Below are 71,367 nucleotides of genomic sequence, written 5' to 3'. Positions count from 1 at the left end.
CTCCTGGTCCCCTGTCGTGGCTCCAATTCACCCTGTCAAGTGGTTGCATAACAGACTATCACACGAAAAATGTGCCATGATTTACTCAGTGATTCCTTACTGAAATATTTGTTTCTGTACATGTATGTCCTTAAGTACTGGTGCTTTTATTTCTAGGAGATACACTATAAGAAATGAGATTGCCCTTAATTTTAATATCTTAATTTTAATAGGGGTTGCCAGATCGCTTCCCAAAATGTACATATAAATCAAATTTCCACATTCAAGTCAGCAGAGGTGTTTCCAGTCTTTTAATATTTGCATACCGAATAGCTATAAAGTGACAGCTCATTGTTAATTTCATTTTCATGTCCCTGACTACTTCAGAATTTCATTGATCATTTAAATCTATTCTTCTGTGGAATGTCTTAGTTTCTTTGCTTATTTTCTTATCAGTTCTTTCCCCCATTCTTGTCAATTTGTGCAAAACCTTAACCTATTATAGAGTTAACTCTATCTACTGCATTGCTGATATTTCCTCAAATCTGTGTCGATTGAATTTTTGGTATGATTTGCCATACATAAGTTTTTAATTGCTTGGCTCTCCTATTTGTTTAAAGCCTCTGGTAATCTTGACTCAGTTGGGACAGTCCACTTTGTCCCTGGATTAAATGTGTAGGCTCTTTCTTAGATTTTATTGACTAATCTTTTACTTTTTCCCCCCTCATTTTAAATCTTTTATTTTATTTTAAATCTTTAAGTCATCTGAAATTTATTTTTGTAAATAATTTTACAAAAGCTTATTTACTAGAAATTGAAATACCAACTGTATTGTACTTTATTTTTGCTTATTTTATAATCTATTTCTGGGTTTTCTATGCTGTTTCACTGACCTTTTTATTTGCATTTATACAAATAACATAATTTGTTTATAGGAACTGTATAGCATGTTGTGATACTTGGCAAGGTGTGTTCACTCACTGCTTTCTTTTTTTAAATCTCTAATCTTAGACATTTGTGTTTTTGCTTAATATAAACATAAAAACATTTCATTCAGTTCAAATAATGTTAGTACTACTCAAATTAGAAGTTGCCTTCAATGTATAGGTATCATTTCTGGGGAAATCAACTTGTTATTATACCACGTCTCTAGAACATCTGAAAATATTTTATCTGTTTCCATTTGTTCACATCTTATTTATATTCTTTGATAAAATATTATAATTTGTTTCATGTAGGTCTTGAGTCTTTCTCATTAACCTCATCCCTTAGCATTAGTTTGTGCATAGGACAGGCTTTTTCCACTTTCTTTTATTGTTAGGATAGAAAAACAGCCATTTGTTTTTGTGTATTTACCATACCCTGCCACCTCCCCAAATTCTCTTATATATTTTGGTTAATTTTTCTAATTAGAGTCTATTGAGTTTTCTAGAAACACAATAATCACTTCAGCAAAGAAAGAGAGCATTTAATCTTTTATTTTCTAATGTTTATATTATTATTTTGACTCATTATATTTATCAGAACAAAAAAACTCAAATAATTATAATGAGAACAATCATCCCTATCTAGTTACTGATTTTTAATTTGAATATTTTTATGAATTTGGCATTTAGAGTAATATTTTCATTTGTTTGTTTGTTTGTTTATATGGCTTTTCCAGAATATAATCCAGCCCTTTGTTTGGACAAGAGAGGACATTAGGGGGTGGGTCTAGAAAAGTATTTCACAAATTTGTCCACTGAACATCTTTTTCAGAATGCTTAAGGAATATTTTAATATTTAGATATCTAGTTGTCTTTTGAGAATCACTGGCTCAAAAACACAGGGGTAAAACCAGACAATCAGATATTTAAATTTCCCCTGCCAGCTTTTGTGATTACTCAGGTTGGAGGAGCAGCACTAATCACTAGTCTATGTGAAGTGAGCGTTCACCTGAGAAAGGGAAAGGTGAAGTAGATGCCAAGTCAGGAAGCTTTCCATTTCTGGATCTCTTTAAAAATCGAGAATCTGAAACGCAGTCAGCAGAGCGGGGCTCCCCAGAGACTCTCAAGGGACAATGCAAAGATGTACCCAGAGTTATCGATTTCTGGAGGGGAGTCACCCTCACCAGAAGAGTAGGTGCCTGTCGTTCTCCAACGTCACCTCCCGGGGAAAGGCCCTCTGAGCTGGGTCCAGGCCTTCCACGCCTCCCGAGAGAATTCAGTGGCCATATCCCTGGAGGTCGACAGTGTCCATAAGTGATGGAATCGGAATTTGGCTCCGGTCTCTCTCATGATATTGGTAAAGTCCTCTGCTCCAGTGACACAGCTGATTTGGAAGTATTTTTACCTAAAAAATCTGCTACACAGACATCCCTGCATGAACACTGGGGTTTTCTTGGCACAATGTGCCCAGTGTGTTCAGCTCCATTCATCCCGGGTCTGCCCTGCGGTCTGACCACCCTTGCCATCCTTGTCATCCTCCACCCTAAGGGGGAAGTCTTGCCTAAGTTCCCTGACCATGACCCTCCATAGTTCCCAGGGCTTTACACAGACCACCCATAGGCCCCTGCAGCTCTGTGACCTGGGAGCTGGTGGTGGAGAGGACAGAGCTGCAGACAGGCTGCCTTCTCGCCACGCCCTCTTCCTCCCCACATTCTCACCGTACCTGTGAGAAACGTGTAAAATAATTTGTTAGCTGAGTAGCTGAAATCAACATGCTACCTCAGCAGCCAGTGGGTCCAGTGAGAACTGGGCTGGAGGCAGAAAAGAGACAAAGTCCATTTGGAGGCGAGGAAACGGTTTAATGAGTCACCAGCCGGGCCCCTCATGGAAAGGACCGCTTCTGGGCAGGCCCTGCGCGAGGGCAGGAGCCAGGAGCGACCCCTGGAGACTGTCCTCTGCGTGGCCTTCTACTCGAAGAGATCAGCGTTTCTGCGTTTAAGTAAAGCCTCCTGGCTTATCTATGCGTATGAGCAAGTGGAAATGTTTCCTGAGCCTGAACCCCTGTTGCAGATCTCTGTGTATCCAGGTTCTTTAAAATTCAAACGCATTCAGGAGGCGGGAGCTTGGAGGCTGCTTGTTAAGAGGCTAACAGAGAGCTCGCAGCTCGGGAACGGACGTGGTCATTGGAAAGGGCCTCTTATGGAGTAGCAGGTGGTGCTGACCTCCAAGGGCAGCTCCAGCACCCACAGCAGCGGGAGGGCTAAAGCCCCCGGGTTCTGACTGAGGGAAGCGGGGGGGGGGGGGGGGGGGGGGCTGGAGAAGAGAAGCTGGAGGCAGGCCTGGGGTGGCAGTGGGCTCTGTTGAGCATATGTTGGAAGGAGACATACAAAAGGCAGACGCGGAGCCAAGGACAAAAGCTGAAGTGCGCTCTGGGCGGTACAAGGCGCGTCAGGGAAGCGATGATATTGAACGAGCTGAGCTTGGAAGATAAAGTCAAGGACAAGAGAAAATTAATTCTTTTTCCACTTTGTTTGGAGCCAGGAGAATAGGAATCTGACTGCTGTGTGGGAGCCTGAAGCCCACGGAGTGCAGGGTTGTCAGGCTGCACAGCTCATACTTTGGGTCATCACCTTCTTAGGAAGGTTCACACAGCTAGGAAGGATGAAGGGCGTGGTGGGGTGCAGGGAGAAGTGGGGGCATGCAGAGGACACCCAGCTACGGGCAGGCAGAGGGCAAGGAGCTCACTGCACCCAGCTCTCTGAGCTTCGCTTTGCAGACATCCCTCTCACTCAAGTCCAGGAATCACACAAACTGTGTTTTAAATATGAAAAGAACTCAATAACGGGACCTCAAAGAACCTGGTGTCTGGAATCTCCCAAGACTGAGGAAGGAGGACAGAGCGGGCGGGGAATGCTCAGGCAAACAAAAGCAGTGCGGATACAGAATGGAAAAACCAAAGAAAAGTCTGTTTCTAAATAGGCAACGGAGGGCCATTGACTCTTGTGTCAATCCCTGGGAAATCTGGAGTTTCGGTGGCTGAGCTTTCGTTTTTAAGTGCTGAAGGAAGACAGCAGGTGAGCCAGTGAGGGATGGGAAGAAAAGTATGGCCGGGAGGGGCATTTTGTTTTCTCGGGGTGACCCTGATGGATCAGGGTGTCCAATGTCAGCAAAGCATTCCTGTCTCTCAGCATGACCTGGACCATGAGACAGAAGCAGGTGGGCCCCGTGGCAGGAGCCGGCTTTGGGGGTTGGAAAAGCATCCCAGAAGAGTGTTGGTGAGAGGGTCTCCCGGGGTCAACCACAAAGACCTGTTTCTAGGCAGCCCGGTTTTACTTAATAGGGAGATCAGAAGACACAATAGTTAAAAGCAGATTTTTTACTTGAATGAACTTTCTACACTTAAATTTTGGCTCAGTTACTTAGTCTCTATGTGACCAAAAAACAAAACAAAACAAAACAATAACTTGCTTTATTTCTGAAGCCTTAGTTCCCCATCTATAAAATGGGAGATAAAATTATACACACAAAATTATACATATGCACATACCTACAAACCTTATATGTATACTAGAGGACTGGTGCAGGACATTCGTGTACTGGGAGGGTGTATCCTTTAGCTCAGCCTGCACCCTTTAGCAGTTCAGGAACCCTTGGGGGATGTCCAACTGACAGCTTAGGCCCTCTCATGGTAAGCCACAGTCAGACATCGTTAACGCTGCCACAGAGGCAGGAGAGGTTCCCACCACCACCACTGTGCTAGCCAGCCATGAGCCCAGCTTCTGCCTGAAGACACTCCCCCTGGGAAGCTCACTGACCACCTCGGGGCAGCTCCTGCATTGAGCGTCTGCCTCCTGGTGGTCAGTGTGTGTCAGTGACTGCTCATTCCACTGTTCAGTCAATTTGCATATTACCCTTTTATTATATAAGATGTGTGTATACATATGCATGCATACATAAATATCTACATAATATGTACATCCTATATGTATCACACATGCTTAGCACAGGCGTGCAGTGCTGTGTGGACTGAGCCAGTGACTGCCGGTGGCAGTTGTTTATCTAAGTGCACTGTCACCTCTTCCTCCAGGAAGCAGGAGCAGGGGCTCAAGTCCTTGAAAGGCGAGTGTGGCCAGCCCCCAGGGCATGAATGTTTGAGGACATCAAGCACTTTATGAGCGGGGAAAATTTAAGGTTGGAGTAAGTCTAAAAGAAAATAATAAATCCTAAGCAGGTTTGCTAAATGAGAATGGATCGCGGCACTCTGGCCGGAGGGGAGTTTAGGAGTTAGTGCGGCAATTACAGCCCACCCAGAGTTACAGGGCGCATGCACCAGAGAGCCTTCCGCCGATGCCCTGTGGCCGGGGAGTAACTCACCAGGCGGAGCTGTCCGTCTGGAGAGAAACCCTGCTGGAGGCCAGGCGGGATTTTCTTCCAAATTAAAAAGCAATCTACATCCCTGAATCACACGCCGCTGGGTTCTCCCCCACACCACTCTGCAAATCTTATTCTATAGACAGAGGATTGAGACAGCAGTTAAAAAAAAAGTCACTCTCCGCACATTTAAATCTCTCCTGCTTTCTGATTAGGATAGAGCAGAGCGCTGCCCGCCCCGCCCACATGGCCTACAGGCCCTGCTGCATCTGCCGCTCACGCAATCCTCCCCTGTGAGCTCCTGCTGCGTGTGGGACAAGGGCTGGCCCCCATTCGAACCGCCAGCTGAATGCAGGAGGCACAGAGCTAAGCAGTCCCAGGCATCCAGCTGGGTCCCAAGGAAAACCATGCGGCAGTAAAAGAAAAGGAAGGATGCTCATAGCTGTTGAGCAGCTGTCAGATATTATAGGCTCTCAAGTGTCAGTTCTCACGAAAGGAAGTCCAGTCAGCATCCTTGCCCCCATTTTATGAATGAGGATGCTGAGCACGGTGAGCTGAGAATTCCTCTAGGCTCCAGTGACAGAAACCAGAGGAGAGAGAGTTAGGAGGAAAGGTACGTGGAGGGTGGGAGTGTTCATAGAAGACCCGTGTGGACCCCGTGGCTTGAACCCCAGAGCCTGGGCCGGGTACATCTCCAGTGGGGGGTGTGCAGGAGGCAGCTGGTCCATGTTTCTCTCTCATGGATGTTTCTAGCTCTCTCTCCCTCTCCCTTCCTCTCTGTAAAAAATCAATAAAATATATATTTTTAAAAAAGATGTGTGGTCCATATATGTACTACTATATGTAATACTTTAAACAATAAAAAAGGATTTTTATGGCATAGCATAAAAAGAGTGTGCTCCTCGGACACACCTTGCTCTCTCCCCAGCCCCAGGCTTTCTCAAGCCTTGCACCCATTCTCACCCCCACCTCACTGCTCTGCCTTCCTCTGCTTGGCTCTGATTTGTCCACGCTAGACTATGTGCCCGCCCTCTGGACCCCTAATGGTGGCACCAGACCGGGCAAACCAGTGGTACAGTTGGAGTGAGGAAGAGCAGTTTTCCAAGGGGATGTATGCATATATGTGTGTGCATGTGTGTGCATGCACATGTGTGTGTGCGGAGGTATTGTCAGAAGAGAGGAGAACTAGGGTGACAAAAAGCCACCAACATCACTGCATGTGTCTAAAGATACTGACTGCCAGGCACTGTGCTGAGCGCCCTCATACAGCCAAAAAGGGGCAAGGTGTCCAAATGGGCCCCTGAGGTTTGGGATGGACAAATGTGATCTTTTAAGATGTGTGATCCAGCCGAAACTGGTTTGGCTCAGTGGATAGAGTGTTGGTCTGCGGACTGAAAGGTCCCAGGTTTGATTCCGGTCAAGGGCATGTACATTGGTTGCGGGCACATCTCCAGTGGGGGGTGTGCAGGAGGCAGCTGGTCCATGTTTCTCTCTCATGGATGTTTCTGGCTCTCTCTCCCTCTCCCTTCCTCTCTGTAAAAAATCAATAAAATATATTTAAAAAAAAAAAAGATGTGTGGTCCATATATGTACTACTATATGTAATACTTTAAACAATAAAAAAGGATTTTTATGGCATAGCATAAAAAATAACATAAAAAAATAAAATGTGTGGTCCAGTGACCGCCAGTGGTAGAATCAGGGATGCTCACTAAAATGTAGGTCCATGGCCAGCCCTCAACACTTGAAAGTCAGACACCTGGTCCCAGGCCTGTTGAACAAGCCTCAGGAGGGAGGAGTAGCTCACCAGTTCAAGCACAAAGGGGCTGAGACACGTTTCCCCCTCATCTTGTCACTCTGGCGGTCTCCATGTGGCACAGAGCCCTCTGGCTTTCTAAGCAGGACGTCTTGCAGTGCCACCGGCCTCTGAGAACATTTATTCACACCTGTGAATCACCTGTTGCATGCCAGGCGCTCTGCTGGGGCCACCAGATAGATGAGACCTGATTCTCCACATCAAGTAGTCAACAGGGGCAGGAATGACATGTGGGGGTTTAACCTTCCCAGAGAGCCTGGCCACCTATTATTCCCAGATCAAACTCCCAGTTCACTGAGAATGAATGAAGTTTGTAGGACCCCTAAGCTTCCATTTATTACCCAGAAAACAAGCACACTAAAAGAAGAGCCTAAGAAACTGTGGTGAAAGCTAGCACACTATAGAAATACGCACAGGAGACACCAGTTGGATAAAGTCACTGTCTTTTCATTTTGTTTGTTTTAAAAAATATATATTTTATTGATTTTTTTACAGAGAGGAAGAGAGAGGGATAGAGAGCCAGAAATATCGATGAGAGAGAAACATCAACTAGTTGCCTCCTGTATACCTCCCACCGGGTATGTACCCGCAACCGATGTACATGTCCTTGACCAGAATCAAACCTGGGACCTTTCAGTCCACAGACCAACGCTCTATCCACTGAGCCAAACCGGTTTTGGCAAGTTACTGTTTTGATTGAGCATTTAGAGCTCATCTGAAGCTAGCCAGTTACTGCTGGAGAGGGCTGGCCAGCTGCCTAATCTGTAGAGGCCATAGTCAAACACCATTCACAGATCTTACTGTGGTGCTCCGGTCTCTATTATCAATAAAATCCACCTATTAGATGCCCAATTGCCTGTTAAACAGGACATTTTATTCCTCTCCCTCTTGTTCACATGCAGCCCACAGTCCTCAAGAAATAGAAGAGAGGACCTTTAAACCAATTCTTCATCAGACTCTGCCTACGAGCAAGCTGGGGGCGGGGGGTGGGGGGGAGCAGGAGGGCGGTGTCTTCCGCCAGAGCAGGGGTGAGCCCCTGGAGTGCGCCCCTGTCCTCCTGCTCAGCTCTGCACCCAGTGCCGGCTCACAGCAGGCACTCCAGAATGCTGGCTGGGGACACACTGGCAGTCCTGATGGCTGATCCCTGAAGGGGCAGCCAACCCTCCCAGCCAGCTCTGACCTTCACCCTGGAATCAGATGCCCAGAGCCGGGTGCCCTGGCACAGCCAATGCTGAGTCCCGTTTGTCTTCCTGATGCCCGGTTCTCCCTGCGCTGCAGGAACCTGCTGAGTGCTGGGTGAGAAGGGAAGGAGCCCCCAGCTGCAGCCTCTCCCTTTGCTGCACCGCCTGCTGCAGGGCCTCTTGGGTCCCAGCCTCTCGGGCAGGACCTGACTCTCCTTAAATATCCAAAACCTGGTGCCCTGCTCTGACCAGTCCCTCCCTGTAAGTTCAAGGCCCCTCAAGCAGTCTGCATGGTGCTGCCCAGCTCCAGTTGCATCAGGATCTCGTGTCTCCCCTCTGTGGCCTGAGGAGCAGCCTGCACATCCGCCACCATCAGCCAGGAGGTCTCCCATCCACCTGAGCCCTGTCCTATGCCAGGATCTGCAGTGTTCAGAGAACTGGAAGGCAGAGGTCCTCCTCGAGGAGCTTGGAATGCTTTGGGGAGACAAATGACTAGGCACAACCAGGCCACCGGAGAGGTGCGCAGAGCTGCTTGGACCGCAAGTGGGTCCTGCGAGGCGGACTTTTTGAAGCCCACAGACCAGGAGACGGCATCACCTCCTCCTGTACCACTCCACTCCTCACACCTCTGCCATCTGCCGCCTCTCCTTCCCTCCACTGGGCCCTCCCCGAGGGCAGGCAATGACCTGCCTTCCTCACATCTGACCTGCAGCGCCCAGCACAGGTGTGCAAGAAACACATGTGCCCCTTCTATCCCGAGACTGGTCCTCTGCCTCACCGCCTGCACCTCCACTCCTCCCCTCCAGCTCTCCTCTGACCCTGCTGCTGGAAGGCACTAGAGAAATTGGGACTTGTCCAGCTTCAGAGCTGGCCTGGCTCTGCCACTTACACTCAGTGACACCGGGGCCACTTTCTTCAGCTTTCAGGTTCCCCTTGTCAGTGGTCACAGTGTGATCTCCACACAGAGTTATTATGATGCGTCTGTAGCCCAGTGCCTGGCACCTGGGAGTCCCTATGTAAGCATCCATTCCCTCTGCAATGGCTGGCTCCCTTCACTGGTCCCTGTCCTGCTCCTGCAGCCCCACCTTCCTCCGTCCAGCCTGTCCTCCCATCGCTGACACTCTCAATGGTCCAGCTGGCCCAGACTGGTGAAGCGTCCTTAACAGGACACTTTGGCAGATTTGGTTAATACGGGACCAAATGTTAACAATACCTGTTTGTGGTGGAAAACTGGCACTCAGCTCAGCAGCTTTAGTTCTTGAGTTCTGGCTAAGAGAGAATTTAGAGCCAAGACTCAAACTGTAAGAGAAAGTTGATTCAAAAAGTCACAGAGGTAGAAAAGTGAGCCATGGAAGAAATGGGCTCAAAAAAGAAATATCAGCAAAATAAAGGCCCATGGAGATTAGGGGAGGGAGGAGAGAGACAGGGAAAGAGAAAGAGATGGGCCTTGAGAGACAAAAGAGGGAGGAGAGGTTTGAGCATGCTTCATAGAAAGAGCCTCACTGGATTAAAAAAAAAAAAAGGGTGGAGAGAGTAGTGGGGTGTGCTCCAGAAAGAACTGCACTGGGTTCTTGGTCTTGAGGGTGTTTATCTGGAGACTCAGGGGAAGATCTCAATAGAACATTCACCAGCTTTCCAGGTGTGTTCTTTTAGGGTCATGGCCTCTACTGATTGGACAGCACCAGAGCAGGGGGCATTAGTTATTACAGTTGGTCTTGATTCAGCCTTGGTGTCGCTCTGCCTGGTTTTGCTGCTTTTTTGGACCTGGAGCTGAAACTCAGCTGAGCCTAGATATCATTTCCAGGGGTTAATGCTTTACTTTCAGTCTGTGGGTATCTTTTGAAGTGAGTCTCTTGTAGGCAGCATGTGTAAAGGTCTTTTTTTGTTATCCATTCAGTCACTATATGTCTTTTGATTGGAGTATTTAATCCACTTGCATTTAAAGTAATTGCTGTTATGTATGTAAATATTTATTGCCATTTTATTATTCATATTTTAAATTCTTCTTATCTTCTTCTTCTTAAAAAAAAAAGCATTTTATTGGAGTAGCAGAGACTGGTTTGGCTCAGTGCATAGAGCGTCAGCCTGAGGACTGAAAGGTCCCGGGTTCCATTCTGGTCAAGGGCATGTACATTGGTTGCGGGCACATCTTCAGTAGGGGGTGTGCAAGAGGCAGCTGATTGATGATTCGCTCTCATCAATGTTTCTAACTCTCTATTCCTCTCTCTTCCTCTTTGTAAAAAAATCAATAAAATATAAAAAATTAAAATTAAATAAAGACACCCCTCTCTTAACAAAACAAAAAGATTTCTTATCCTGGTCTGATGGTGATGAACTCCTTTAACTTTTTATTATCTTTATCTCTCCTTGGATTCTAAATGATAGCTTTGCTGGGTAGAATAATCTTCGTTGTAGGTCCTTGCTTTTCATTACTTTGAAAAGTTTGTGCCATTCCCTTCTTGCTCTCAAAGTTTCTGTTGAGAAATCAATTGACAGTCTTATGGGAACTCCCTTGTAGGTAACTATCTGCCAAGGTTGGCCACCACCTATGCAGGCCTGGGGCCACCTGACATGAGCTATAGAGTGATCTGCAGATGTCTGCTACTTGTGCTGGGCTTGGAGATGCATGGGAGAAGCCAAGTTGCGAACTGGGGCTGGCTGCCACTGGTGTCTGTATGAGGTATGGGTATGCAGAAGCCAGATGCTACTTGTTTGAGAGATTTCAGGAAAGTTTAAAGCCTGAGTCAAGAGAGGTTATCTGTATGGAGAATACACTGGAAATGATTTCGGTGGGCCTGTAAGTTGGATGGGGCGGGGTATCAGAGAAGGGAAAACAGTGTTAGTCAGGGTAATGGAAACACAGATATGGCACCAGTCTGCCAGCACTTTTGTCTGGGAGAAAGCTGCCCATCCAGCCCTCATCCTAAGCCACACAATTCAGTTCCTCCTTGTGTGTCTCTGGAGCCTTTTGAGCTGCTGGCCCAGACCTGGAGCCCAGGGCCCATGAGTCCAAGTTCGTCCATGCACAGGCTTCCTATCTTACTCAGCCACAATCCCTGCTAGTTTTTATAGCCAAAAAAACCATGGGGTCTTTTCTTCCAGCACTGGAATCCTGTTCTGGGAGTTCTGGTGTGGGGCTGGACCTCTGACCCTTAAGGGGGACCTTCTGATTTTTAACTACCACATGTGGGAATGGCATCAGGTAGTCTCCACCCCTCCTACTAGTCTTGACCTGGCTTCTTCTTTGTAACCTTAGCTTTAGGACTTCTCTTCAGCTAGATTTCATGCATTCTGAATGATGTTTGTTCTATAATTTAGTTGTAATTTTGATGTGGTTGTGGGAGGTTCTGCGTACCATGTTTACTTATTTTCCATCCTGTCCAGAACCCCAGGAAACATCTCTTATGTTCTTTGTTGTCAGATGCACATTTCTCAATAATTTTACATTTCCCATTGGAAAGAAAAGATGGCAATGCCATTAAACTCACAATGGCACAGTTCTTCAGAAGTTGTGTATGCTGAATCCATGCAAACCTTTTTGCCTCTGCAGTTCCCTAATGCTGTTCATTTAATGCTGAGTTAGATAATTTCTCACCGAGCTTTCATGTGCTGTCCGTGAGCACTGACCTCACTGACGCAGGTTGTGTCTGAGCTTAGTTACTGATGGCTGCATGCGCAAGACTTGCCCAAAGACTGCAGGGAAATGGGACCAGTAATTCCTCTTGTTGTCACATTAAATTTGCCTGCCACTTGAAATTTTGTAGCATAAATATGAAACAACACATTTTCTGTCCACATCTCCTCTTGAACTTGTCAAGCTGTAAGTACTACATCCCCAGAATGTGATCGCTCTCACTGTGGCCCAGCCCTCGCCCTCCACAGACCATCACCCGCTGGAGGACAGGTGAGGGAGTGTGAAGAGCCTGGTGCGTCCACACACCCGTGTCCTTACCCTCTCGGGCACCTCATAAGCCAGGCCAGGGGAGCCTGGTGTCACCACTCTCATCAGCCACAGGAGGCTGCATCATTTGGAAAAGTATATTGGCATTCCTCCGAAGCCCAGGAGAAGAGAAGCATAGCCACCCCAGAAGCTGCCTGACTTGGAGCCTGGGGAGGAGAGGTGGGCATCACCCTGAGTGCCAGTGGTGGGAGACGCACAGAGGAAAGAGAACCTGCCACCACTTCACCAGCCTCGGTGCTGTAGACCTGAGCAGCACCGTAGGTGAAACACAATCATTGAGAACCAGCACGTGGGCCACATGGTGGCTTGAGCCCAAGCGTCTGCAGTGAAGTGTGGATAGCTCAGAGACCCAAATTCATCCTCTGACTGGCATAAACAGGAGCTATCCCAAATCAGTATGTCAGCACCATTTTACGGACCCGGGCCAGGCCATCCAGGGAAAGAGCACACCAGCCAGCAGTTGCATTGCGTTCCTCAAACACCCTCCTGCATCCAAGGCCTGGCCGTGGGCCCTGAGATGACCCCCTGGTCGTGGGCACTGGAGCTCCTCCGCTTCTCCTGAAAATCCCGTGTGCCTGGCAGAGGGTCTGAGCACTTGGAAGGGGAGACACAGGGCCATAGGCTCATGCTGGTCTCGGTCAAGACTAGGGTTTCTTCTCACAGACTCTGCCAGTCCAGGAGTGTCTCAGGTGCCAGAGAAGACCTAAGAACATGTTGAGGAGGGTCCTCTGGAACCTGGAACCCAGTTCTGGGCCTGGGGGGCCTGGGATAATCTGCTGGACAGAACTCCCAGCCCTAGCTGCTTGTCGGTACCCAAGAGGGACTCAGAGAATTTCAAGGCAGGCATCCCAAAGGGGTCCTCCTGAGGCACAGGGCCAGGGCAGGGGTCTGCTTTCCTAGACCCAACATGGGTATTTCCAAAGAAAATGCTGGATGAGATTATAAACCCAAGGTTCATGGAAAACTGAAACCCGTAAGCATGTCTCTGCCTTGACTGGTACTTACTCTAATGGCTGGGGCCCGGCTGGGCTGCGGTGGGGCAGAGGACAGAGTCTGATCCGCAGAGTGCGGAGTCTGGTCCACCGAGGAGGCTGCTCAACAGGCTGGTACTTCTCCCTGGGCCCTGCCTTTTAGTCCAGGGCTGGGGTGCCCAACCTGGTTGCATGTTGGGGTTACCTGGTGCTGTTCCAAGAGCCCTGCCAGGCGGTTACGTCAGAATCTCCAGGGGCTTGTGGTTCAGAAAATGAATGAAGAGAGAAAATGAGAACAGCAAGGGCTTTGAAGTCAGCAACGCTGAGTCCAAATCCCCATTCCTCCACCCATGAGCTGTGTGACTTAGAACAAGTTAACTAACCTCTCTGAGATCCAGTCTCCTCTTCTGTAAACAAGATACTCATGCCTCACAGGACTGTCATGAGTTCAATGACTAAGACCACGGACTCAGAGATCAGGCAGGTGCCTGTGTGAACTTGCACAGTTATCTAACCTCCCTGAAACCCTCATTTCTCCAGCTTTTAAATAGGCAAAATAGTATTACCTCCAAGGGCTATGGAGATACAATAGGGTAAACTGCTTTAAACATCTAACCTAATACCTAGAATATTACAAAAATTTTCTTTTAAAGATTATTCTATTGCCTGCAGACTTGTCTACAGGAGTGGATGATCCGAATCCCCTTCCAGCTTTTGACTGTCTCCACTGTCCATGTCTACTTCCCATCCCTGTCCCCACCCCCAGTCCCCACCCTGACAACACACTCCGCATCAATCCTCCTCTCCCCTAACCGCTCCAGTCATATTAATCTCCTGTTCCTCCTTATCTCCGAGCCTCCGCTCCTGTCAGGTGCAACTGAGTGATCTCCCTCCTCTCTGCCACACCGGGAGGAGCGCCTCATCAGGCCTCTGTCAAATGAAAACTTCTCCGTGGCGCATGCCTGGGCCAAGTCAGAGGACAGACCAAAGGAATGCATTTACATACTCATCTCCATGCTGCATGGAGCGCCCTCATAAATTAGTGAAAAAGAATAATAACTCCATTTAAAAATTTAGTGAATGAACACATAGGCAGTTTACAAAGAGGTCAGTGCAAATGGTCAATGAATAAATACATGAGAAGAAGCGCAGACTCACTGATGGAAAATGCCCATCAAAACACCGCGGCGCCGTTTTTACAGTCACGTCCACGGAGTGATGATGGCGGTGCAGCCCGAGAGGGGTGGGAAGGGAGACGCAGTGCCTGTTGTGGGGTCTGGGCTGGTGTGGCCCCTGGATGACAGCTTTATGGCTTTACCGAGAGCCCCGCTCCGAGAGGCAGTGCTCGGCCAGGAGGCTCTACCGCCGTCCCCTCCCGTGTCCTCGGGGCCTGCTCGTCTGTGTGTCCCGCTCTGCGCCTGGCATTGGAATGCCCGCGGGGAGGGCAGACCCCTGGGTTACTTTACTTACTCGCCGCAAACCGCGTGACAGAAACAACATGAGTTTGCATCTCAGTCCGGAGGTCAGCCACAATCCGGATGCCAGGAGAGCAGAGTTCCTTCTGGAGGATCCAGGGGAGATGTTCTCTTCCCTTCTCCAGATTCTAGAAGCTGCTGCACTCCTTGGCTGGTGGCCACCTCATCCTTTCTCGGACGCTGACCTGCCTGCCTTCTCCTTCTAAAGACCCTAGGGCTTCCATCTGGGCCCACCTGGGCAATCCAGGCTCATGTTCCCATCCCCAGGCCTTTAATGCAATTGCATCTGCAAGTCCCTTTGGCCACCGAAGGCAACCTACTCTAGCAGCAGGACCTGTAACCTTAAGTAACTTGAAGAGCTTAACTGGCCATTAACAGTGGACAAGTTAAATCGTCACAGTACATGCATTAATGGGATCCCAGGTGGCCAAGGATCGGAGCACAGAGCTATGTGTGCTCATTGGGACCCACCTCCCAGACACCACGAGTGAAACGGCGACTGGGAGCGGGAGGAAGAGGAGCTGAGGATCCCGTGGACGGAGCACATGCCGTTTTCGGTGTGCAATAGGTTTGGGGCTATCCTGTTCACAGACACCGTGAGCGAGGACTAGGGCTTGAGTCAGGGGAATTAGGGTAATTTCATCATTTTTTAACCATGTGTGAAAGTAACTTTTCAATCAAAAAAATCTAGCTAAGGGCAAGATAGAAATGAAGCTTCAGTGTGTTAACTTTAAAGACCCGTCACTTCCCCAAAGCTCTGCCCCCACTCCTTTCCCAGCGACGCCCTCACAGGTCCCAGGGCTGGAGGAGTTGGTCTGCCCAAACTGGCAGCAGCGGGGCCCCTCCCGGGAGCACCTCCTGCCTGAGCAGCCAGTGGAAGAGCATGGGGTGGGATGGAAGGGAAGACCCGCCTGGCGGTCACTGCTCATTCACTGAACATGTAGGAGCCCTGCAAGCAGGGCCTGCATGGGGCTGGAGGGGCCGCTGGGACGTGAGGAACACGCCCTGGAGGCCCATGTCTGAAGGTCCCCGTCGCACTTCAGACCCACAAATACTTGTCTGGCTCTCACTCTCTGCCTGGCTTTGGGCTGGGTTTTGCCTGAGGTGGTGGGGGAGTCAGATTTAAATGTTAGAAAACCGCCGAGACCGGTTTAGCTCAATGGATAGAGCATCGGCTTGGGGACTGAAAGGTCCCAGGTTCGATTCCGGTCAAGGGCATGTATACCTTGGTTGCGGGCATATCCCCAGTAGGGGGTGTGCAAGAGGCAGCTGATCCATGACTCTCTCTCATCGATGTTTCTAACTCTCTATCTCTCTCCCTTCCTCTCTGTACAAAATCAATAAAATATATTTATTAAATAAATAAATAAATAAATAAATAAATAAATATATGTTAGAAAACCCCTTGCACAGATACTAAGGGGGTAAAACCTGAAGCAGGTGGTAAACTGGAGCTGGTTCAGGGAGAGAGGGCAGAGATCTGGGTGAAGAGTGAGGTTCTGGGGAGAGAGGCAGGACTGAGGGTGACTAGGCTGCAGAATGAATTGGAAGAACCAGGGGGTCTGGAGTGAGCCCTGTGCTTCCTTTCTGAATGACTGGGTGAACGACACCCTCAGGTGAGAGGAGGCCTGTGATGTGAAAAGCTGGCGCTGGTTTGGGGCTGGGCAATGGAAGGCAACGTGGCACGTCCAGAGGATGGTGACGGTGGCAGGGTGGGCACAGTGGCCCAGACAGCAGGTTGACCCCTGACCCCAGGAGGGCCGCAGCAGCTGCAGCAGCAGCGACATTGGAAGGGCTGGGCCACGCGGGCCTGGGGCTGCATGTGCATGTCCTGTCCTTGCCTCGGTCCCATGAATAGGAACTTCAGCCAGCTGACCAATGATTCTTGTTGCTGTTTCTATCTCTCTCTTCTTCTCTGAAATCAATATATATATACATAAAGAAATTTCTGTTTTCTAAGACATTGTTATACAAGCTTTACTGAATAATAAGAAATCACATGCTTCACTTACTTTTTTTTTTCTTCCTCTTTCTTCTTCCTCTGCTTTGGAGGTGACTTTAGGAGGCAGCAGATGGAGTTAGGGGTAACTACCCCCTAGCCAGCCCTGGGTGTCATCTCTGCGAAGGAACCTGTGGATATGGGAGAGAGAAGAGGGTGAATGTCAGTTTCAAGGGGTGGGCAGAGAGAAAGGAGTTGGAAGGAAGGCTGAGGGGAGTCAGCAAGAAAAGTGGGGCAAGACCAAAAAAAAAAAAAAAAAAAAAAAAAAAAAAAAAACAGGTAGAGAAAAGGAAGGGGAAAAAATGCTTCCAAAAGCATTTTACATTTTAAAAACATTTTTTGAAAGGGGTAATGGTTTGCAATGTCAAATCTTCTATCTATCATCTATCTATCTATCATCTATCTATCTATCTTCTAGCCACCCCCCATCCATCTCCCCATCTATCTAATCAGTAACTACTTAAGTCATGCCTTAGAATCCTGTTAGAATCTTTAATCAAATGAAACTGAAACTAGCTATAAAATATTTAAAAAACAGCTTAACCCTGAAGCCAAAAGGAAAAGACTGATAAATCTGACTACACAAAAAATTAAAAGCTCTAGTACAGAGGAAAAATATCTTCAGGACAAACTGTAAAGGCATTTGCAATGCGTGACAGACAAAAGACTAATTTCCTTAATTTCCATGGGAAGAATCATTGCGAGAAAGATCTCAAATGAACAGGTGTGAACAGGAAGGAAGTTCTTAAAAATGAAAGTATTCTCAACCTGACTCATAATTAGGGAAATGTAATTCAAAAGAGCAATGAGTCTTCAGTAATCACAACTCAGATTTGGAAATATAAAAACGCGCGTTGCTATTCCCTGCCCTCCCGGGTGGGGCCAGGGCATCCTCTCAGTGTGGTGGCAGTGGGCTGGTCCAGCCTTCTGGAGGCTGTTTCAGGATGATGTCGGCATTTGAAATGCACAGCTCACTGGCTCGGCAATTCCACATTAGGCACCAGCTCCACAGGGTCCTTGCGGAGGTTCCTGAGGGGTCTGGGAAGGCGCTCTCCACAGCACGGTGTGAGAGATCCAAGGCTCCAAATACCTGTGTCCCCAGGGGCCTGGGGAGGTGAGCTGAGTTGTGTCTGTTCTGGAGAATCGCAGTGGAAAGGAGGAGGTATATGTGGAGCAGCTCAGCAAAGAACACTGGTCTAGCATCATGTCATATGTTGACAGCAAACATATATATTATGTATGGATCATGCCAAGTATTTTTGGAAGGATACATGTAAAGCAGGCAAACATGTTTGTGTTGAGATACTATATGAATGGTCATTTCACCAAGTGAGATGAGAAATTCAGGAGCAGGTGTTTGGGTGGAAATCATGCATCTGACTTTTCTTGTCTATTTATGTTTTAATCCTCACCTGAGGATATCTTTATTGATTTTAGAGACAGAGCTAGGGAGAGGGAGAGAAAGAAAGAGAGAGAGAGAGAGGTGAGAGAGAAACATTGATCAGCTGCCTCTTGTACTCGTCCCGATGGGTGATCAAAACTCACTGGCCAGGGCATGAGGCTGGCTTCTGACCGCTGAGTGTAAATTACATTTTGGAGGAATACTAAAAGTGGCTTCATTTAGAAAGGGGGCTGCTTTATTTTATTTTTTCAAACACTATTTGAACTTTTTAATTATGGGCATGCACTACTTTTATTTTTTAGAATAGACTTTAAATAAGATTACATATTAAGACAATAAATGAGTAGCTGGCTCAAGGCCACATGGAGAAACACCAGTCACTTGTTCAGCCAACAAGGGCCAAGTCTTTCTGATGGGCACCACGTTGTCTCTCTTCCTGTGAGGTGTTATCGTGGTCAAAGATAGAATGTTTCGTGTGTGTGTGTGTGTGTGTGTGTGTGTATCTCCCAAGGTGGGTGGCACAGCTTGATGATGGGGAGGAGCCCTGAATCCGTGTCAGGAGATCTGGATTCTAATCCAGCTTAGCACTGGACAGCTGAGGCCTGGGGCCAGCTGCATTGCCGTTACTGTCTCTGAAGTGAAGGATTTCAATGCACATCAGGACCTCAGACGAGCCTGACAGGCCAGACATTCTGGGTTTTCTACAATTTTTCTAGATTCCAACTCAAGCTGTGCATGTATATTCTTCTATTTTTCTACTTTAGCCGTGGAGTCTCCTTAGGGCTGAGCCTATGGGGGGCTAGCGTAGATGGCACCCTGAGGCGCAGAATCTGAGCCTAGGAGGAGATACCCTTTGGGAATTCTTATGATTGTACCAGAAAGCAAAGGTAGAACACAGATCGCCTGTCCCTCCCTTCCTCTGAGCTTCTCCAGGGCATTTCATCGCTACTCCTTTGACTTGCGTCACACACTACTCAACTGTCCATTGAGCTCTGTCTCCCGAATGGACTGTGGACTCCTCGGGGTCCTGGATTGACTCATCCCCTGGTCCCCAGGACTGGGCATGGGGCCTGGCACAGAGAAGCTGCCTGATACACCCTTGGCAAGCATGTGCACCCATGGGGTTTCCCACCACAGTAGGCCTGAGAGGCCTGCAGGCTTTGGAGGCAGTTTTGCCTCTGCCTCAAGCTGCCGTCTGGCCCCAAGACTCTCCGATTGAGCAGACCCAGGAGGGTTCCCTCATGGATGGGGCAAAGAGGGCTCTCTGGGCAAAATGATGCCAGCAGTGGCCCCTCTGCCTGCGCCCTGTGGGAACTCAGTCTTCAGCTGGAGAGGCTGGGAGAGGCTGGGAGAGGCCAGGGATAAAGAGCCATTCGGGTGCTGCAGGGCGGCATCTGTCAGCGTTGCTCACCAGCGGAGGAGGCTCCTTTTGATTAATCACAGCCTCTTCAGCAGTGACAGCAGGGGCCACACTCAGCATCGCAGAATCACCTTGTCTTTAAGAACGCCACACCCCGGGTGCCTTGGGAGGCTCCTTGGAAGGCCCAGACGCCCATCAGGTAGCTCCTCTGGGGGGCGCTCACAGCTACACCTACGCTTCTCTTTACCCCAGCCTGCCCTCCTCTAAATCCTCTGTTTCTGTGAACAGTTCCACTGCATTCCTGGGCACTTCAGCCAGGAGCCAGCCTGGAGTCCACCCTACGCTCTGGGCAGTGAGGGCCCAACCCATGCCCCTTGCCCTGTTCCAGCCTCATCCCCTCTTAGCTGCACTGGTCCTGTCCCTTTGAATGTCCTGCTCCCAGGCCCCACTCATCCAGCTCCCTCTTCCAAGAGCATCTTCCCTCTGCCCTCACTCCCTAGCTGACGTTACTCATCCTCCCAGCTCAGGTGGGACACCACAGGAAGCTGCCCCTGACCTCCAAAACCCCCAGCGGGTTCGTTGCCCCCTCTGTGTCCCTGGACCCTGCAATGGATCAGCAGTGTCTGTGCACAAGTCTCTCCCCAGCAGGGCCAGGAGCTCCTGAGCTCCTCTCCATGCCCCGCACCTGTGACAGGTCCTGGCGTGTGGCATGGGCTCTGGCAGGGTTTGCTGGAATGGAGTTAAACCCCAAGTGCTCACAGGGAAATGAGCCTGAGGGGAGACACTTCCAACAAGGGAAGGATAGGCTGTCAGATGCTGGGCACCTCCTGGTGCAGGGAAGGTGAGGGAATCAGAGTCCACCGAAACCCTGGTGAGCACCTGCTGGGAACTGCTGCCTGCCTTCTCAGACCATCGGCCACCGCTCCAGGAGGCCTGGGATGGGGGCACTTTTCAGAGGGTCCGGTCCTCTGATGCCCTGCCCCCTCGTCACAGCCCTGAGACCGTTTGCCTGAAGGCCCCTTCGGCTCCCTTCTTCCTCCCGGGCCAGCTGCCAGAGGAAGCCCCTGGTCAGGGAGTCCTCCGTGTGCATACCGTTGGAGATGCTGTGGGCTTGGAATGATCTAGTCCCACCCCCCTCTCCTTGTTCAAAGAAATCAGTGCTGGAGGCCAAGGTCCCAAGCCAGTATTTGACGGAGGACTAGAAGTCAGGTCCCCTGACCACGTTGGTGCTTTTGCTCTGTAGATCCCTCAGCCTCTCCCAAGCTCTTCAGATCCCCCTCCATCAAACCTTCCGGAGCGGCCACACCTTCAGGCTTGGGCTTGGACCATTAGCTCTGCTCATTCCAGCTTGCTGTATGGCACTCGGCAGATAACCTAACCTCTCTGAGCTTAGCTATAAGCTCATGGGATTGATGTATAGAAAGAACCTCACCCAGTACCGGTTCACAGTCTGTGCTTAATTAATGGGAGTTTCCCTACTTCTCAAGGGAGCCGGCTCCCTGAACATGTCCTTTAGAATGTGTGTGTCCGGGGGCAGGAGCACATGGGCGATTACTGGGGATTAGGAGGGAGGAGGGGGGAGTTTTGTGGAGACCTGGGCTGGGCACAGTGAAGGGGGTGTATTTCTTATGAGGTGGGTGGGCTGGGTCCCAGTGGCACCTGCCCTGGAGTCTTCTGGGGACCAGAACCCAGCCTTTTGCTACGAGGTCCAGACCAGCGGAGCTGGGAAGAGAGCAAGACCTGCGCCTGGTGGCTAAGCAGGCCTGCAGCGCCCTCGTGTGCCCAGAGATAGAAGGTGACCTCCCAAACCACGCCAGCTCTGCAGGTAAAGAAGTCCCAGGCCCGGTGCCTGAAGGAAAGCAGGCCGGGCTGGCAGGCCTGGAGGGAGGCAGCCAGTTATGTTGGTTATGCCTGAGGCCCCCGCCCCCTCCCCTATAGCTCCTCAGTCTCAGGCTGGCCATCCTGCGATAGTCAGTCATCTCCCCGTGTTTACCAGCTCTCCCTGGAAGTCAGGAGCCTGCATGTAACCAGCACCCACTATGCTCCGTGGTGCACCTACTGTGCTCTTCCCAGCCGCTGCCATGGGGCAGAGGACCGGAGAAGAGCTCCCCTCAGCTTACTGGAAGACTGCAACCAGAAAATTCAGAAAAATGCTGTTTCAACAACCATGCACATTTCCTGTTTACTTCTGAGTGACTGAGGGTGGTTAACGAGGAGAAACCACAAAGCTGCTGTGTGTTCATTGAGATGTTACTCCATGGACTTGAGGCGTGCACTGAGGAGAGGAATGAGTCTGGCCCTAAGCCTGGTGGGGGTTCGGAGCAGAGGCCCCACAGGCCAGCCCAGCCCAGCCCAGCCCAGCCCAACCCAGCACTCTATACTGAGCCTGCGCTCACGTGTGGCTTCCCCGAGGCCCTGAGCTCAGGGCACAGGCACGGGGTCTTTAGTCTTTGTGACAGCGACGCCCAACATAGAGTCTTGCTCTTAGGGGCATAGGTAAAAAACCAGGCAGCATGTCAGAGTGAGATGGCGAGGCTGGCAGGTTGTGACAGGTGGAAAGGAAAACAGAGGCAACATGGTAAGGTCCAGGCCAGTGAGGGACCCTGCCCTCTCCTGGTAGGACAGTAAGCTTTGGCAGCTGCCCCTTGTTAGAGCCCCCAAATGTGCTGGCCCTCAGGACACAGGAATTGCCCAGGAGGGGAGTCACGCCATGAGGTGGTGCCCGGCTGGGCAGAGCAGGAGGCAGGATGTGAGGCTCAGGAAGGCGAGGCGGCCTGAGTGCAGTGGCAAAGGCCACTCCTCACATCGGCCGCTGCCTCTCACCAGCACTATGACCTTGAACACACAGCTCCTCTTCTGTCACTAGTCCAGACCCTCCCCGTAGGCTGCTGTGAAGATTAAATGAGCAGACGCGAGCCTGGCAGAGGGTGAGCCCTCAGTGGACTGCTGCATGATATGTCCACACCCCTTGACACCGCCTGTACCCCCCTCCCACCTCCACTCTGCGGCTGACCTTGGCTCATGCCCTTGGAGGAAGTAGAAGCAATGAGATGAGAACTCCCCGTCCCTATCTCCTCACTGCCAAATCCATGGCTTCTGCATCTGTATTCATGTTTTCTCCTTCCTTCCTGCTCTCCCAGAAAACTATTGCTGTTCCCACCAATTGCTCAGAAGCCTTTGCCCTCTAGTCATTGTAAGGACTCGGCTCTTGAAATTATGCCCTCACTCCGAATTATTAAATTCTCCTTCTCTACTGGGTCGCTGCCATCAGCATACAAACAGGACTTATTTTATCTTGTTATAAAATATGAAGTCCCCTTGCACCCCACCTGTCTCCCTCTAGCTGCAGCCCCATTTCTCCTCCCAGCCCACACAGCAGAGATGTTCTTAGACTTTGTCCCTCCCCCCCCCCCCAAACCCCCCACTCCTGGCCCTCCACCAGCGCCTCACAGGGCCTCTCAGAGCCTCACAGCGCCTCACAGGGCTGGAGGTCTGAGCTCAGGAGGAGGAAGGTTCAGGGCTCTTTGATGATGCATATTGTACTTTTATTGTTTACTTTAAATAATTTCTTCTCTGCTTATAAATATATACTCATGGTAGCCGACCCCCAAATTACGGAAAATGTAAAAAATAAAATAAAAATTAATCATAATTCTATTGCCAAAGAGAGACATTTTGGTGTGTTTTTCCCCCAACTTTCCCCTAAACATATACTTTTAAAAAACAATTTATTAAATATATATAATGCATATGATATATAGTAATACATATATACATACGTATATATGATTAATAATGGGAGTACAGCAAGACAGACACAGTCCCTGTCTTCTTGCAGAGAGAGGCAGGGCGAGATGATGAGGCTGGACAGGTTGAGACAGGTAGAAAGGAAAACAGAGGCAACACAGTAAGGTGCACAAACTACCCCAGTGTGGTCATGCTGGCTAAATCCAGGCGCGTGAGGTCAGGAAAAGGCAGGGGAAATCGGAGGAAGGGGAGATGATGAGTGACATCCTGCAGGCTGCAGGGTACATGTGGGCTGGGTGGCCAGTGGCAAGTCAAGGCTGAGATGCCGGCAGGGGCCAGATGACCATGGCTGGGAATGGGCACTTCCTGGTAATGGCAGTGGGTGGTCTTGGCAGGGTTTGGAACAAGGAAAGGACAGGATCAAAGGCCACTCTGGCTGTTTGGGTGAATGGCTAGGAAGAGGGAAGTCTGAAGGGAGAGGGACCCGCTATGGGGCTGTTCAACATGTTTTCCCCAAATTGTAGTACGTGTACCCCCAGGGGTACGGGAAGAGTTTGGTGGGGGTACGAGTTGCACCGGAGTTTGGTGGGGATATGCACTGCACAGTGCTTAGCTGCGCCTAATTCTACGTTCTCATGAGTTCGAGGGGTACTCAGCATTACGAAAATTATAGAAGGGGTACACATATGTCAAAAGTTTGGGAAACACTGAATTGGCATGTGACTTGGGTCTGGAGCAGGGGGGCGGCAGTTACAGAGAGAGGGCTCACCAGAGAGGCGTCTATGGAAGGACTCACCTGTTTTCAAGTGAACCTGGGGTGGGGGTGGTGAGAAGAAGGAGGAAACTTTTTTATTAAATTGTGGTCCTTCTATAATTCTGTTTTATAACTCTTTTCTCTTAAAATAAATGTAGCATGAACACTTTCCATATTCCTAAATACCCCCTCTCGTGTGGTTTATAATGGTCATAGTCTGTGATTGCATTTCATGTACAGTCAGTTAGCCCAAACTCTACTGCTCTACTGTCAGCTATTGGCTATTCCCCCCTCCCCCCTTTTCTTTTTTACAAGAGAAGCAAACCTCAGCTCATAAGGGGGAAATCACGTACAGTAAAATACCTTCGAAACCACCTTACACCACCCATTATGTACAGTCTTTGTTGTCCTGCCGTGGATAGCAAGGTGTATGTGTAAATACATAATGTACAGCATCTGATACAGAAGCTATGTGCAAAACATGACCTTAGACCACTTCTTTTAGTTTTTCTGAACACGGGTAGTTGAATTAAGTTAAAGGTACATCTCTCTGACTCCGCACTGCTCCACCCAATGTTCCTAAGGACTTGGATGCACTTCTGTGAGTTGGCAGCTGCCTCACTGGCCTCACCACTTCTCTGCCTTGGGACTTTGGGCCCACCCATGTGACTTGCTTTGGCCAATAGAAGTGTGGGCAGAGGTGACCTTGCACATAGGCCTTAAGAGGCATCCTGTGTTCTTGCTTACCCTACTGTGCTGCTGCCTTCACCAGGAGGTAGGTGCTGGAGGGAACACAGGCGGACCAGCCTGAGCCTGGCCTACAGCAAGGAGCCTTACCCAGCCACGCCTGAGCTTGAGGCAGAGCTGCCTCGTTGAGCCCATCTCTAGTCAACTGGCAGATACATGAATGAGCACACATGACTGCAGCCTACCAAGTCTTGGTGTGATTTGTTATGCAGCAGTAACTAACCAATACAGTAGGCATTTCTAATACAGTTGATCCTTCATTAACAACCCAAGTGTAACTTTGGATTCCCTCGAAAACTTTACTAATAGCCTATTGTTGACTGGAAGCCTTACTGATAAGATGAACAGTTGAATAACCCTATTTGGTATGTTATGTGTATTAAATACTTTATTAGTATAATACAGTAAGCTAGAAAAAATAAAATGTCATCAAGAAAATCATAAGAAAGAGATAATATAGAGTGTCTCAAAAATGTATACACACACTTTGAATAATTATAAAGGCAGTGTTTAATAAAATACATTTCATTTTCAAAATTGCGCTACCAGCTGTTAAAGTGTGTATAGATTTTTTGGGACACCCTGTACTTTTGAAAAAAATTTACATATAAGTGGACCAGTGCACTTCAAACTCATGTCATGCAAGGGTCAACTGTCGTTATTTTTTGTTTGTTTGTTTATTTGTTTCTTCTGTTTCAAAAAGCTTAGGTCACATCTTCCAAATCCCTCTCGCCCCCAGGAAATCCATCTATGTTTCTGTTCACAGAGGGTAACAGCTTTTGTCCCCAGTCTGTCCAACACCAAGGATTGTTTTAAAGTGCCATTTTGACATGCAAACAAATGATCTAGGTTTTTTGTTTTGTTTTATTTGTTTTGTTTTTTGCGATTCTTTTGTTGTAAGTGAGGATGAACATCTTTAAATGTATTTACTGGCCTATGGTTTCTCTTCTGCGAAGTGCTGGTTTATATTCCTTGATTACCCTGCCACAGAGGGAAACTGAAAGGGTTTGGATGAACGCACTCCTTGAGTTCTGATCCCCTCCTCAGCCCCACAGACTTAAAACTGCCCTGTTTGCATACTATTTTAACAATGCAGATTCCTATGTTGCAACAACACATATTTTCCAAATGTTTCCTGAGTCCATCGGGTGCAGTGAAAAAGTATTCAGAACTAGAAGACCTGGAGCTGAGTTAAAATGACCAAAGAAAACTCATTTTATTTCTCCCGCCCTCAGTTTCTCAGCTGTAAAATGGAGGTAATAATGGAAACTTTCTGTCAGTGTTGCTGTGAAGAATAAATAAGATTATGGACAACCAGCACAAAAAAATAATGCATGTAGCATGCGGCATCCTGCACAGTAAGCCCTCAGATTTGCAGTGGTTTTTCCTTCCTTACAAGGAAGAGCTACAAGGGCTGAGAGAAAGGAAAGATTTCTCTGAGTGAGAGGAACAGTTTGAGAGTGTTGGGCAGAAATGGAAGATATTCTGGGTTTGCAGACAAGGCAGTATGACCCCATCCTCAGGGGGTGCCAAGAGCATAGCAATTACCCACATAAAGAAGCATTTTATTTTTATCATTGTTGTTATTTCTGCTTTAAAAGTGGGGAAGCAGAAACTAGAGAGGTTGTGTGACTTCCCTAAAGCTGCAGACTTGGTCACCACCTCTTCAGCAAGCCATCTTTCCCAGCCATGGACTCCAGAGGGAACTGCACTTCATCCGCAGGAGGGAGGAGCCGCCTGCCTCCTTGCACACCTTCAGGGGCCACCTCTGCTTCCGGTCAAGGCCAGGCACTCCGGAGGCAGCCCCCTCCCTATAGGGACTGAGCAGGGTAGGACGAGGGCCTGGCTATTTCTCTCTGCTCCGGAGCTCCCTGCAGAGTGGCTGAGACTGGGTCCTGTTTGCAGGTTGCGCTGAGGCTGTCCTGCCCACTCCTGCCCCTCCACGTTTTCACAGGTGTTGCCCCCAGTAAACCTCTCCAGCTCCCATATCCCTGTGTGCCAGCCTCTGGAGGCCCCACAGACTCACCATCCTCATCATGCCACCCCAGTCCTGATCCTGATGAGAGGGCCCTGGGATTTGTCTGCTCGGTGTACAGGGCTTAGGGGGCAGTGCTGGGGCGAGGGGGGCACCGTGAAGGATCATAATACCTAACACTGAGTCTTTACTATGTGCCGGGCACCCTTTCAAACACTCCCTTCATGCTCCTCATTTTAATTACTCCTCACCAGAACGCTGAGAAAAGAGGACTGTTATTTTTATGTTAAGACTGGAAAATGCGGCCCAGAGAGGTTCAGTATCTTGGTTGTTCAGGTAAAGACCCGCTATGTGATAGCACCGGGGTCCCAGCCCAGAATCTTCATTCTCAGCTGTGTCTCTGCAGTGGGATGAGGGCAAGCTCTCTGGGCAGGGGCGGGCAGGCACTTGTGCACAGAGGGTCCTTTAGGGGCCATCCCTGTCCTCCCCGGCTAGTTTGTTCAGTGATAGTATCTGTCCCACAGGCCTCAGCCAGGTCATACTGCCCCAGGAGGGGAAAGGAGATAGGAAAATTATTTCAAGCAGACACCACAGCCAAGTGTCACACAGAGGTCAGGAGGCCGCGGCCCGCAGTTAGAGGCAACAGCTCTCTAGCAGCTGGGGATGCTGTTGTGCTAATTTTACCCAGTTCCTCTTCTGCCCACATCAGCCTCCCGGAGGCCAGCGCAGAGCCAGCGTGCCCACATTGCTGCCCTGCACTGCGGCCCCTGTGTATGCAAGGGGAGCTTCCTCAGCTTTGCTCCGCCTAAGAGCTTCTCAGAGGAACGGCCTGACAGAGGGGCAGGTGGCAGCACATCTCCTTTAGCTCTTAATCTTGCTTGTGTCAGACAGACCTGGGTTCGAATTCCCCTCTGCTCTTACCAGCTGTGTGTCGTCAGGTTAACCCTATCAGGTGGTTACTACTATATGACAGACCATCCCACAGCCTAGTGGCTTTAAGCCACAACCACCTGCCATTCCTGCCATTGCTCATGAATCGATGGGTTGGTTGGCCAGCCGTCCTTCTGATACGGGCCTGGCTTGAGCAGTCTCAGCTGGTGGAGCACCTCCCCTGCTCTACATGCCCACGCCCCCTCTGGAGGGCGAACCTGAGCTTGCTGCTATAATGTGGCAGGAATTCCGAGAGAGAGAGAGAGAGAGAGAGAGAGAGAGAGAGAGAGAGAGAGAGAGAGAGAGAGAGAGAGAGAGTAACAGACCTGGCTCCTGATGAGAAGAGCTGCAAAGTCACAGGGCAAAGGCGCTGGACCGCGATTGTGAACTGAAGCCAACAGACCACATCTGTGGTGCAATTTGTTCATTTAAAGAAGCAGCGATTCACTTGTATCCCATGATGCTCCGGTGCTCTGTGTTCTCTGGGGGATGGTCAGTCCGGTGCAGCCACAAGAGTGGGCACAGGAGAAGTGCGGGGAACAAAGGTGATTATACTCCCAGGTCCTAGAGACATGATCTGCAGCCAAGAAGAGGTATGTATAAAAAGGAAGTGACGAGGGAGCGGGCAGCCTCGCAGGCAGGGAGCTGAGAGAGCGAGGATTCAGGGTGAGGGCCTTGCTCAGGGGACCGCTGGAGTACCAAGCAAAGGACGCTGAGTCGGAGAAGCTGCATGGACACAGGGCCAGACGGAACATTAAGGCTGCCTGTGGACTGTGTGAGACCACAGGGTCACTTCCCTGTGAGCCAGAGTCAGGCATCTGGCCGCTGCCTAAGGGCCTGGGAGCACTGAAGGCTTTAGGCAGGGAGAGGCATGTTAGCTTTGCCATTTCTGAAGGTCTCTCCGGCTGCTGTGTGGAAGGAATGGGTGGTGTTTGGAGCGTGCTAGAGGGAGAGTCTAGTTAGGAGATGCTCCAAGTCTCCCCAAGACCGTTGTGATGGCAATGCTGAGGAGCAGTGGGGGACTGGAGAGGTGTTAGGGAGGTAGAATTAGGGGGACTTGGTGCCTGGTGGAAGAGGGGGTAACAGGCAGACATGGATTTTGACAGTGTCTGTCCTGGGCTCTGGATGGAGGGAGCCACTGGCTGAGATGGGACAGAGGAGGGTAGATGAGGAGCCAGGATCCAACTGCCTGGCCTGAGAGGTGCCATGTGGAGGCAGTTGCCAGGCAGATATGTATGACCGGAGCTCAGGAGACAGAGCTGCACCTCATCAGCAGCTCAGAGGTAAAAGCCATTGCTCTGGAAGGGAAGTGTTGGGCATGGCTGAGCCACAGCCCTGCTCAGTGGCACGGACAGTCCATTCCATGCCAGGATTTTGACTATTCTGTGCTTATAAACTGCTTTTGTTCCTCTGAAAATGTGTGTGTGTGTGTGTGTGTGTGTGTGTGTGTGTGTGTGAGAGAGAGAGGGGGGGGGGGGATGTGATTGTACTTAGAAAGTGTATATCCCAGGGGAAGAATGAAAAGGGATCCGAATTCCTCTTAGGGGGTGAGTTGCTCTACCTTCTTGGCTGAATTCAGTTGTTCATTGAGCAAATTTGTACAGAGCCCTAAGGGATGGCTACAGCAGACACAAGTCCCTGCATTGCTGGGGCTCACAACCTAATGAGAGCTGATTTCCATGCTTCAAGGTACAGTTCCTATTGATCAGGCAACATGGTGCCAATTACACATGAACATCTTCATTTGCTGGAGAATAGCTCCAGTGCTGGAGGGAGAACCCACTCGCTGTGAGATGTCACATCGGAGGGATTGGAGGGATGGTCACGACTAACTGTGACTGCTTAGACCCCCTGCCCTCCACTCTCCCCAGGCTGTACGCTGAAACTCCAAGGCCCCTGTGTGAGGAGCACATGAGAACTCGATGCAGTGTTGTGTGCACTGCGTGGGCACATCAAGAAGGGGTGGGAGGTACACACTAGTGATTACAGCCAAGGCCAATGAAGTACCAGGTATTATTAATGCATTTTATTAATGACCCACTATCAGCACTCCTCTGAGAGCTCCAGCCTTCCCGTGTCTATGCCCGCAGGCATGGGGCAGGGGGAGGGGGGAAGGGGGAGGAGGGGGCAGCCGGAGGCCTGCAGGTCAGCTGCACTCCACCCCCGCATCCTCGCTGTGGTTGCAGTTGTGAGAGCCCCAGTTACTCTTGTTGCAGTTCCACAGGGTCGACTCTGTCCCTCGACAGGCCAAGTCGTCCAGCCAGATGGACCCAGAGCCTAGACACAGAGACAGGAGGGGGCAGTGTGGGGTGAGGCTCGAAGCGGAGCAGCCCGTTGGTGGCTAGGGCTCCCAGTTTGGGTAGACTGCGGGAAGGAAGGCCATAGGTCTGCCAGGGGAAGGAAGGCCATAGGTCTGCCAGGGGAAGGAAGGCCATAGGTCTGCCAGGGGAAGGAAGGCCATAGGTCTGCCAGGGGAAGGAAGGTCATAGGTCTTCAGGGGAAGGAAGGTCAAGGTCTTCAGGGGAAGAAAGGTCATAGGTCTTCAGGGGAAGAAAGGTCATAGGTCTTCAGGGGAAGGAAGGTCAAGGTCTTCAGGGGAAGGAAGGTCACAGGTCTTCAGGGGAAGGAAGGCCATAGGTCTGCCAGGGGAAGGAAGGCCATAGGTCTTCAGGGGAAGGAAGGTCAAGGTCTTCAGGGGAAGAAAGGTCATAGGTCTTCAGGGGAAGGAAGGTCAAGGTCTTCAGGGGAAGGAAGGTCATAGGTCTTCAGGGCCCTGAGCTGTAGACCTTTTCAGTTGCTTGTACCAATCTTTTTCTTTTAACCCAAACCACGGGGAGTCACTTGCACCCAAAGGGAGAGAAAACCCATGCTGCCCCTCCTGGCAAGAGGCAGCTGGTGGAGGACCACTTACCAGGGCCTATATTGAAAAGGGCCTTTCCCACAGAGTAGCCCAGCATGCGGCAAAAGACGGTGGCATCCGCATTGTCCCAGCCATCATCACAAATTGTCCCCCAGGCGTTGTTATAGAAAACTTCGGCCCGGCCTCTTTTCGCAGAGCCCACAATCCTGACGGCTGCCAGGGATTCGCCTGAGAGGAAAACACAGGAGCGAGAGGTGAGGACGCCGCCTGGGGCTGGTGTGAGTGTCGGCTCTGCCTCTCCTATGAGGGCCATCCTATAGTGAGAGGGGAAAGACCCTGCTTGGCCAGGAAGACCCCCATGGCACCAACATGGCCTGCCTAGCAGCCTTCAGCCCCTGGGCCCGCAGCCACGAGGCCAAAGATCAGGTGCCTTTGTGGCTGGTCTAGCAAATCCAGGCGACCGTATCTGGCCTGAGTTTCGGGGAGAAGAAAAGAAAAATAGAGAAAAAGGAAGAAAGAAAAGAAGAGAGGGAGAGAGAAAAGACAGGAGGGAGAGAGGGAAGAGAGGAAGAGGGGGAGCAGGGGGGAGGGGACGCTGCTGCCCTGTGACTGTGCTGTGAGCAGGCCCACTCAAGGGAAAGCCCGTTAACCTCCCCACAATGAGGCGTCTCTCTGAGAACCAAGGCCTCCTTCCCCCCTCCCCCCTACACACAAGTGTCCAAGTACAGAACTGACTCTACAGCACAGAGTAAAGAGAATAAAAGCAGCAATTACCTTTCTGACCCTTTTCTCCCTTTACTCCTTGCAGCCCGGTAGACCCTGTCACAAGGAGAAAAACCAATGATTTGAAGGAAACAGGCCAGGACTCTCTCGCCCTCCTTTGCCTGGGGGGAGAGGGGGTGGAGGATGGGGGGAGCCTTCGGAGGAGGTCAGCTTCTTGTCCCAGCTTTGCCGGTGACCTGGCATTAAGCAGACAGGAGGTTCCACAGAAAGTTAAGGCACAGCAGGAGGGATTTAAGCTGGATTAGTGAGGGACTTCTGATGGGTAAGAGACAGGGAGAGACGCATCTCCTTTGAGGGAAGCTGAGGTCAGGGAGGCTGTGCGGATGGCTGGGCACTGCTGGGTGTGGAGTGGATGCACGTTCACGCGCGCCTGCAGGCTCAGTGCTGAGACCAACCCCAGCTCAGAACTCACCACTGAACCCACAGACCTTCACCTTCTGCTTCTGAAAACGCCACGCCCCTACAGCAGGCTCTCTCTTTGGCAACCACAAGATAGAAACAGGGCCTTACCTTTCATTCCTGGGTCCCCCTTCTGGCCGGCTGGTCCAGTTGCACCCTTGGAGCCCACCAGGCCTGGGCTTCCCCTGTCTCCCTTCATGCCTGCGGGGCCTGGAGGAGAAGGACCCTCTGTCAGATCCTCCCCCTGCTGGCCATGAGCGAGTGGCCCTCGGTGCCTCCTGAGTGAGTGGCCCCGAACCAGCCGGGTTCCCCTCTGAACCGTTTGGAAATTCAGCTGGTGTCTTTGGTCCAACTGGGGGGGTGGGGGGGGGGGGGTGGCTCGAATCACCCGTCTCCCATGTGCATGCTGGTTGAGAAACTGCTGACAGGAGTCCAGAGTGGTTGGTCCTCAGTGGACTGCATCATTGTGTGGAAGTTCTAGCCATTCTGGGAGAAGTTGCTAGAATGCCGCTAGGCCTCGTTTTCTCCTTGGTAAGTTAGGATAGGAACAGAGTATCCAGTGTTGAAGGAAGGAAGACTGCTCAGGCGCTGGGTCTGAGAAGCCCTGCCCTGGCACTCCCTGGGGTCGGGCAGCTTCCTGGGGTGGGGCACTGAGAAGACAGAGATGCTGAACCGAGTGCCAAGCACAACAACCAGCTCCCAGCAAGGGCTTGTGAGTGAGGAAGGTGTGAGTCCAGTGAGAAGAATGGGGGGAGAGGGTGCTGGAGGCACTATGGTGGCTGCACAGCCTAAGCCACTACCTGACCACCCGCTTTCTGGGCACTTTTCACCCTTCATCGTCCTCCCCCACCTTCCCCCCATCCCCTCACTTCACTGACATCCTGCCCTTGCCCAGGTTTCCCAGGGAGAATATCTGAGGCTTGGGAAACAGAGCCCTGAAGCCTTCGCCTCAAATGGTCTCAGGCCGGTCACTCTAGGGCAAGGTCACAGCAGTGCCTTCAAAGTCAGCAAGCCAGCCTCGCCCTTTCCAGTCATCATTGCGAGGAAATTAAAATAGAGTCAGCCCTTTACCTGGAATTCCTGATTCTCCTTTTGTTCCTTTCTGTCCTTGAAGTCCTAAGATCAAAATACAAAGAAGGAGAGAACATAATAAAACTTGGATATTAGACACTTTTAATCTTAGACAACCTCTACCTTTGTCTGATTAATGCAGATGGAAAGACGTGTTGGTTCTTCACGATTGTTTAAAGCCTGTTCCACGGAGCACAGTCTCCTGCGAGCTGCCTTCCTGTGTGTGAGGAGACTCTGCCCCTCCGAGGCCTGAACACTCCCAGAACCTCTGGCCTTGAATGCTGCTAGTATATGTGGAACTGGTGGTGGTTTTGTCTGCACAACTCCCCTCTTCTGGCGGAGGAACAGAGTTGGGTTTGTGTGGTTTCTCTCTCGGACTCTGGACTCTAGAGGACGCTGCAGAGTGCCTGATATCAGCCTGGCAAACTTAGGGTTAATTTCATAACCAACAAATGGAGCTGCGTGTCAAGAAGTAAGCGAGTGGGTAGCTGACCCAAAACTGGGAGGCACATAGACTCCTGCAAATGCTTCTAAGAAACTTAGAGAAGAACAAGGAAATGATTCTAAGTGACAACCTAGCAATATGATGGTAGAAGTTAATAAACTCTTGGACTAACTCCTTACTTAGAATGGGGAGAAAGTAAATTCACAATATAGGGATTGATTGCTATTATGGAATATTTTTGTTGCTTATCTTTAAAATAAAACATTGTAAAATACAGATGAGAACATAGATTTTAAGTTATTTTGCACTTTGGGTTTGCCTCAAGAGGAAAATAAAAGAACAGGAAAATTCATGTTCTTGTTATATTTTGGACTTGAAGGCTGTTGAGATGAAAAACTTCTGATCAGATTCGTGTTTTGGAGCTTAAAGATTTGGCTGCTTCTAACATTAGCCCATGAGATGGAAATAGAAAGAAATGCCATTATGACGAGTTGAAGCGAGTCCTCATTTCCAAACAAACTTTATGGAATGCTGAGCTAAAATTCATTTAGGGGTGGTTGTTTGTTTGTCTGTTTATTTTTGGAAAAAAAAATAAGTGATTTTGCAATTGTTTAAAAGACAAAAGTTAGAAAAACTAAGTTCTGAGGGTTGGGTAGACCCCTGCTTTGTGAATGGGAATGGAAACTTCCATTGGAGAAGCTCTGCTGGGTGGGAATGCCTACTTACTAAGCTGTGCAGTTCACCTTCCATGGATGAAAGGGGTTCTCGCCACTACCCTTCATCTCAGATGGCTCCTCTTTCTCCAGAGGTGTGAGCGAGAGGAAACCTTTCGCCAGAATGGGTTGGCATGTGGTTAGTGACTGCTTATGACAGCAGGGAGATTTGGTGACTAAGCCAGGATTTACCCTCTTACCATGGGGTGGGAGGTAGGGGCAATTCTGTTCATGTTGAGTCCTATTCTCTGTTTTATTCTACACAACAAAGTCTGGAAAAGAACCGCCTTTGAATCAGACTTTGAGGTTGAGCCCCAGCTTCCGCTCCTGGAAAAGAGCGTTTGCTCACTGGCAGCCTTTGCTGCCTTGGCTGTGAGGTAGAAGATGGTGAAACTCAGGTGTGGTGGTAAATGAAATAACAGCGTGGGAATCAAGTCTGGCTCAGGGTCTGGCCCAGAGGTATTGTTGATAATGAACAGATTTCTTGTTTTTATTATTAATGCATGACATTGAAAGCTAGCTATTGCCCAGGTCAAACCAAGGCACTGTGATTTCTGTTTTCATCCAATGCAGCCAGATATCCTCTTGAGAGATTAATGATTTTATTTACAAAATGGGAAAAACATCAGTTTGAAAAATGGGCTTGATAGAATCAAAACTGGACAAACCCCACAGGACCTTTAGTTTGGGGAATACCGATGTCCTGACATTGAAAAGTCTGCATTATCTTCCATGATGAGATCTGGTCACCACTCTCCACCCATCCTTCCTTCTCCTGCTTCAGAAAGCTAACCTCTCCCAAAGTCCAGTAACCTTTTCCTTTAGGATGATATCTAGACCTGACTCTGATAGGCCAGCTAGGGTCCGATCTATGGAATTCCCTTCTGAGATGTTCAAGGCAATCATTGGCATTTGTGTGGGAAATCTATGCAAGTTTACCGAAGTTGTAATTATCACATTTCTCAAAATGAAACTGTCATTCACCATGTTTACTTGGGCAGCTGGGATTTTTGATTGGTATTTACCACTAAGTCTGATGGATGGAGGTCCCTGGAAGGGTGCCCGATGAATAGACAAGGACTCGATGATGAAGTGAAAATGATCCCAGACTGGGCTAAAATGGGGATGGGGTTGTGGGTGAATGAGAAAGAGCCAAAACAAGGCCTGAGAGCTTCAGGTTTCCTTCCAAGAGTGGAAGAAGCTGCTGTAGCTTCTGCTCTCATCCTTTTGGACTGGGATGGAGGGTAAGTGTCACTCATCAGAGTGTGCTGATGGGGACGAGGGACACCTTTGGCTGCCTGGGGAGGAAGATGGTATGATAAAGTGTAATGGCTAAAGCCCAGCTTTGGGCCAGCTGGGCTGCCTCTCTCACTGTGAAACAGCCCTCACGAGAGTGCGTAGCCCATTGGGCTGTCCTGAGAGTGCTCATGGTCAGGAGCTGCTCTTACGCAAATGCTCCAGGGTGCAGGGTGCAGGGCAGGGTTCCTGCTCTCAGAGAGTGGGCATAGCACCCCTTTGGGTACAATCATGTTTTAGCACAAATATTCTTGCTTAATCTAGCAAGGCGGGGAGGCAGGAAGGCAGGGAGGTGAAGGGATGCTCTCTGTTTATAACTGAGGGAGGAAAGCCATAATCTCCATGAAGCCAAGCAGAAAACTTAGAGGCAAGACAGTGTCAGGTGCCAACATCAGTCACCCTGAGATCTTCAGGGAAAAGGGAGGTATAGGATCAGAATGGGGAGCTGCACCCACATGGAGTCTTTCTGGAAGGTGAGACCTTGCTGGTGGCCATAGGTGGCCTCAAGAGCAGAGCCCTCCTGTACTAACATACAGTCTGTGGGAAAGAAAGCAGCTCCAAGGCTGGGTGGGTTGGAAGAAGGGTGGGTATAGGAGCTGCCTGCGCCATGGCTCCCAACAACCTTTAGGAGAACCCCAGAGGGCAAAAGCCCAAAGTCCAAAGCTGACTAGGAGCTGGCCTCGCCTATCCCCTGAACCAGAGCTCCGCATCCCAACCCAAGACACCAAGCAGGTGCCAGGAATACACCCTACAGAGCTCTCCCTCCACCATGCCTCACCTGCTCTGTCCGCTCTCTAGGCTTGCCTTCCCCTCAGGCACTGACTTCAGTGGCTCTGTGTCCTCTCTCTAGATTTCCCTTCCCCTCCTGCACATGTCTGAGGGAACTCATCCTCCAAGACTCAGCTCATGCTCTTACATCACCCCTGCACTGGACTGCCATTTGCCACCCCCACCAGACTCCAGCCACTGCTACCCTGAAGCATTTAGCAGGGTTAATTCACATTTGTTTAAGGAATTAATCAGTTAATCACTTGCTCAATAAAAACTGAGAGGTCCTGCCTCTGGTGTAGGTCCATAGTATGGTCCTGGGGTGAGGGCATCTAGGTTTGCTAACACCGGCAGGACCGGGAGGGGACTGCAGCAGGCTGCCCACAGGCGTCCTTGGCAGACACGCAGCCCTTTCTCACAGCCCCACATGCTACCGCACCTCCTGGCCTGCACCCAGCTTTCTAAATGGCATGTGACTATTTTCCACACAAATGTCCACATCAAAGTGTGCCTGACACAGTACAGCAAGTCTGTACTAACCCATATGTCTGAGGGCAGGAGCCAGGTCTTATGTTCCATGGGGATCCAGCACCCAACACAGTGGCGCCAACTTTCTAGACCATTGCAGGTGTCCAGACTTAGGTAGTGACTAGATAAAGCTGCCATAGTGGTGTGCTCACTAGACTGCATCGGTGTGACAGTTTGTGAGCTAGACCAAGCCGGCACGGTGGTTTATAACACAGACTAGATTGACATGACAGTCTATAACGTAGCTAAGGTGGCACAGAGGCTTAGAAAGTAGCCTCTGTGAGTTCAGTTGCTGTGGGCTGCTCTTCCCAGCCTGCGAACCCTGGGAGGATATGCAAGAAGGGATTTCTTGACACCTCATGCTCAAATCCCTGACCCTTGGGGCCCCACTCAGGTCAGCAGGAGAGAGTGGAAACCATGCCCACAGGTGGAAGGCAGACCAGGGGGGACAGCATGGCCACGGTGTCCTGCTCTCCTCTGGGACATTAGAGGTTTGGTCGTGGCATTCAATGCCTTTAGGGAATCCTGAGCAGAGGAAGATCAGCCCTAGGACCTCCAGGGGGGCAGCATACAGGAGGCTCTCCGCCTCCCTCTGGGGAGCCCAAAGGGAGCCAGTTCTCCGTCCCATCCATTGCTGCCTGCCCGCCGACCCACACCCTCTGTCACCTGTGTCTCCTTTGCTTCCTTTCATGCCGTTGGGTCCTGGACTCCCTGGTCTCCCTGGTGGTCCTGGACAACAGACGTGACGGTGAGCATAAGAGCTGGGTAGACGGACCTTCACACATCACTCCCCACGCCCACCACCAGATGAGACCTCACCTGTTAGCCCAGTGGCGCCAGCACTGCCAGGCTCACCCTTGGCACCTGGGGATCCTGCTGCACCCTGAGGGCCTCGAGGACCCTCTGCTCCAGGCGGTCCTGAAAGTTAAGTCATGACTGCATGGCTGGGTGGCCGGCAGTGGGCCTGACCGCCGTCCCCTCCACACACCTCTGTTCTTAGCAGTGACCGTGGATGTCCTAACACCTGATGTGTTCCCTGGAAGCCAAGAGGCAGCCCTCACAGGGGAGGTGGGGGGTGGATTACAGTCTCAGCTTGGGGACTCACTAGGAAGCGGGCCGCAAAGGTCTAGCCCCATCCTGGTGACAGAGGGTGAGCCTAAAGAGGAGCATCAGCAATGCGGCTGCCCTGCTCCTCTGGGAGGAACAGGCTTTAGAAGCAGGTGCTCTGCATGAATACCACAATGCAATCCGGTACTGGAGGCAGGCCCTGCACTTGACTTGGCCCAGGGATTGTGGGAGCTGGCATGGTGCCCATATCCTACAGTTCTTACCTTGGTCTCCTTTGATTCCAGGAATTCCAGCCACACCTACAATTAAGAAGGACTTGTAGAGATTTTTTTCCTGTCTCCCAGCCTTCCAAGGACAGTAAATGAAACACGTAGAAGCCAGTGGACCTGACCATGCAGCCCCTTACCTGGAGAGCCTGGCTTCCCAGCATCCCCTTTACTGCCCTGGGCTCCGGGGGGCCCCATGACCCCCATGTCTCCTTTCACGCCCATGCTCCCCTTGCTTCCTGCAAAACCAAGGAGTCAGAGTCAGGCCTGGGAGGAGGGCAAGCCTGGGCACCAGGTCCCACTGACACATCTCTCCCCCTCAAAGACACGATGGCTGCCCCAGAGACAGCTGTAAACTCATCAGAAATGGATGAGAATGACCTGGCCTGGCTGCTGGGCAGTGGAAGGTCTGGCTTTATGGGCCCAGATCAGTGCTCAGATCCCCTTGGGAGGGACCACAGCCCAGGCTCAATTCATGCTGCCCGGCTTACGTGCGGAATTATTTTTATAAGCCTCCCAAACTGAAATCCGAATATTCCAGAAGGCAGGCCCCAAATGCTGAGCATCAAAACCGTGAAGCATCGATGGAGAGGAAAACAGTGCAGCAGCTCATTTTCCTGCCAGGGCTCCTGCCACCAGCTTTCCTTGTGCCCAAGGTTTCAAATTTTCCACTTGTCATCAGCATTCTAGGCTTGCCCTGGCCGGTCCACTCCTCGATCCTCCGGTGCTCCCTCCTCTTTCCTGCCAGTGCCTGGTGCATATCAACTGAGGGCGGCTCCTCACAGGGAAGGATCCATCAGCCCCTCCCCACATGGAGAGTGGGGTTTGAGGGCAGGCTGCATGGCCCTTGCCAGCACACCACGTGGGCCAGCTCGTCAGGAACCCACGGGCTGGCTGGGGTTCAGGAAGCTGCTGAATTCCACCATCAGCCAAGACCCAGCTGAGCATCTCCCCCGGGGCCTGGGGCTGGCCTGTGGGGATAGAATCAATTGAAGGCCTCCATGCCCATACCATTCAGGTATGGCATCAGAGCTGGAGAGGGCCCAGGAGGCCGGAGGCTTTCTGCCTGGTGAAGAGGAGGAGAGATGCAACTTGTACAAACCTCTCCGAGTCTAAGCTTTGAGTGATGTTAGGGACAAGACCGGAGAATCAGGTTCTTGGAGATACTTTGGGTCCTTAAAGAATGATTATTTCTCGATGGGAGACAAAACGAATGTGAAGAGCTTGGTTAGAGTTGACAGTGTGACAGAAACCTTGATGCAGACAGCAAGAAGGCAGCTCTTGGCCATTCAGAGAGTTTACTTGCGCACAAAGGCCAAAGGGCTCTCGTTAGAAGAGACTAAAGGTGATTTCCCTGGAGGAATTGCTTGGGGCCCCACAGCTCTGGGCCAGCCAGGTCCACCACACTGTGACCACTGAGGGGCTGGATGGGGTTTCTGGGTGTGGCCTAGTGGATAACTTCATGTCTCCATCAGAGGGGACAGCCCTAGAAGGAGAGCCGCATCGGGACAAAGACCAGGTGCCAACTGAGCAATCACAGCTGGGTCTGACCGCAGACCTTCCCACTCACAGCTGACAATGGAGCGTGCCCCTGGGACTTCACCACTGTCTGCTGGGACAAAGCTCAGTACCACCAGGGCAGGTCGCACGTGAGGGGCTAGCCCTGTTCCCCAAGTGGGGCAAGCAGTGGGTGGAAGGGTTTGTGGTCCTGGATGATCAGGGGCAGAAGAGGGGCAGGCCAGAGTCTGATTTCCGGAGAACTGAAACTGCCTCGTTTCCCCTCGCTCACCACAGGGTTCCCAGGCTGTGCCGGGTGTGGACACAGTGCCTCCTATGGGCATGGTGAGTGGATGGGAAACAGGATGCTCAGGCTCCTTGGGAAAGGCCTGATGCCCACAGGCCTGACTTCTGCCCCCTCTCTGGCTCAGGCAGTGCCACCCTGGGAACCAACCTTTGAGGCCAACTGTCCACCACCCGCCTGGTGCAAGGAGACCCTGCAGTCCCTCCTGGGGGAACTCCGCACCTTGTTTTCCATCCCAGCAGCTGCTGTCCCTAAGCCTTGGTCTGTTCATTCACCAGGGGGCAGCCCCAAGCCTTCCCTGGCTCTTCCTCGCTCACCCCCGCACAACTGCTTCTCCTGAAACTTTTGCCCATTGGTCTTCGTCCTGCTGGCACCACTAGAGCAAGCCCACTTTCCCCCCCACAGGTGCCTTCCTAAGACCTGAGGGCAGCTGGCGGCCCTGCCCAGGGCTCTCTCCCCAAGGCAAGTGTGCCTAGCTCCTTATCATGTACATAGCACACTCTGCTATGTCTTATGTTCCTGTTGTAATTCATCCTCATTAAAGGCTACTGCTGTTCTCCTCTTTGGTTAGGTGAGTAAATGGAGGCTCAGAGATGTTAGGTCGTTTGTCACACAGCTAGTGAGCCACACTGGAGCTAGATCTGTCTGATCTTGGAGCAGAGTATTCCCTTCCCCCCAGGCCCCGCCTGAAGTGGGTCCCTACGCCCACTTCAGGACCGACTTGGGCGCCTCACCTTCTTTCCCTGTGACTTCCTAGCTGCCCTGTCCCCAGGTGCCACCAGGTACGACACATTGCCCCTTTGCGTTGCTCTGACTCCACATTCCTGCCCTTGGCTCACCTGGATGGCAGCTACCACACCTCCCATCCCAGGACGCTGGTAGGCAGAGCTCAGCCCCACCCTCAGTAGGTGCCGAACGGACATGGCTGCATAGAGTGGACCCAGCCCCCAGGCCTCCCAGCGGCACCCACTCCCAGCAAGGCCCTTACCTGGGAGGCCGGGGTCTCCTTTGTCTCCCCTAGCACCAGCATCCCCTTTGGGGCCAGTGAGACCCCCATCGCCTTTGCTGCCCTTCTGTCCTGGGGTGCCTGCGGAGGGAATGGCCGGTGAGGTGGGCTCCCAGCATCCTCCTGGGCATGGGCTCCTGGGCGGTGGGCAGGGGACATTCTGGGGAGAGAAGGACGTCCCCAGAGGAAATCTGGGGTGTGTAGCTTATCTCGTGGGTAATCTCACGGTGGCCCAGTAAGACTCCGGAGAAGAGGGCAGTAGGAGGGCACCAGTGCTCTGGGGCTGGGGAGGTGCCAAGGGGAAGGGGACAACAGATGAACAGGTGCCTGGGCCCGGGCCCACTCATTCCAAGCAGAGAAAGCTCAAGTTACCAGTGGCTCCTGGCTTCCCTGGAGCACCCTGCGGTCCTTGGAGACCTGGGAGAAAGGAGGGAGCGTCAGTCACTCTGTGGCCTGGGGTCTTCAGTCAGCAGGCATCTGGGCCCTGCCCTGGGCCAGGCGCCCAGCAGGCGGTCTCTTTCTCTCTCCGCCTCTTTGTCTCCTCTTCACACGCACACACAGAGGCACATGTGCGGGCATGTGTGAGCACGCGGTGTGCAGGGGCCCATGTATGTTCCTCACGGCACCATCAGTTCCTCCCGTTGTTTGCCCACCCTCCCCCCTGAAAAACCCCTGCTGCAGAAGTAGAACGGGAGACTCTTTGGGGCCCTATTAAATCCCTCTCCCCAGTTAGTTCCTCCAAAAAGATTTTATTTGCTGACAGATTTCCCTCCCACAGCTGCAGGTGTTTCTTCCTGCCCAGTGGCCCGGAGGCCTAGTGACTGTGGGTTTGTGTACCCGCCCTTGCTGGCTACCCTCCCCTCAGCTCCTTCCCTCACACCGTCTTATCCTCTTCACATGTCAGCAGCCCCAGCCCCTCCAGGGACCGGGAGTTTGGAGAGTGGACTGGGCTGTAAGGGTCATGGGCTCTGACATTTCGGCCTGCCCCCTTCCCTGGGGGAGTGCAGCCGAGCTCCCCACATTCTCTGCCCCAGCCATGCCATGGTCATTTGTGAGGTGCTGGGCAGGTTTAGGCTACAGCCTAAAAGAGAGAAACAATCGTGGGCTTTTCGTCATCACTGCTAATCCCCCAGTGACCCTCAGAAGCACACGCAATCCCATTTTACAGACAACGAAACGGAGGTTCAGAAACGTAAGTGAATGTTCCCAGCACCACGGAGCTAGTGCATGCTGCAGGCAGGTGTGTCTGACCCTGGAGTCCCTACTACACCACTGAGCTTGACTCCCCGGTGATGTTCAGAGGCTTGGACGCCTGGGCCCTGAGGAGGGGGTTGGAGGGTCCACCCCCTCCAGCCTCATCAGAGACCCCCCGCCCCCAACACAGGGCGCTTCTCAGCACTCCCAGGCCACCCAGGGTGACCCACAGAGCTGGCCTCCAGCACACAGGGCCTGCTGAGTGTTGGTCTGGGAGCCTGCTGGGGGTGCCGGCACACATGCTGGCCCCACTTACCCGCCTCTCCCTTGACTCCTGGCAGGCCTGGGGGTCCTGGGGGTCCTGGAAAGGAAAAGGCATTCAGCATGTCTCTGGGACAAGGAGACAGAGGACCATGGGCCAGGAGACCAGGGGCAGGTATCAGTGGCTGCACTGTATCCTTGGCTGCCCTGGCCCTTCCCAGCTGTGAATGCCAGGGGACCTGAGGAAAAGGAGCAGAGACACTACTGGGACAGCCAACCACCAAGGCGGGTGTCCAATGCCACTCAGTGCCATTGTTCATTTAGCACTCACTGAGCGCCAGGACCAGCCAAATGGTGCGGAAGGAAGCAAACAGCACAGCGCTCCTTTTCACAAGGAGCCAGTGGCCCGGTAGGCAAGGCGCAAAGGCATTCTCTCGGGCTCTGAGCTGGACACCTGGGCCCGCAGCAGCAGGGGGACCCCGTGCCAGCACCCGTGGTTTCAAGCCTCACCTTCCCGGTCAGTAAATTGGTGTTGATATACCAGCTCCACAGGGCTGCCCCCAGGTGGTCACAGGGCGGCCACACGGAACATGCGGCAGGTCGGGGTACATGGCACCGTCACTGCTGCACCCACATGCAGTTCTCTCTCCAAGGGCCGCCTGCCATGCAGCTCCAGTCTCTCCACGGCTCGCAGGCAGGACAGACAGGACCGTTCTGGCTGCTGTAACCCAACACCTGGGCTGGCGGCTCGAAACAACTGATCCATTTCTCAAGGTTTTGGACTCTGAAGGGCAAGACCTGGGTGCCAGCACGGCCAGGCCCACTCAGCTCCTGGACTGTGTGTGTGTGTATGTGTGTGCTTGTTTGTGTATGTGTGTAACTGTGCGTGGGTATGTGAGTGCTCAATGAGTGCTGAATGAACAATGGCACTGAGAGGCATCGGACACCCACCTTGGTGGTTGGCTCAATGGTGTCTATGCTCCTTTTCCTAGGTCTTTCTGATCCCAAAGGGCCTGGCATTCACGGCTAAGAAGGGGCCAGGGCTTGTGTGTGTGTGTGTGTGTGCTTGTGTGTATGTGTATAACTGTTTGTGTGTGCTTATGTGTGTGTATAACTGTGTGTGCATGTGTGTAACTGTGTATGTGTAACTGTGTGTTTGTGTATGTAACTGTGTGTGCAACTGTGTATATGTGTATAACTATGTGTATGTGTGTGCTTGTGTAACTGTTTGCTTGTGTGTTTGTGTAACTGTGTATGTGTGTGTTTGTGTGTATGTGTGTGTGACTGTGTTTGTATGTGTGTAACTCTGTGTGTGTGTGACTGTGTGTGTGTGTGTGTTTGTGTGTGTGTAACAGTGTGTGAATGTGTGTGACTGTGTGTGTGTGTAACTGTGTGTGTGTATGTAACTGTGTGTGCTGAGGGAGGAAGCACAGGCAGCTAAGCCCAGGCTCCATCCTCAGAGAGCACCGTTATTGTCAGACATTTCACGTCACCTCTCTGGACTCTTACAGCAACCCTGAAAGGACGCACATTTATCTCCATTATTGTCTACCAGGGGAGCAGCCAAGGGTCCAAAAAACTCATAACTGGCTCAAGGCCATGCAGGAGTAGACCTGGCACCTGGCAGACCAGCGTGCCCCACAGGCTGCCTGCCGTCCTCATGGTGGCCACAGCCAGAGGCACACTGAGTGCTCGGTGTCAGGTGATAGGGCCTGGGAGAGCATGATGGGAGACAAAGGAGGAGCTGCAGCTGGGGCCCTGGGGGAGAGGCCCGCTGAAGGACGCACTGGGCTGTCTGAGCCGAGTGATGCTTGGCGGGGAGGCCTTCCCCATTGGACCAGGGGTGGGTGGAGAGGCGGTGGGGACCAGGGAAGGTGAGCTGGGGTCAGGTGTGGAGGCCCAGAAAGGCACTGGCCAAGGGCTGGGGAGAAGGTTTCGGGAGGGCAGGGGGTCGGAGTGGGAATGAACCCACCTTGAGCGCCACGTTCGCCTTTGGTCCTGAGGAGCTCTGCGAGGGAAGGAGAGAGGGTCAGCCAGAGCTGCCGTGTGGCCAGAGCGCCCTCTGGGCAGGCAGCACTGCGGCTGGGGCACTGGCCACAGGAGCTGAGCCCGGCATTCATCAGGAGGAGTCCTTACAAAGGGTCAGATGTTCGGTTAGTCCTCACAGGAGAGCCTGAGGTCTCTGCGAGTCCTAGAGTGCAGGACCCCGAAGAGCACCCCTGGGCATCAGAAGACCCTGAATCCCAACCAGCGGGGCAAGCGCCTCGGGTTAAAGGAAGGGCCTCCTGTGATCAGAGCTAGTCCTCCTCCCAAGGGGCAGAGGGCCCGTGTGTGAGTGCCAGAGCCTGGGCTCTGCTCCTCGGCCACTGTCCCCTCCCCTCGCGTCACCATTGGGCTCTCATCTCTGCTCACTGGGGCAGCAGCAGCCTCTCCCGGTCCTGCCCTCCGGCTCCTGTGTCCGGCACGTGGTCCGTGGGCACAGCCCCTGGAGAGGCTCACCTCCTAGGCCAGTGGTCGGCAAACTGAGTCTCTGTTGACTAACGAGTTTGCCGACCATGTCCTAGGCCCCAGCACACCCAGACACAGGCAAGGCCCTGGGATCCAGGTAACAGTGTCAGCCCTGAGGCAGCCAGGTCGCACCCAGAAGCTGGCTGTGCTGGATTAGCTCTTCCCACTCTAGGACAGCCTGAGAGAGGGGGTCAGGGAAAAGGGACCCCTTTGGCTCCACTTCCTCCTGCCTGTGGCTCTACCTGCTAAGCCGGCCTGTCTTCCCTGCAGGCCCAGCTGTCCTTTCCCATCCAGTATTTCTTAGATGTACGATGGGGTCCCGGGAGGTACCCCGGCTTCTGTGTCTTACCCAACCTCAGACACACTCTGGATCAGGCTGACGGCTTTGTGACTCAGACTCGGCCTGAGGCTGGTTACTCCAGGTGCTGGCTCCTGAGGTCACACTCTGCTTGGACAGGTTGTGGCTCCTATGTTCCTGGCCCCACTCTCCTACCGCCCTGCCTGCAGCCCATGGGACCTGCAGCTTCATGTCCCTCTCAGATGGCTCGCACCCCTGTCTTGAACTCCAGGGTTCCATACCAGGCCAGGGTTTGGGAAGACCTTGCCAGGGAAGGAAATGCAGGCCCAAAATTCCCTTGAGAAGGGCCCACGAACTAGCAGCTCCTCCTCTGAGGAGTCCCCATCCGGAGAGGAGGGGCCAGACCTGGGCTCCGGGTGAAGTTGTCCACCTGCTGCATCAGCTGCTCCTGCTGGGCGCAGACCTGGCTGAGCTGGGCCTGCAGCACCTGCAGCCTCGTAGCCCCCGCAGGCAGCGGAGGGCTGTGCGGCGACCAGAGTTTGGCGAAGGACGGGCTCTCCTCAGCGGCCAGCGTTCCGTTGTCAAAGTGCATCTCCAGGGCCCTGAGGTGCTCCTGCAGATACAGAACTAGACACCCCCCCGCACACACAGCTTCTTTATGACCGCAGTAAAGCCCGGCGTTTAGGCATTTGGTCCCATTCCCGACAGGCTTGTGCTGCAGGCGCATAACTCCCGTGAGCCCTGAAGACGCGGTCCCGTGCTGTGAGGACCGTGTGGGCACAGAGCTTTAGCTATACCTTGCACATGTGTGCTCCACGCAGGCATGACATTACATGTTCACACTCATGTACCCACAGTGTCACCTGCCTGCTCCATGTGTGAATGCATGACAACTTCTGTGCTGGTCTGACTTTTTCAGGTGTGACTTGAATGTGCATGCAACATGTGTTTGTGGCATCTGGGCGCACGCTGTTCTGCGTGACTTTAGTGCCTGCCGGTGGAGTTGCTTCATCGGTTTCGCATTTGGACCTGAACACTTTGAAAGTCAAGTCATGTTGAAACGCACACTGATCAGCAAAGCCCCTTCCCACTCAGAGGCTGGAACCTTGACACAAGGTGCTCACGGCACACTGTGTGAGAGCAGTGCACCTTCACTGCTTTGGACACACAGGCTCCCGTGCACATTCTTTCTCCTCTCTCTCACATGCGTGCACACACACACACAGACATGCACATGTACATGCACACCCACATGCACACCCTCATGCACACCCTCATGCACACATGCAACACAACACACTCGTCCACCTTCTGCCTCCCCAGGGCTCTGCACTCAGCTGCAGCTCTGCGGGTCAGGGCCGTGTTCGGACACTCCCCGAGGGACTAAGCCTGCGTTACCTTTCAGCAGCAGCAGCCCGGTGCCCGCGGAGAGCAGAATCAGGTAGGTGACCACTATGACCATGAAGCACTTCATCCCTTTTCTCTTGTAGGGCTTTGGATCTGAAACGACCAGGGGGAAGGTGGCTGCTGTCAAGGGAGGGGAGCAGGAGCCCCAAGGCTGCCGGAATCCCCTGTGTGAGCGAGCAGAGGGCTCCCAGTAAAACTGAGTGGAGAGGACACCAAAGGTCTACTACCCTCAAACCCTCCCTCTTGCCCCAGCACAGGAAGTGCCATTGTAGTGCATTCATTTCTATGGCCAAGAGAACAAACACCGTTGCCACATATCATAGCTGGAAGAGGGTGGTCCTTAAGCTGGTAGCACAGTGCCCGGCCACAAGGTGCTCTCTGAAGATGTTTATCAGCTGAATTAGCACATAGATGTGTTTGTTTAAAACCCAGAGAAAAGAAGCATGTTTCCACTTTATAAATAAGGAGAAAGGTTTGGAGAAGTTGAAAAAAACTACTAGGTTTTAAGATGCAGACCTGGAATTCATATCTAGGCCATTGTTTTCTTTGTCTTTAGCTTTTGAAATTATAACAGTAAAACATTCTTAATAAACCCTGCCAGAGTGGCTGTGTTGCGCATTGACCTGTGAACTGGGAGGTCATGACTCGATTCCCAGTCAGGGCACATGCCTAGGTTGCAGGCTCAATCCCCAGTGTGGGGCATGCAAGAGGCAGCTGATCGATGATTCTCTCATCGTTGATATTTCCATCTCTCTTTCCCTTTCCCTTCCTATCTAAAATCAATAAAACATCTATATATAACATTCTTAATATAATTGAAGAATATAGAGAGCATTACAAGAGTTAATGATTTTACCTCAACCCTCTGAGCTCCTAAATGAGGAGGTGGGCTTGGTTAGCATTCTGGGATGTGCCCTTCCTCCCCAGAACAAAGACCTGTGCCATGTATCATAGCTGGAAGAGGGTGGTCCTTGCTTTCAGAAACATAACACCCATACTCTCTTAAGTCCAGTTACTTTTCTTTTAATTTCACATAAATGATAACATATTACATATAATATAGCACCTTGCTTTCTGCAATGAGTGATTTTTCCATGGACATTCCTCAGTTGTATAATATATTAATATATGACAAAGAAAGATCAATAAACTAAATAATAAGATAATTTAAATTATCCAATCTGAAAAGCAGTCAATTCTCTCACACACAAACCTAGCCTTAGAGACCTGTGAGTCAATAACAAAATACATAATATTGATGTCATTTAAATCCCAGAAAGAGTGTGAGGTTGACAAAATATTCAAAGAAATAATGTTGGCTGAAAACTTCTCAAATTTAGTGAAAGACATAAACCTACAAATTCAAGAAATTAAGAAAACCCAATCGTGATATAAGCAAAAAAATCAATACTAATTTACAAGTAAAATGTAAACAAACAATCTAGATTAAAAGAAAATTAAAAATCTAAAGAAAAACTAAAACTCTTAAAAGCAGCCAGGAGAAAAATGGCACATTGCACAAGGCATATCAACTTGAATGATAGCAGATTTCTCATCTGATACCATGGAAATCAAATGGAAGTGCCATTTATTTTTTCCCTGTGCTGAAAGGAAAAAACAATTATCAACCATGAATTTTATATCCATGAAAATACTTTTTAAGAATCAATGGGAAATAAAAAGATTCTTAGATGAACAAAAACTAAGAGAAGTTATAGCTAATAGAAACTGGCAGAGTGGTTTAAATATTATGATCCAACTATATACTATCGTATTTATAAGAAATCAAAAAATATAGAACTTCCATTCACTTGAGGTAAAAATAGATATAAGTGAAAGGAAAATAGATAAAACCACAATTATAATCTGGGACTTTAACAACTCACTCTTAGCAGTTGATGGCAAAAAATCAGCACAAGCATAGAAGAATTGAACACCACAAGGCAACAGGATCCAATCAACATTAATAGACTACCCCACACAACAACAGCAGTATACACATTCTTTCCATGCACCAAGACAGTCCGTATCTTGGGTCATAAGTCAAACTTCAACAAGATGTAAAATGAACAGTCATATAGAGTATGTTCTCTGGAATAAAAATAGAAACCAGTAACATACAGACAATAGGAAAATCCCCAAAAGATTAAAAAAAATTTTTTTAAAGACTTTATTTTATTTTATTTTATTTTATTATGTAATTTATTAGAGTGACATTGGTTAATAAAATTATATAGGTTTCATGTGTACAATTCTATAATAGATCATCTGTACACTAGTATTTTATTGTGTGTTCACCATCCCAAGTCAAGACTCTTTCCATCACTATTTATCCTACCACACTCTCTTCTACCTCTCCCATCCCCTTTCACCATACTCTTGTTTGTCTCTATGAATTGGTATTGTTGTTTTTTTTAACCTAATCCCTTCTCTTTTTTCACCCCCCCCTACTCCCCTCCTCTTTTTGAGAGATTTGCCAGTCTGCTCTCTATCTATAAGTCTGTTTTTATTTTATTTTAGTCAAAAAATGAATAAACCAAACACATTTAAATAATGGAAAGGTTATAAAGTCTCAAAGAAAATTAAACAAACAAATAAACAAAACACAAAAAAGAACTGAGTGAAAATGAGAATACAACATATGAAATTATAGGATATAGCTAAAGCAGCACCAAGAGGAAATTTATAGGACTAAATGCTTACATTACAAATGAGAAAAGATCTCAAATCAATAAACTAAATTCCAGCCTCAAGAAACTAGAAAAGAAGAGCAAAGTAAACCCTAAGCAACCAGAAAAAAAGGAAATGATAATGATCAGAGCAGTCCTGGCTGGGGGGCTCAGTTGGTTGGAGTATCGTCCCATACACCAAAAGATTTAGGGTTTGATTCCTAGTCAGGGCACATACTGAGGTTATGGGCTCCATCTCTAATCAGGGAACATACAGGAGGTGGCCAATTGAAGGATGTTTCTCTCTCTCTCTCTCTCTCTCTCTCTCTCTCTCTCTCTCTCTCTCTCTTTCTCAATAAATATATCCTTGGGCAAGGATTAAAAAAAAAAGATCAAAGCAGCAATCAGTTAGATTTAAAATACATTAACAAAAAAAAAATACATTAACAAAACAAAATGCTGGTTCTTTGAATAAAACCAATAACATTGATAAAACTCTAGCAAGACTGACAAAGATTTTATTAAAAAGGTACAAATCATAATATCAAGGATAAAATAGAGGATAGTACCACAGATACTGCAGCAATTAAAAAGAAAATAAGGAAATAACTAACTCTGTTTATAACTTAGAAGAAATAGGGTCAATTGCTCAAAAACATAAGCTATCAAAACTCAGTCAATATGAAATAGATAATATGAATACCTATAATTATTAAATAAATTTAATTTTAATTAAGAACTTCTGAAAAAAAATAACCAGGTTCAGGTGATTTTATTGGAGTATCTTGACAAAACTTTAATAAAGAATAAGCATCATTTTTATACAATCTCCTATAGATTATAGAAGAGTAGAGAGTACTTCCTAACTTTATTTTTTTAAGGTCAGGAATACTCTGACATGAAAATGAGACAAAGACAGTACAAGGAAAGAAAAAAAAATCAATGTCTCTCATGAAATTTAACATAAAAATTCTCAATAAAATATTAATAAACCATGTCAAACAATGTATAAAAAGAATTTATATATCAAGGCTAAATGATATGCAAGGATGGTTCAATATACAAAAATCAATCACTATGATTCACCAAATCAACAGACTAAAGCAGAAAAATTACATAATCATTTAATTGATGCAGAAAAAGCAGTTGACAAAATACAATTAAAATAAAGCTCTCATAATTATAATTCATTATCTCAACTCTCATAATAATAAATTCATAATAAAACCTCTCAGAAAACTAGAAATAGAGAACTTCCTCAACTTTTAAAAAAGGAACATCTACAAAATATCTAAGTGTAAGATTTAGGAAGTCTTTTCTATCAAAAGTTATAGTTTAGATATTAACTACATTTCCCTTTTATAACCTCCCCTCCATTTTGTCCTCAAATCAATCCGGGCCTCCCTTCCTGGAAAAGACAAAGGCATAGTGCTTCCCTTTTTCTGGCAGCAGTTAAAGCTTAACAGGTAGTTAACACTACAAACATTCCTGTGGGAGACAAAGACATATTAGTAGTTTTGCACCACTTTTCTGCAAAGCATTTGAAACAGTCCCCATCCCTTGCTGCACCACCCTCCTCAGGTTAGACCAGGGGCTAATGCCCCACAGGGGGGCAGTTTGATTTTTAAGGGGGGGCAATTCAAGAATGAGTTATTAACAGAGAATTTTTTGCATTTCTTATGGTTCTAGGGGCCTCATATACAGTATAATAATATAGTGATATATTTATGCATTTCAGTTCTCAATTATATGTTTTGAAACTTTATTTGCTACTAGAGGCTCAGTGCACAAAATTCGTGCATTGGGAGGGATCCCTCAGTCTGGCCTGCTCCCTCTCATAATCTAATGTCACTGGCTTCTAACCACTCACCTGCCTGCCTGCCTGATCACCCACCCCTAACCACCTCTGCCTGCCAACCTGGTGCCCTAACTGCTTCCCTAACAGCCGTAGCGCCCTTAACTGCCTCTGCCTGCCAACCTGATCATCCCTAACCACATCTGCCTGCCAGCCTGATTGCTCCCTAGCTGCTCCACTGCTAGCCTGATCACCCACAAAATGCCCTTCCTTGCCTGCCTGATCACCCCTAACTGCTTTTCCCCTGCTAGTTTGATTGCCCCTAATCGCCTTGCCATGGCCCCTGCCTCTGTGGCTTTGTCCTGAAGGACATCTGGAAGATGTCTTGTCTAATTAGCATATTACCCTTTTATTAGTATAAATATTTTCATATCACATCATATTATTTTTTTTAACAATTTCTTAGTGATTTCTCCCTCAGTATTTCAACTGACCTTTTGTTCTTTTATTTTTTTCTTTCATGCATATCATATTCTTTGGAAGGTTGTTTAGACCAAGTCTTTTAGGCTTCCCCCACGTGAATAGTTCACTTTTTAAATAATAAGAATTATACGTCACGGAGAGGGAGGCCTCAGGATTTTAGAGATGCTTATGTGGGGCCGGCTGGCCAAAAAAAGGCTGGGAACCACTGGGTAGACATTCACACCAGATTGTGGAACTAAGCCCTAAGTCAATCTGGGTTCAGTGCAGTAACGGTCATGGATAAAAGGGAAGCTTTGTGCTGTCCATTTTTGCTGCTAGTTGCAGTATCCTTCTGCAGAAGTAAAGTGCCTTATCAATGCATTTCTGAGTGACTGTTTTATTCCTGCAACATCAATTAAGAGCTTTTTCTAACCTAAAGCTAATTTGATAAATAATGGTGAGACAGACACTTTCCTCCTAAGATTGGGAATAAGATGAGGATGTCTGTTCTCACTCTCTTACTCAATCACATATCTACAAACTACTGACAAACCTGTGGAAATCAAAATTAAAACATGATAGCATTTACAATCACTCCAAAGAAAATAGAATATCTATCTATAATAACAAAAGCATAATATGCTAATTAGACTGGACAGCTGAATGACCTTCGGACATCATTCCGATATCCTTCTGGACGAAGCCTCAGCGGGCGGCTGGGAGGAGCAAGGCAGAGGCAGTTAGGGGTGATCAGGCAGGCAGATGAGCAGTTAGGGCCAATGAGGCAGGCAGGCAGAGGTGGTTGAGGTGATCAGGCAGGGAGGCAGGCAAGTGGTTAGGAGACAATGGCCCTGAATTGTAAGAGGGATGTCTGGCTGCCAGTTTAGGCCCAATCGGACCTTAACCAGCAGTCAGACATCTCCCGAGTGGTCCTGGATTGCAAGAAGGCACAGGCCGGGCTAACGAACACCCTCAAGTGCACAGATTTTAAGCATTGAGCCTCTAGTATATATATAAATCCATAATATGAAAATAGACTGAACAGTAGAACAACTAGTTGCTGTGATGTGCGCTGACCACCAAGGGGCACACCTGAACATGGTGGGTGTTGGCTGTGGTGGAATGGTGAAGCAGGTGAGTGAGGGTTCCAGACCAAGGCAGGGTGCCAGTCACTGTCATCAGGGTGAGCCTCTTGTGGTTACTGAATATCCTTTGCTCCCCTGTGCTGCGGTCCCACCCAGTGCTTGCACCTGCTGCCAGTGCTGGTCCCGCTAGCACCCGCTACAGGCACCTGGTGCTGGCTCTGATTGCTTGGGGCTGTCAGCAGGTGCTAGTGGCAGCTACTGGCCTCAAAAGACCCTTAGGGCTTCTCACCTTCCCCTGATCCTGAGGGGCAATCAGGGCCAGCAGCCACTGCTTACACCCATTGATGGCACCAGCCCTGTTCACACCAGCTGCTGGTGCCAGACCCAATTGCTCTGTGCCATCAGCAGGTGCAAGCGAGGCTGGCACCACCAGCGTGTGGGTGACAGGAGTAGGGGAGTGGTGGTGACAGGAGCATGGCTGCTGGCAGACAGGGAAAGTGGGGGGGAGGGGTGGTCTGCAGCGGGAGGGGCCGGGCAGGGGTGCATAGGCTGGGCCAAGACCTGCCCCTGTGCCCACTGCAGCTTCAAGCCCATGGTTCCTTTCAAGGTGCATGAATTCATGCACTGAGCTCCTAGCTTAGCTATAATTTAACAAAGTGTGCAGAATATATGCTGAAAATCACAAAAATCCTGATTTAAAAAAATAAAGCAAAAGACTTAAATAAATGTAGCGACATACCATGTTCATGGATTGTAATATTGAATATAGTAAATATGCAAATTCTCTTCAAATGTATGTAGATGTGATTCAATTCCTATATGAGTCCCGCAAGGTTTTTTGAAGGTATAGTTATCCCTATACTAAAGTTTAATAGAAAGGCAAAGCCATAGAATAGCTAACATAATCTTGAAAACAAAGAATAAAATGTGTGAACTTGAAATTAAAGCTTATAATAAATTTACAGTAATCAAGACAGAAATAGATCTACACAATATACCCAACTGATTTTGACAAAGGAGCAAAAGTAATTTAATGGAAAGATAGCTTTTTCAGCAAAAGGTGTTGAAGCAATTGGGCATCAATAGGCAAAAAACCCACAACAAAACACACACCACAAAACAGAACAAAACAAAAACCTTGACTTAAACTTCACATCTTAGAGAAAAGTCAACTCAAAGTAAGCCATAGGCTTAACTTTAAAATGTGAAACCCTACACCTTTAGGATTAAGGTTAGGAGAAGACCCTCAGATGAAGAATTCTTTGACTAGATACCAAAAGCACATTCAGAAAAGGAAAAACGGACAAGTTGGACCTCAATAGAATTAAATAATTTTGCTTTACAAAAGACTCTGTTAAAGAGAATGAAAAGACAAATTACACACTGAGAGAGAATATTTGCATACCACATACCCAGCAAAGGACTTGTAAACAATAAAAAATCCCAATCTAATTAGAACATTGGCAAATACAGGAAGAGGCCTGTCACCAAAGAGAGTGCATAAATGGTAAATAAACACACACAAAAATTATTCAACATCATTAGCCACTAAGAAAATGCAAATTAAAATTACAATGAGGTATCATTATTATACTTCTAGTAGAATAGCTCAAGTAAAAATAGTAATAATACCAAATGCAAAGAAATGAGATCAGCTGCACATTGCTGGTGAGAATGTAAAATGTTACATCCATACTGGAAAAGTAAATCAGATGCTTGTTGCAAACCAAACATACAATTAGAATCCAGCAATTGCACTTTTGCATTTATCCTACAGAACTAAAAATTCATGCTCACACAAAAACGTTTACTAATAGTCATAACAGCTTTATCTGTAATAGCCCAAACTAGGGTCTTTCAATGAGTGAACTGTTCAACTGTGGTACATTCACATCAAGGAATAACCATTAATGACAAGTACCAACTATTGATACACACATCACCTTGGATGAATCTTAAGGAAATTATGCTCTGTGGGGAAAAGCCAGTCCTAAAACAGTTAGACATTGTGCAATTCCATTTGTATAACAGTCTTTAAATAACAACATTATAGGAACGGAACGCTGAGCAGTGGCTGTGGGAGATGATTGCGGTGGGGGAGTGAGGAGTATGTGTGGCTACGAAGGAGCAGTTGGAGAGATTTTTGTGGTGGTTGAACACACACCCTGTACCTTTGGGTGGTGGTTCACAGATATGCACATATGATTAAATTGGAAAGAACTATATTCTCACATAGAAATGAGTGTGTGTAAAACTACCGTAATGAAATCTAAGGAATCTCTGTGGGTTGCACAATACCAATTTCCAGGTTGTGATATTGTGCCACAGCAATCCAGAGGTCATTACTGGAGCAAACTTGGAGTGGTCACAGAGACTTCCCTGTACATTTTTGTGCAACATTCTGTGAATCTATAATTATTTCTAAATAAAGTTTTTAAAAAATCTGGAGTAAAGCCAGATGTTTAAAAGATGCTGAGAAATAGTGATACGACAAAGAACAAAGTCAGAACAATGGCATGAACAAATAATAGTCACATCAGCAGAACTGACCCTAAATGGACTCCAGAGTTAAGGTGCTGGGAAATTTTTTAAATGATCTGTAGCGCTAGGCCCATGGCTGGGAGCCAATGCTTAATATTAATTAAAACGAGTAACAGCCCTTCCAGGTGGCTCAGTTGGTTAGAGCGTCATCCCATACGCTGGGAGTTATGGGTTCAATTCCACTCAGGGCACATACCTAGGTTGTGGGTTCAATCCCCAGTCAGGGCCCATATTAGAGACAGCCAATCAATGTTTCTCTCTCACACTGTTGTTTCTCTCTCTCCCTTCCTCTCTCTCTCTCTAAAAAAAAAAAAAAAAAAAAAAAAAAAAAAAAAAAAAAAATCAATAAAATCATATATTCAGGCATAGATTTAAAAAAAAAAAAAAAAGCAAAATTATAACATTTCCACCTCTATTTTGGGGGGTTTTCTCTGTCAAGAAGAATGTTCTTCGAAGACGAGGAAGAGATGGATGCAGATAATATAAATTATCAGGACTGCTTTCGGCTTTCGGCTCGGAGGAGGCTCAGGTGCAACTTTGTTCAGTCGTCCCAAATCTGGGTCATCCGACACCAGCTGCCTCCACCATGCCGGGAAAAAAAAAAAAAAAAAAAATAAATAAATAAATAAATAAATAAATAAATAAATAAATAAAAAAAATCAGGGACTGAAGTGGAGGGGCTGGAAGACATAGTACATACTTGCAGTGAGTAGATAAGTAGGTCCTGGAGACCCATACACAGTACATGATTATAGACAGCAGAACTCTGTTATGAAAATCAAACTTGCTGAGAGACTAGGTCTTGATTGTTCTCAACACTACAAGAACTGATAATCATGTGATGTGACAGACCTGAGGGGTCGCTATGTTACAGAGCCCCATAGAAATTACTGTCCATAATGGCACTCGTCTAGAAAGTTTCATTTGTTTTAGGATCTCTGTAGAAGAAGACAGGCAGTCATAAGTGCATTCAGAAAAATAGTCCTTCCATCCAAACTGGAGTGATTTTGTTTCTTGGCTAGCTGTTTAGTCAGTGGCATCCACAACCTAAGTCAGAAATCTGGGAATCACCCTTGACCCTTGCATCTGCCTCACTTGCAGGTCCCGCCATTACAGTCCCACTGATCTGGCTTCTAATATTTCCCCAGACCACTCTCCCTTTCCTTCTTCACAACTGCTGCTCATCTGTCGATGCGTGCTCCTCTGTCCTCAGCATTACTCTGTCCTACTTTGTCCCCGTCTATGATGGCGAGTGATCTTTAATGCACACCAATACCTCTCTGCCCAGCTTCAGCCCTTTCAAATTGGCCCTCAACTCAATCCCCACTGAGCTTTCCCCACCCAATTTTGATCCAACAACATCGAGCTGTTTGCATTTTCCTGAATACTCTTTGAAAATATATCTTGCACATATGGTTTCCTCCCCACCCCAGCCACCACCTCATTTTCTAACTAATTCCCTTTATCCATTAATCTTAGCTCTGACCTCAGGCCCACACCAGGCTCCTCTGTAATGTCCTAGCTGGGGGTGAACTGTATAGAAGTAGCTAATGGAGGGCTCGCCCTGCCAGCCTCCTGCCACCTCCAACAGGACTGTGGGCTCCCTAAAGGAGCTGTGTTTATTGGTGTCTGTTTCCTCAATGCCAGTGCAATGCCCAGCAGGTAACAGGTGCTGAATATGTTTGACCGGCTGACTTTGTTTGAACACTTCAGTATCTTAGCAGTCACATACCCAGAATGCTGCATTCCCCAAAGTTCCAAACAGCCAGCAGTTACTAAAGCCATTCCCAAGCACAGTTCCTGCACTGCAGCACAGCAGACCCTTCATCTGTGCCCCGCCAGAAGTCCACCCAGCGAGCTGCACAGACAGATGTGAGCTGAAAGGGGCTCTGAGGCCAGCGGGCAGAGCTGCAGTCCATCCAGGGGAGACCGGGGGTGGGAAAGGCTGATCGACTTGAAAGATGGTTTGCAGAGGCTATTCTAGAATGGGAGATCGGAGCTTCCTGTGGGAAGTTCTTACCTGTGACTTTAAATGCTACAAATTCTAGAAGATTTAAACAATGCAATACCCACATAACACGGAGCAAAATAAATAAATAAAGATAGCAGAGCTGACTGAATTTTTAAAATCTGAGTTCCACCTAAACAAACTAAATATGAAGCTAGAGAAAGCACTCCCTAGTCAACACAACAGCTAGAACAGCAGTCACCTTAAAGCATTTCAAAGGAATCGTTAAATAAATATGAGGCACTTGGCTTCCATTCTGTGGAAGCTTATCGTCCCTCTTGCATTGCCATTTCATCACACAACCTGTGTGTCAGACCAAGACAACTAATAAAAAGAAGGGGTGTAAATTAAGCATTAACATTAACATTAATCTTATAGAAATGCAATTGAAAGAAATTGTGAAGCTTGAAAAAACCCCACTATATCCTTTATTAGCATCTCACACATTCTCAACTGAACATTCCAGAAATGTATGAGTGGGAGTCCGTGTGCTACACCAGACTTTCTATTGGCATCTCCAGTCTTCACCCCAACAGAAAGCCTGCTGACCAGGGAGAAGTACTTTACCAGTGATTTCAAAGGCATCCATCGTAGAGAACATAGTTTGGTCCAGAGCAGCTGCTTCTCCAGTGCTAGCTGGGCACTCTTCCTCCTTGAGAATTTCCTTCTGTTCCATCGCTAAGCTTTATAGAGGGTCAAAGTCCTAGAGCCAGCAGAAATGAAACCCTTCTGGGGAACCACTGGGGGAGGATTGTTCCCATTTGACTGCAGCACTTGGTTGTGGATCACGGAGCACTTCCCTTTGGCTCTGACTTCTGGATTTGCAAAATGTTTCCTGCCATGATCAGGATCGGGCATTTCCCAGAAACTGGCCATTCACGTGTGCAGCTCCTGCTTAGAGCAGCTGCTGGTCAAGGGGGGTCCAGTCAGCTTTAGGCACAAGTCCTTGCTCCCAGGCTCCCGAGAGCGGATAGCTGATGACCCTGGGAGGCTGCTCTCTACCTCTCATTTCCTACCTAAGCCCAGACCCACCTCATTGCCCCAGGGCCTCGCCAGCCCACACTGAGCTCTCCCTCCCCGGTCTCCTTCTCCTCTTGGAGTTCATTCTTGCTCCTCAAAGCATGCACCTCAGACTGGTAGCATTGGCTGCGCCTGGAAACTTGTTAGAAATGAAGTTTCAGGTCCGACATAGATGTGTGCTTTAACAAGATCCCAGCTTGTGTAAGTACACATAGTATTGCAGAGCACTGCTCTCTGCCACTCTGTTTACTGTGTTCTCATGTCCCATATGTATACATATGTGCTTGCTCTGGCCCCAGTAAGAGCTGAGATACTTGAGGGGAGGTTGTGTGGGGCAATAGTTAAGGCACAGACCCTGAGAGCTAGAACGCCTGGGTTCAAATTTCCCCTCCTCCACATAGCAGCCATGTGACTGTGGGCAAGTCACTGCAGCTTTAGGTGCCTTAAGTTCCTCATCTGTAAAATAGGAAAGATTATAATAATTACTATGCAAGTAAAATGAGTGAATCAGGCAAGGTGGCTAAGAGGTGCCTGGTGGGCAATGAGCACTAAGATACTGCTGCCCGTCAGCACCGGAGACACTGGTTGTGCAGGCTGCCAGGGAGATGGGAGACACTGACCGTGAAGGGTGCCAGGGAAATGAAGGAAGCAGCCTCTGCCCTAGTCTACAGGATGGAGGTGGGACACCTGGATTCCAGAAGATTTCTGTGAAGTGTGTGGGAATGGGAGCCGGGAGAGGACGGACTTGGCCGGAGTAGGAGGCAGGGCTGGGAATACCAGAATGAGCTTCCGATCAGATCTGGGTTGAGCAGGGTGACCACAGGTTTACCTGGGGAGCGAGGTAAGACAGGGCTCCGGGCAGAGGAATGGCAAGTGCGGCCTCACACAGGCGGAACCCTGGCGTCGGCCACCAGGGATGGAAGGTGAGGAGGGAGGGGGCGGGAGATGAGCTAACTCACTTCCTTTGCCCTATGGCGTGGCAGAAAGGAAAAGCGAAAAAATGTCCTACGAGGCAGTCCCAGTGGTGCCCACAATTTCAACATTCAGGAAGTCTCTGGTTTGGGCTGAGAACTAGGAATAGAAGCCAGCACAGAAATGTTAAAAGGAGATTGATGCCAGGAAGGCAGCTGGTAGCTCAGGCAGAAGTTTTGGGTGGACACACAAGCTAATAGAGGCTCAGGGGGCTTCCCCTGCAGGAGGGAATTCCCCAGCTAAGGAACCCCTTGCGTAGGCCGCTGTGCCTCCTCTCTGTGCCTGGCCAGCTTGCTCTGGCCAGGGGCGTCTCCTGGGTGGTGGTGTGGAAGGAGCTCATTGGAAAACTCTGGGGGCCCATTCCCATTCCACCAGCCGTGGAGGGAACATTTAGTGGGTGTCAAGTATAGATGTTTTGGCTCTGGCTACGGGGCCAGACAGACCTGGGACCCAAATCCAACTCTTCCTTTAACTTGCTATGTGACCTCACTGACTTACGTAACTTCTCTGAACCTCAGCACTCAGTAATGGCTTGTAGAGCCATCGACCGCTGCCCAGGATTTATCGGGTGCCAGGCACAGTGCTAGGCTTCACCCACATTGCTCAACATGCACAGCGGGGGACTTGCCTCAGATTGTGTGGCCAGAATGTGTTGACACCAGAATCCAAACCCAGAAGCCCAGTGTGATCCAGGAGCTGGAAGCTAGAGGTTTGCCCAAAGGAGCGTTTTGAAAACACACATGCCAGTTCCCACCTCCAGCCGGCGGCTCTGACTTTAACAGCCCGTGATGGGTTCTGGGTGCAGCCAGGCTGAGGCCCCTGCACAGAACAATGCAGTGGTCACAGGCAACATGCAGACCCATGTGGGCCCTCACTACTCCATCATGGGAAGACCCATTAGGCTGAACCGTACAAATTACTGATAGCCATCCCTTTTAACATGTGCCAAATGCCACTTCATAGGATTTAGGCTCACACATCCAGCCTGCAGGGCCAAGACTAGAGTGAGGCAACTGAGGCGCTCGCCTGGGGTGCAAACGATTCAGTGACCAAGGTAAATACTATTTGAACACATATTTTAATAGTGAAAGTTAAAAAGCCCATCATGAACAAATCATGGTTGTTTTCAGTAAAGACAGGATCCCATGAGGCACTTGCAATGACGGATCTCTCCTCTCCCCGGCCCCAGCCCTGTGCACTACTCTGCACGCCGGCAGCCCCACTTGCAAAGCAGGGTCCCAGCAGTCGCCCTGTCTGCCCAGAGCGCAGGTGTGAGGATGAAACCAGATAGAAATGGAAGCACACTTGTGAATGGAAGGCTCTCCGGAGAACTCATCTACTACGGAGCCGCACGTCCTAATGGGAAGCTCCTGAATTGTCAAGGTTACCCTTAAAAACCCCCTAGATCTCCCATAATGTATGAAGCACACAATTTAGGGAAATGGTGCAGTCAGACACCTTTGTCTTTGAGAGCATGGACCTGGCCGCTGCTTTCCTCCTTCCCCAAGCACCACATGAACTGGCCGACTTGCATGTTGTTCAGGAAATACAGGGCTGGCTTTATTTTTTAGCAGAGTGCCTGTGACTGGCCTGGAGAACCTGCAGGTGTGCTCAGAGCGGCTCTGCTGTAGTTTTATCAAGCTCTGCTGTTCTCCAAAGTGACCGCCTGGTGATTCAAGTGCATTAGCAGACAGGGGAGTGGGACTGGAGTCCCAGGCAAAGGCGGCCCACTCCTGGCGGCCTCTGCAGACTAGACACTATGAACGAGTGGGTCCCAAACTAGTCTAGTTGGTGGGCCACCAGAAAGATCACCTAGAACTCCTGAGTAACCCCATTCCAGTTTGAATGGATTAGGGCCACCAGGTTACCGCACAATATAAAAACCACTGGTGTTCAAAAAGACACGACCCCACAGCAAGCAGGCCAGCCAAGTCTCCACACTACCCCGAGTCCCGTCACACCTCACTAGCTTCCTGGCCACTTGCCCTGCCACTGCCTGAGCCTGGCATCTGCCCGAGCCTGCCACCTGCCCCAGCCCACCAGCAGAGCCCAGGGAAGAGGAACCTGCGCTAAAGAAAAAGCCAAGGAGACAAATGTTAACAATTCTGCCTATTGACTTCACTGTTCCTGTCAGTGGAGCTGACAGTGGTGGCCAGTGGCCGCCCCCCCCCCCCCCCCCCCAGCCTCTGTCACTGCCTGGTACTAAGTGAAGTGTCACTGCTGATCCATTTGAAAAATTTAAAAACCCAGTACAAATGGCCATCAACAGGTGAGTAGACAAGGAGATTAATAAACTGTGGTACATCTATTCATTAGGACACTAATCAGCATAGAAAGAAATAAGCAACAACATGGATGAATCTCAAAAGTCATTGTGTTGAATAAAAGAAGCTAGACCCCAAAGAGGACAGATTGCACAGTTCCATTTATGTAAGGTTCCAGAACAATCGACACTCATCTATAGTGTTAGAAAATAGGGTCCTGGTTTCTTAGGGTGGCAGTGGGGGAGAATTGACTGAAGACGAATATAGGAAGATTTCTGGGGTGATAGCAACATTCCAGATCTTGATTGGAGTATTAACTTGAAATGTGCATACAGTGTATATAGTTTGCACATTACATTTAATTAAAGCTAATTGAACACAGTGTATAAATTATACTTCAACAAAGTTAAGTAAAACAGAAAGGAAAAAGAAAACAGAATCATTGTCACTGGATCTTGCCCTCACTCACAGAGTGAACTGTTTGAGAGCCATGGGGGGGTGTCAGCCTCCCCACAGCAGATGTAAATGGGGCTGTCTTCCCAGGCACCCCACCTGGGAGCCCCCCTTTCTTCCTGTTTGGTATCCTCCCTCACATTATGGGGTTAATATGTCAGGACTGCGGGCTGAGCTCTCAGAACAGTGGAATGGAAGGGGAAACAGACGGGACTATGGGGAGACTTTCCCAGGAATTCAGGGCCCACCCAGGGCAAAGGCTGATGAGGCAGCTGTGGCTCTCTTGTCTGATTTCAGGGATGCGGTTCTCCTGACCACCAGACTATGCTTTGCCCCCCTGTGACCTACAATATTTCCACAGGAGCCAAACCTTTCATTCCCTCAGTTAAAATGTGTTCTTTCCTAGGAGAGAATCAGTGGCTTATTCACTCTGAAGTAAAAATGAGCAAAGCTATTCTTTTCCCAGAGCTGGTGTGGGGTTTGGAGGAAATGGTGGAGCAGGAGACAGTGGGACCAACCAGGACCCTGTAAGACTCTGCACAAGAAGTTGTTCAATATGCACCGAAAACACACCATGGACTATTACTCGGCCATAAAAAAGAATGAAATCTTCCCATTGGTGACAGCCTGGATGGACCTAGAGGGTATTATGCAGAGTAATGTAAATCAGACAGAGAAATACAAATACTACGTAATTTCACTTATATGTGGAATCTAAAAACAAAGTAAATAAACAAACAAAATAGAAATAAACCCATAGATACAGAAAACAGATTGATGGTTGTCAGATGCAAGTGAGGTGGGGAGGGGAGGGTCGGGGGCCTGGGTGAAAAGGGAAAGGGGCTAAAAAGCACCAATTGGCAGTTACAGAATAATCACAGGATATAAAGTACAGCATAGGGAAAATAGTCTACAATATCGTGACAACTATGTATGGGCCAGGTGGGTACTGGGTTTCTCAGGGGAATCACTTTCTACATTATATAAATGTCCAATCACTAGGCTGTACAACTGAAATGAATACAATATTGCATACCAACTGTAATTTAAAAAAATAAAATAATAAAAGAAAGAAAAGCAAGTGCCATTATTAGGAATTTTGCAGGTTGCACAGTGGTGCCCATAGTCACCTGTGCTAATTCCCACTGATCTGTTTAAAACAGTTTTGCCTGAGCAATCCTTGGCTAAGAGCAAATGGGATGGAACAGGAAAGATAGAAACTTAATCAAAATTGCCATTGAGGTAGTTGTCAGTCATCCCCTATTCATTTAATAGATGCATATTTAGTGCTTACGGTGTCCCAAGCTCTGTGCTGGTAAGAAAAAAAAATCAAAACAACAGTGAAGAACCATCTCACACCTGTAAGAATGGCCATCATTAATAAATCAACTAACGACAAGTGCTGGCATGGATGTGGAGAAAAAGGAACCCTCATCCACTGCTCATGGGAATGCAGATTAGTACAGCCACTGTGGAGAACTGTATGAAGTTTCCTCAAAAAATTAAAAATGGAACTACCGTTTGACTCAATAATCCCACTCCTATGAATATATTCTAAGAAAAAAGAAACATTAATCAGAAAAGATATATGCACCCTTATGTTCATAGCAGCACAATTTACAATGGCTAAGATTTGGAAACAGCCTACGTGCCCATCAGCAGATGAATTTAAAAGCTGTGGTACATCTACACAATGGAATACTGCACTGCTGTAAAAAAGAAAGAACTCTTACCATTTGCAACAGCATGGATGGACCTGGAGAGCATTATGCTAAGCGAAATAAGCCAGTGGGAGAAAGATAATTATCACATGATCTCACTCTTTTGTGGAATATAATGAACAACATAAACTGATGATCTGGAGACAGGGAAACATCAAACAGACTGTCAAACCTCAGAGGGAAGACAGGGGAGGTGGGGTTAAGAGGTCAATCAAAGGACTGGTACACATGCAAATAAGCATAACCAATGGGCACAGACAGTAGGGGGCTGAGGGCATGTGCTGTTGGGTGGGAGCAGCTGAGGAGAAGTCAATGGGGGAAAAAGGAGACATATGTACTACTTTAAACAATAAAGAATTTAAGTTAAAAAAAAAACCTAATGTTGTTCAAATTGTTTTTATCCTGTTGGTAAGGTATCAGTTCTCCTTAACTGCTTTTAAGCTTTGTATTCGCCTTTAGTTTTCATAAATTTGACTATATAGGGGTGGGCAAAAGTACCGTATTTTTCGGACCATAAGACGCACTTTTTTTCCCCCAGAAGTGGGGGGGAAAAGTCCCTGCGTCTTATGGTCCAAATATAGCCTACACATATACTTTAAAAAAAAAGTTTTTTTACTTGCCCGGCTCTGTGTGGTCTCTGTGCTTGCCCGGCTCTAAAATGGTTCTAAATGCTGCTGTTTACTTTACAGGATTGATTACATGTGTTTATGACTGTGATGTTGGGTTTTAATGCACATAAAATATTTTAGGACACTATTTGTTTCAGAACTTTTTTTCTTCATTTCCCTTCTCTAAAAACTGGTGCGTCTTATGGTCCGGAGCGTCTTATGGTCTGAAAAATACGGTAAGTTTACAGCTTACAAATAAATAATACAGTAACACTAAAAGAAGAAAAAGCTCATTCTCCAAAGAGCTTGTTATTTATCCTCCCCTAGTCACATGCCCCCAGGGCCATGCCCTACCTCGGTTTTAGTAATTGTAACTTCTTCATAATCACTCATCTATTTCACTCTCAGGCCATACCTCCTGTCTTTTCCATTCATTCCTTTTGTGTGCTGCCTCATCAATCCTTTGCCTCTAGGACTTCTGATCTGTTGTTCCACCACTATTCCATTGCCTGTTTCCCATTTCATGTCCTCTCTCTCCCCTACATAACCAACTTTAATCTAATCACAACCTTGCACAAACCTCAACTACCTTACCCCTCTTTTGCTTCATTGAACTTGACAAAAACCACACTGTAGGTTAACTCAAGCTCTCCATGCATCTGAATGCAACTGAGGGAAGCCAGTTTGATTGGAAACCAGCCATTCCCCATCTCTCTCCCTTCTTCTCAGGCCTCCCTATTCCCTGAGACAATCAGGCCACTTCACATCCTTACAGTGTAACCAGGCCAATGGTCTCATTTTGATCTACTGACATGAACTGCAAATCAACCGTAATCCTGTCTGGCAATTGTAGTATATAGTTCTTTGTTCAACTTACCCTCCCAAACAGTTTTTCATACTTGTCTTCACTCATCATCACTTCATCTCACTCTCAGCTGATGACTTAGCTCTTCCCTTCACTAAGAAAATTCAAGCAATTAGAAGTGAAATTCTTCAGCATCTGTACTGAGAATTTGCCTTCCTTCCTGAGATGCAGATAGAAATTTCCAAGCCCCTATCAAGAGCCAATCCCTTGATCTGTGCACTAAATCCCCTCGCCTCTCAACTACTCACGGGCATTTGGCCAACAGCAGTTCTCTGTTTTTCTAGACATCAACTTTATACTCTCTATTGGTTTTTCCCAACTGCTAAAGAGACATATTATTTCTCCCTTCCTAAATCACTAACCCTCGACCTACTTTCTATAATCTACTTCCCAATTTTTTGCCCTTCTCTTTAGCAAACCACTTTAAAATTGTCTCTACCCACATCTGCAATTTCTCTCTCTCCTGCTCATTGAAGTCCACTCCAATGGGGCTTTCATCCCCATCTGCAACCAAAATTACACTTGTTAACATCCCCGATGGACACTGCATGGTGCTGTTCTCTGGGCAAGTCTTACTCATCATTTTACTTATCAAAAGCACTTTATAGAGTTGCTCACTCTCTGTAAAACACTCACTTCTGTTTTCTTGTAAGACACAACATTCTTTTGCTACGTTTGCTCTATCTTGCTATTAGTCCCACCCAGGAATCAATCAAGAGCTCTCTCAGAATCACTTCAATAGAACAACAAAATGCTCCTATTGCTCTTATTACTCAGGAATTTATAAGGGTTTTAGGAGCCTTGTGTCAGAGACATGGTCAAAGACCAATATTAGAAAAGTAGGTGCCCCTCGTGTTCTTCTTACTTAGGAAATCACAGGGGTTTTAGGAGCTCTGTACCAGGAGCCCCTGACAAAGAAAGGGGCGGGTTCATAAAAGACCTGAGAAACCTTAAGCACAGAGACACCTTATCTATATTAATAAAAGGGTAATATGATAATTAGACTGGATGTCCTCCAGACATCCTTCTTGATGAAGCAGCGGCCAAAGGAAAGCTTGCCTGGGTCCCCTGTACCTGCAGGTGGCTACAGAAGGGAAGCCCATGTCCCGTGTGCCAGAGGGAAGCCAGTACCAATAGCCGGGGGAAGGAAGGCCTACTTTTGCATGAATTTTTGTGCATCAGGCCTCTAGTAACAATAATAATAATAATAAAATGCCCCTAGCAAATTTTGTAGAAGAATCTAATTCACAGATTTATCACTTTTTAAAATTTGTTTAAAAAAAATTCACCTGAATACATTTGAAAATCTATTTGGCTCTATTAAGCAGTTGATGAATCAGGCAGCAGCCTCTCATCTAGGAGCTGGAAGATCACTCCAAAGGGTTGTACAAAGTGGAAGGTATTATAGAAAGAAGGGTGGGAAAAGGAGCTGTTAACAACAGAAAAGAAAGATTTTTTTTAGACCAGGCCATCTTTAGGTGGGAAGAAAAGGCAACCATTTTCATCTTGCAGATTTCCTCTTCTTTATATTGGGGGTGGGTGAGTAGAGAGGGCCTGAATGACAGATTGCCTCCTTGATGTTGACCAGAAAACTCCAGACTGGTTGATTACAGTTATACTTCTGGGAGAGGTTGAAACAACAATTAGGTTTGGTATTATGACCTTTAGCTCAAGTGACACCATCTTAGGCCTGTAGTTTTCTTTACCAAGTTATCATTTTTGATCAAACTCTCAGCTTAACTGAAAAATAGCAAGGCATTAGTGTCACTCTAAGTACTGCTCTGCAGCTCTCTCGACCCTTGGTAAGGTGTGACATTTTTGCTTAATCTCCATGATATTCATTAGTCACAAATCCAGATTATAATCCTTGACTCAGTCATTCCCTTTTTGAGTTCCAGTCTTAGGAAAATCATTTGCTTTGTGGTTAGCAGCTACAATCATACCTTTAGAGCTTTTGAAAGAATACAGTGCCAGGGAGATTATCCTGATCATTATAAGCAAGCATCTCTCCATGTTTGGAGCGCTTTTCAGAGCCTCGGTCCCCAAGACTCTAACCCAGTGTTTCCCAAACTTTTGACATATGTGTAACCCTTCTATAATTTTCGTAACACTGAGTACCTCTCGTACTCATGAGAATATAGAATTAGGCGCAGCTAAGCACGGTGTAGTGCATATCCCCACCAACCTCTGGTGCAATGCGTACCCCCATCAAATTCTTCCCGTACCCCTGGTGGTACTCATACCACACTTTGGGAAACACTGCGAACCAATCAGAAGAAGATTCCATTGAGGAAATCATGCTTTTAAGCCCAATAGCTTGCTCAATGATCTTATATAACTGAGTTTCAACTTCCCCAGAAGTGCTGATCCACAGACAGCAGGTGGTATTGGCCCCAACACAGACATCTCCTTGATCAGCAGAGTCTAAGGATCTTTGCTGGCAGTTGATGCCTTAACAACATGATCTGCAATGTCTGCAAGAGTTAAGAAGGAGTTTCTGATTATATTCCCATTTGTATCTATTTCTAATCAGGAAAATATGACCCTGCCAAAGGAAGTGACTCCTCAAACATGGATGCTTTCTGGTAGGTCCTTTCTAGAACAGGTAGTGGCTGCAGTTAAATAATTTAAAAGTGATTGTCCAGCTGTGAACCAGCCATCTAGGCATTGATAGGCCCAAGGAGAATAACACCCACCACATGCAAAGACTAATCCTGTTGAGGCACAATTGCACATTCAAAGCAGGGGTCAGTTAGGCTCTCTCCCACCATGAAATAAAAACGTCTTCTATGAGCTGACCCCCATTAGCAATGGCCTGAGAGATGCAGGTGATGGAATTATCTTTGCAGGTTAATGCCAGAGTGAAGGAAAGAAAGAAAAGAAGAAAGGTTTTCTGTTTAGTTGGAGCAGAAAGTATTGATCTGGCATTTGGGGAGGAACAATCGACATCAATATCAGATTCTTCTCTTCCTAGTGGATTTGATTTGAAGGTCTCCTGCGTGTGTGCAAGACCGGGTGTCAGGAGGGGTCTTCTTCAGTTTCAAGATGTCTATCTGAGGTTCAAGCCCCTGAAGTCAGGCTGCCATTGGATCGTGAGGAAGACCTTGGACTGTCCCTTCCCAGCAGCTTCGTGGGAGAAATTGGAAGGGTGGGAGAAAATTAGAAACTTTGGTTTGGTGAGTTGTAGAAAATTAAAACTCAGGATATAGCCCAGTTTATAGTTTTATAACAAAGCCTCAAAGACAATAAATGGGACCAGAATCTAATATCTACAAAGATGTTAAAAATACTCTACTGCTAAAAATTGTTAACCATTATCTAAGCCTCTGGCAAGTTGTAGCATTTTTGCTGTGGAGGCTCTTGCCTTGATTCTGATCGCTGTTGACTGATTAGGGTGATGATGGCTGAAGTGATTTTTAAAATGAGACAATAGTCAAGTTTTCCACATTGATTGACTCTTCATTTCATGAATGATTTATCTGCAGCATGTGATGCTGTTTGATAGCATATTACCTACAGTAGAACTTTTTTCAAAATTGCCGTCAATCCTCTCAAGGCCTGCCTCCTCTTTATCAACTGAGCTTATATAATATTCGAAATCCCCAGTTGTAATTTCAACAGTCCTCACACCATCTTTATCAAGAGTAGATTCCTTCTCAAGAAACCACTTTTATTGTTTATTCATAAGAGGCAACTCTTCATCCATTCTACTTCCCCAAAAACAGCCCCCTATTGCCAGACTTTCACCATCCTGACGCCCTTGTAACATGATAGCAGTCTGCTCCTAAGTTAGAGAAACTAATGTGGGTAAACAATGGCTATAAATCGAACAAGTAGTCTGGGCTACGGGAAACCCAAGATGGCCACATATTCTTCAAGGCTCCCTGGCAAATCTTACTTTTAAGCTGTTGTTATTTCTTCATTTACCACAGTGCATTTAAGTTGGACTTCATGCAACTGTCCCTTAGTGTGTGCTAGCGACATGTTCTTGCTGTTGGCTTGTGTTTTCCAGATGCATTGAAGCTTTCGCCTGCTACAAGGCTGATGCCTTCACAGTGGCAAAGAAACTTTTAGGAAATTTGCTTCCTAGTTTGGGTCTAACTTTCACAATCTTTAGTGATTGAGGCACTCACTTCACTGAGCAATTATGCAAGCCTTGACGTATAGCCTTGGAAACTTCTTGGCATCTTCACTGTACCTATCACCCTCAAGCATCAGGCAAGGTCAAGGGAACTGATGAAAAAACAGGATACAAGCAGAACAAGTCCATTGCGTGGGGCTGCATAATTGAGGAGGTTGCCTAATGCTGTCTGGGCTGATGTGTGTCTCTCTCAAACATGACATTCTAGTGAAAGCAGCCTTATGCTGGTATTATAACCAATGTTATAGTAATTTCTTCCACCTGAATTAGAATTCTTAACCATTAAAAATGTTAATTTCCCATTTAAAAAATGAAAAGTAAGCAACTATAAAAGTTATAGCAGGCTTCTAAAGATTGGCAAAACCATTAAGTTGTTTAATGATCTCTAAAAACACCCTCTTTTATTGACAAATGTATTTTATAATTTTTGGAAACATGCTTCCTCAACAAAGTGCAAAACGTTAACAAATCCAAATTTGTCTTTTAGTTCCTTTGTAATAAGAACCCAAAAGTAAATAATCTATGTTCAGTAATTAATATTTTTGTGTTTTATTTGGAAATGATCTAGCTATTCAATGACTAACTGTCATTTTAATGTAGCTAGCTAATTTTTAAGTTTCAATTTGCCAGAGATTGAGGAAGCAATTTTTAAGTACATATAAAATATAACTATTGCTAAAAAGTTTACTTAAAACACTTTTTATTCTATTTACAACTACTTAATTTATTAGTTCTTAATAATTATGTTGAGATTACCCATAAATATTTCATGGGACATCATATAGAATTATTATCCCAAACAATTTTTTCTGTTGACAAATTTTGTAAGAGAGAAAAGATGAACTTATTTCAGTAAACTCAGGTAAAATAAAAGTATCATAAAAATGTGTATAAATCTAAAGACAGGTCTTTTTAAGTTAATTAAACCAACAAATTAAATTAGCTTCAATACTAAATATTTACCTAGAACCTAAAAAACATTTGAGATTTTATTATTTTATTAATTTGCATAAGTGCTTAATTTCTTTAAGCCAATTAAACAGATGAAAGGAGTTTTTAGGGGGTAAAGATAGACAGGTTTAGGGAGACTTAGGAATTAAGGGGTCCATGAGGGAGAAGCCTGGGACTGCAAAGTTGGGAGCTGCCAAAGGGCATACAAAATAAGGGGGTTGGGAGCTGTCCAAAGGCATACATTTACAGAAGAAAGGGAGAGGGAGCCACCATTCTCAGAATAAAGAGGAAGGCCACATGGAATAGAAAAACAAAGGGGAGAAAAAGAGGAGACCCACACATGGGCTTTGAGCTCTGAAGTGCTATAGTGACCAATCAGAGGGGTTACCAGGACAAAAGAACCCCAGTCTTTATAAACTCTAAGAGAGAGGGACTTGTGGGTCTTTCTCGCTCCCCACGTGGGAGTCCGTGCTTGTTTTTCAATAAACTTCCACCTTTTTCTGTACCACCTTTTGTCTGTGACTTCATTCTTGGAATCCACCTGGACAAGAACCCGGGAAGCCACCTTTGTGTCTTGCCCAGAGAAACACCACACATTCCAGTTTAATTTCCAAGTTTCACAGAGGTCTTTGTAAATCAATGTTAGTAATATCCTGTGGAGGTAGACTACATGTCAACATAAGATGCATCCAAACATGTAAGGATTTTTATGAATTTATTTGAGCCAAACTAATGGCAACAGGAAGCAAAATCTTAATAGATTAAGAAAATTATCCAAAAAAATGACAATTTTACCACTTATTTTATACACCAGAATCCAAGGGGAAGATGTAAGGGGGTAACATGAAATTAATTGGTGATAGATTAGAGAGGCGAGAGAAAGCAAAGCAAGGAAATCTCTGGGATTGAATAAAAAGTAAAACAAATACACATACTACTTTTTCATAGGTGGATATAGGATAGTTAATAGTTAACAATTAATAGGATTAACAATAACAAGGAGGGTTCTGTGGTCTCCTGCTCTGGTAAGAGATTATGCCTTTAGGAGTCTGGAAAAAAATTACCTTGACATTCCTAAAGTATGTTATCCTAGATGCAAGGACAATTGACAGGCTCAGTTAAGGTGAAGATTGATCTTTGTCAAGAAAGATACCAGCCTAGAACATGCCTATGCACCATGGCTTGCTTTTAACAAGAAAGTTTTAAATTTCAGGCCATCCTATTTGGTTATTTTAGGTCTATGAATTTGCAATCTCCCCGGAGCTTGTCAAGTTCAGTATGTGGCTCCTTTTTCTTCCATAATACATATATAAAAAGATACAACCAAAGATCAGATAGTTTTGTTTTAAAATTTTAGCCATGAGACAGGCATAACAATGCAAAACTCACTACTTTATAAATAATGGAATAGATTAAGTTTATTTGTTCAGATGACTAAGGCTTTTACTGCTTGTGAAAAAGAGTTTTAAAATATGTATTTGTCCTTGATGAACATTTTTAATACACTTGGAGTGGGGTAGCTATGCTGCCAGTGGAAATAGAGTCT

General features: G+C 48.1%; 1 protein-coding gene across 1 annotated transcript; it reads right to left on the bottom strand.

Annotated features, from left to right (window-relative positions):
• Positions 1 to 29,714: 29,714 nt before the first annotated feature.
• On the bottom strand, positions 29,715 to 57,549 carry MARCO (macrophage receptor with collagenous structure). Its single transcript, XM_036422123.2, has 16 exons — positions 57,394 to 57,549; positions 46,258 to 46,359; positions 45,265 to 45,486; positions 44,026 to 44,061; positions 42,109 to 42,153; positions 40,971 to 41,015; positions 40,581 to 40,679; positions 37,932 to 38,030; positions 37,789 to 37,824; positions 37,277 to 37,375; positions 37,124 to 37,186; positions 32,708 to 32,752; positions 31,748 to 31,846; positions 31,229 to 31,273; positions 30,506 to 30,682; positions 29,715 to 29,871 (listed from the first exon to the last, which is right to left on the bottom strand). The coding sequence occupies exons 1-16, from the start codon at positions 57,500 to 57,502 to the stop codon at positions 29,741 to 29,743; spliced, it is 1,452 nt and encodes a 483-aa protein (XP_036278016.1). The 5' UTR covers positions 57,503 to 57,549; the 3' UTR covers positions 29,715 to 29,740.
• Between the last annotated feature and the right edge of the window lie 13,818 nt (positions 57,550 to 71,367).

The sequence above is a fragment of the Pipistrellus kuhlii genome, unplaced genomic scaffold, assembly GCF_014108245.1.
Source record: "Pipistrellus kuhlii isolate mPipKuh1 unplaced genomic scaffold, mPipKuh1.p scaffold_m20_p_7, whole genome shotgun sequence".
NCBI lineage: Eukaryota > Metazoa > Chordata > Mammalia > Chiroptera > Vespertilionidae > Pipistrellus > Pipistrellus kuhlii.
The sequence above is the reverse complement of the archived record's forward strand: the minus strand, read 5'-3'. Positions and strand labels throughout refer to the sequence as shown.

Excerpts from the sequence above, each read along its gene's own strand:
- MARCO (XM_036422123.2), bottom strand. The coding sequence starts at position 57,502 with ATGGAACAGAAGGAAATTCTCAAGGAGGAAGAGTGCCCAGCTAGCACT. Across the intron at positions 46,360-57,393 it reads GGATGCCTTTGAAATCACTG|ATCCAAAGCCCTACAAGAGA; the intron begins GTAAAGTACTTC and ends TGGTCGTTTCAG. Across the intron at positions 30,683-31,228 it reads GGGAGAAAAGGGTCAGAAAG|GCGAATCCCTGGCAGCCGTC; the intron begins GTAATTGCTGCT and ends TTTTCCTCTCAG.